Source organism: Crinia signifera, chromosome 2, assembly GCF_055691185.1.
Source record: "Crinia signifera chromosome 2, ASM5569118v1, whole genome shotgun sequence".
Classification (NCBI taxonomy): Eukaryota; Metazoa; Chordata; class Amphibia; order Anura; family Myobatrachidae; genus Crinia; species Crinia signifera.
In genome coordinates, this window is record NC_139218.1 from 53,315,567 (window position 1) to 53,387,655 (window position 72,089).

At 46.1% G+C, this 72,089-nt stretch overlaps 2 protein-coding genes and 1 pseudogene across 6 annotated transcripts in view; 1 reads left to right on the forward strand and 2 right to left on the reverse strand.

The window, feature by feature from the left end:
- Nucleotides 1-5,104: 5,104 nt before the first annotated feature.
- On the reverse strand, nt 5,105-5,548 carry LOC146058734 (small ribosomal subunit protein uS8 pseudogene; annotated as a pseudogene).
- Nucleotides 5,549-22,641: 17,093 nt separating this feature from the next.
- On the forward strand, nt 22,642-53,783 carry NCBP3 (nuclear cap binding subunit 3). Of its 3 annotated transcripts, none has more exons than XM_083172112.1 (14): nt 22,642-22,977; nt 30,358-30,411; nt 35,932-35,997; nt 37,719-37,824; nt 39,403-39,528; nt 42,486-42,605; nt 43,123-43,226; nt 44,467-44,575; nt 45,766-45,865; nt 46,131-46,228; nt 46,547-46,799; nt 48,423-48,571; nt 50,895-51,068; nt 52,315-53,783. In XM_083172112.1, the coding sequence occupies exons 1-14, from the start codon at nt 22,828-22,830 to the stop codon at nt 52,548-52,550; spliced, it is 1,845 nt and encodes a 614-aa protein (XP_083028238.1). In that variant the 5' UTR covers nt 22,642-22,827; the 3' UTR covers nt 52,551-53,783. The 3 variants fall into 3 exon arrangements, with proteins under 3 accessions (XP_083028238.1, XP_083028239.1, XP_083028237.1); XM_083172111.1 differs by having other exon boundaries at nt 22,644-22,977; nt 46,529-46,799; XM_083172113.1 differs by lacking the exon at nt 35,932-35,997 and having other exon boundaries at nt 22,643-22,977; nt 46,529-46,799.
- Nucleotides 53,784-66,451: 12,668 nt separating this feature from the next.
- SARM1 (sterile alpha and TIR motif containing 1) overlaps nt 66,452-72,089 on the reverse strand; it is a 39,908-nt gene continuing 34,270 nt past the window's right edge. For all 3 annotated transcript variants that reach the window (XM_083172114.1, XM_083172115.1, XM_083172116.1), the window contains exons 9-10: nt 70,518-70,639; nt 66,452-69,302 (exon numbers count right to left, since the gene is read on the reverse strand). In XM_083172114.1, the coding sequence (XP_083028240.1) occupies nt 69,173-69,302; nt 70,518-70,639 (252 nt within the window). In that variant the 3' untranslated portion in view covers nt 66,452-69,172. The remainder of the gene's footprint in view (nt 69,303-70,517; nt 70,640-72,089) is intronic.

The following is a 72,089-nucleotide window of genomic DNA, read 5'->3' on the forward strand; positions in this document are numbered from 1 at the left end:
AAGATAAGAGGGGATAATGGGCAGCCCTGTCTGGTCCCGTTTGAAATGCTAAATGAGTCAGAGGTTATGCCTCCTGCAGAAACTGATGTGGAGGGGTTGTAGTATAGGGCTTGAATAGCCTGTAGGAATTGTCCCTGAAAGCCAAACCTACGAAGGGTGTGAGTGAGAAAGGACCAGGAGACCCGGTCGAAGGCCTTTTCTGCGTCCAGGGCTAGTAATAGGGAAGGAAGTTTTAGAGAGTTTGCATGGTGGATCAGGTTTATGGTTCTTCTGGTGTTGTCAAGGGCTTGCCTCGTTGGGACAAAGCCTACTTGATCGGGATGGATGAGAGAGGGGAGGATGGGGTTGAGCCTGTTTGCGAGTATTTTTGCAAAAAGTTTTAGATCTGTATTTAGGAGAGAAATTGGCCGATAGTTGGAAACTATCTGAGGATCTTTGCCGGGTTTTGGTATGACCGTTATCACAGCTCTAGTGGTGTCTGGATGGAAGTATTCCCCGTTAAGGATACGGTTAAAGGTAGATGAGAGGTGAGGGATGAGGGTTTGTTGGAAAGTTTTGTAGTATGAAAATGTAAATCCGTCGGGGCCTGGAGCTTTGGAGGGGTTTTGGGATTTGAGAGCAATCGAGATCTCGTCTGAGGATATAGGGCGACATAGTACTGCGGAGGCGTTAGGGTCGATCTCGGGGAGAGAACATGAGGATAGGTAGTCGGATGGGGAGGACGATGTGTGGGAGGAGGAAGCGGGAGTGGGGGAGTTGTATAATTGTTTGTAGAATTCCTTGAATATGTTATTGATGTCGGTGGGGTGGTAGCATGTATTGTTTGATTGGTTTTTAAGGGACGGAATGGCTGATCGAGCTTTACGGGTTTTTAGTTGATTGGCTAGTAGGGCGTCTGCTTTGTTACTTTTTTCGTAGAAGCGCTGATTCGTCCAGCGGAGAGATTTGTCGATTTTTTCAGCGAGGATTGCGTTAAGGAAGGATTTTGCTTCAGTGAGTTGCCTGTAATTGTCATCGGTCGGGGATCACTTATGACGGGCGTCCAGTTGGGAGACTTGATCTAGAAGGGATTGAAATTTTTGTTTCTGTTCTTTATTTCTGTGAGAGGCGTAACTAATAATATGGCCTCGGATTACCGATTTGTGTGCTTCCCAGACTAGTGGAGTGCAGCCCTGATCGTTAACGTTAAGAGTGAAATAATCAAGTAAGGCTTCCTTCATTTTGTTTTGAAAGTTTGGGATTTTCAGGAGGGTCTCATTAAGGCGCCAGGAAGGTTTGGATGCCGGTGTGTCCAGCAGGTTAAAGGAAGAGGCGAGGAAGGAATGGTCTGACCAGGAGTTGGGGATAATGGAGGAGTCGGTCAAATGGGTTGAGGTCATGGGACAACAAAAGATAAAATCTATTCGTGAGTGCGAGTGGTGGGGTGGGGAAAAAAAAGTGTAGTCCCTAGCGGAGGGGTTTACAGCGCGCCAGGTGTCAATGAGACTTGTCTCCTTAACATGGTTTGCAAATGCGCGGGTTAGGGGATCCGGACGAGTGTAGGGTGGAGGGGAGGATTTGTCTTCCTTATGCCATTTTAAGATCGTTTTTACTAAGTAATGGTGACAAAATGTGTTCTGCATAAGACAAACAATCGTGAATTGGGGCAAAGGGTTGGCCTTACGTACCCTTAGCGAGGGGCCTGTACATGGCCACCAATACAGCTGTCCCGGGCCCCAGTCTCTGGAAGGGCCCAGGCAGCTGATTTATCCCCCCCCCCCCCCCGACTGCCTCCGCTGTGCTGATCAAAGCAATGGCTTCTGCAGTATTAGGACATTAAGAAAACAAATGTAATATAAACATAGATTTATTGATGAGTTGCTGGATAAATATGTATGTCGACATATTTCGGCGACCCCCGTGACTCATAACATGCCACAGTGAGATGTGACCATGCTCCCTGGTTATGTGAATGTGACTGGAATGCCAGGGCAGTTCTAGAGCTCCAGTCTGTTCCTGGCACAGGGCAAGTGTGTGCGTCCTGGGCCTCTACCCCCAATAGGAGGCATTTCATCTTTGAGAATGAGGTGCAGGCTTGTGAAATCAAAGCCTAGCACCAAACTCCATGCCTATTAGCAACATGGATGAGCAGAAGCATTTCCCCAGCAAAGGAGCCAACACATCAGCAGTCAGATAGTGTGTGTTTGCCTATGTCGCATTTCAGCAAATTTTATCGAGAGGACCCTTTTCTACATTATTTTAGTGACCGAGTTTGGCCTCACATACAGTATATGGGCAATGGATCTAAAAAAGGCACAGGATGAAGAAAAGAGGGACAGGAATTTGGATTAAAACTATGAATTGTCACCACAATATAAGAGGAAAAGCAGAATATTGGGATTCCCATGGTTATGCTGTATGGTTAAGAAAACACAAACACTCCCCCACCCTACTGGCTGCTCCCACCTCGCTCACCTCTGTAACCTATCCTTTGTACTGGCATCTTTCCCTCACGCTTCAAACATGCTATGGTCTCACCAATTATTAAAAACCCAACCTGGACCCTTTATCACCCATGATCGCCCTATATCTCTTCTCCCATTCACATCTGAACTACTTAAACAGCTGGTTTAAAGACATCTCACCAGCTACCTCTCTGACCACTCCATCCTGGATCCCCTTCAATCTGGCTTTCACCCACTCCACTCCACTCCACTGAAACTGCCCAGGTGAACGTCACCAATGACCTGCTGTCAGCCAAATCCAGGCACCACTTCACTCTGCTTATCCTTCTGGACCTCTCTGCTGCCTTTGACATTGTGGATAACCCTCTCCTTCTCCATCCAGAACATTGGCCACTCTGGCACTGTCCTTGACTCGTTTACCTTTTACCTTACCAACCGTTCCTTCTCTGCCTCTGGTACCACCTGACCACCTTCCATCCTTCCTGGCGAGGTCCCTCAGTGTTCCATCCTTGGCCCCCATCTGTTCTCCCTGTACACCTCTTCCCTGGATGCACTCATTAACTCCTCTGGCCTCCAGTACCACCTCTATGCTGATGACACACAAATCCACCTCTCCTCTCCTGATCTGTCCCCCACTGCTCTCTCTCTCAGGTTTCCAAATGCCTCTCCGCCATCTCCTCCTGGATGTCTGAGCGCGCTCTGAAGCTCAATATGTACAAAACTGAACTCATTATGTTCCCCCCACCTAGAGTTACACCCCATACTAATATCTCTATCACTGTTTACAACAACGTCATCTCCCCCGTCTCCAACTCCGCCCATTCTTGTCAGTTCCAATTATGTAACAGTGCTCACATCAGGCCTTCTCTCTCCCAGAGTGCAACTAAACTTATCAACCACTCACTGGTCATCTCACAGCTCAACTACTGCAATGTTCTTATTGGCCTCGCTTGGTCCCAACTGGCTCCTCTCCAATCTGTCCTTAACTCTGCAGCCAGGCTTATCTTCCTCGGAACACCCACGGAAATTCATGAGCACCCACGGGCCGCCCGAGCCCTGTAGGCCGCTGCTGGGCCGCCCTATTCAGTGGCGGGCTGGGCCGGGGGGCAGGGTGCTGCAGCGCAAGCTTCCCCAAGCCTAGCGGCTAATTGAAATGTGGCTCCGGCCGCCAGCCAATCAGAACTTGTGTTCCTGCAGCCGCTGTGATTGGCTGCAGGAACGTGTGCTCCGATTGGCTCACGAACTGGAGCCATATTTCAAACGGCCGTGGAGGGGCTAGCAGCGGCGGCGGAAGATACGTAAGTCAGGCTGGACAAGAGTGCTGAGCGGTGGCCACATCTATGACAGCCACCCCAGCCCCCACTACAAGGCATCCTGCAGCCTGCATCCTCGCTGCTATGTGCACCCTGCCTGGGGCCCTAGCGATCATCCCTGCACCTGCAGCCCCCTCTCTGCAGGGAGCCCTTGCCCAAAGACCCAGCACCCTGAACGGGGAGACGATGCCGCGCGGCAGCCGAGCAACTTCTTCTATCTCACATTGCATTTTCACTATCTGTATATCTCTATCTATCTATCTATCTATCTATCTATCTATCTATCAGTAATTCACGTTAGTAAAGGTCTAAATATTTGAGCAGAGCCAACTGTGCTGCGTAATATAAATTGGTATTATTTTGTGGCCACGCCCCTTCCCCATGAAGCCACTCCCCCATATTTTTGGCTTGAGCACCCACCAGCAAAAACATAAATTGGCACCAACGTCTCCAACCTCCTCTCCATTCACACCCTTCCGCCCTCTATGGTCAGCCGATGACTGTCGTCTCTCTTCAACCCTGATCACTGCTTCCCACGCTAGAGTTCAGGACTTTGCCCATGCTGCACCCCTTCAGTGGAACACATTCCCTCGCTCTATTAGACCCTCCCCAACCTTGCAGAGCTTCAAACTGGCACTGAAAACTCACCTATTTATCAAAGCGTACCATTCCGCTGCATAACCTAGTCCCTAGGCTGGTCCTCTGACCCCCTGCCTCATGCCTTGACCATCTCCAGTGCTTACATCCTGCTATCAAGCCACCTTCCACTTGTTTGCACCTCATGTGCTCTTCCTGTAATGTTCCTTTGTACGGTGCTGTAAAACACATTTTTGGGCCCTTATAAATAAAATTATAACAATAATAATAATCATAAAACAAAAAACTATGGTAATAAATGTTATTTCAAATACAGCTAATATACTCAAACATGTATTGCCATCTAGTGGTAACATTTAACATATGCAACTGTTCAAAAATAAACACTGAGGAAGCATTCAACATCCCAGCAGTGGAAATACTGGCATTCACAATACCAACATCAATGAGAATGCCGGAGCCAGGAATCTGACTGCGGGTAATCCTATCCGGAGTGTGTTAGAATTAGGCCGGAGAAGGGGGTTTAGGTTAAGGCAGGGGGCTAAAGGCACCTACACACGGGGAGATGAGCATTCTGAGCAATCCTAGATTTCTCAGCACACAGCGCTGCACAGCGATGTGCCGCTGAGCGATCTGTCAGTGTTCTGACACCGGCAATTATAGATTTATACCATACCTACCTACTTTTTTTCACTCTCCAGGAGAAGCCTGGAGAGGAGTGAAAGGGGGGCGGGACAAGGCTTCTTTTTTTTTTTGTTTCTGATAAATTTATTGTCCTGCCTATTTTACACATTAGAAAAAGAGTCCCAGCATTTTGCCTCCTGTGTGTTTTCACCATGCTTCCTCGTGGTCCATGATGCCAGCTGAAGTTGTGAGCACAATATACCCAAAGTGACGTGAAGGCAGGAGGTTGTTTTGCGACTTCTCCAAATCCTTCAGCTGTACATGAAATCTGGGACTAATGACGCCACACTCGTTAAGTCTGCCTGTAAGATTGACAACTATTTTTCTGGCCCTGTGATCATCAATTATTTCAAATTCTCCAATGTAACCATGCTTCATCATCACTGTAAAGAATCGCACAATCACTTTGGAGCATGGCCTGATGGGAATCTGGCGCTTACCGTGTTTCTCTGCATTATGGATGCTTTTAAGAGCATCTGCAAGAACATTCATGCGCACCATGGTGCCGGCTCTGCAGTATGGCGGAAAGAGGGTGTAGGGACATTTTCCAAGTGATCTAGTGAGATGGATCACTTAGAAAATGCCCCGTGATTGCTATTTGTGTAGGCCCCCATTAAGCCGTGTACGCACAGGATTTCAGCTGAGCTCCGTGCACTGCCAGCTAGGTAGTGTAGTCAGCACTAACCACGCATTCGCAGACCCAATGCACCCGGCTGTGTGCATCACAGTGTCCTGTCCCTTTGTGGGCAGGGAGATACATCCCAGTGATAGGATCGCATATTACAATGCTGGGTGGTAATAATCTGCATAGATCGTATTGTATATGCTATCCTTCTTAAATGGGCCCTTTTAAGTGGTGTAGCTAGAGGTTCCACGGTGCCCGGAGCAAGGGCATGTTTCGCGCCCCCTCCCCGATTTGTAGTAGGTGGGACCCTTGCACGGAAAAAAGGGGGCGCGGCCTAACATTATACCACACACCATAATGCCTGTTGCACATTTGTCACATAAGTGCCACTTACTTACATGCTCATTGATAGGAACTTCATGCTCTATGCCAGGGGCTTCATGCTCGTTGCCAAGGATAACTGTCCTTGCTCGTTGCCAAGGGGGACTGTCCTTGCTCGTTGCTAAAAGGACTGACCTTGCTCGTTGCCAAGCCTGCTCATCCGCCCCGCTGTGCCCGCCTGAGCCAGAGCTCAAGTCTCCCGCTGGACCGCTAACCAATAGGCGCTCGCAATCCAGCAGCCAATGCTGCTTCTGATTGGCTGCTGGACCGCAAGCGCCTATTGGCAAGCGGTCCAGCGAGTAACTTTAATTACAGAAGTTACAAGTAGGGGTGTAAAAATATCCAAGTGATAACAGTAGAAGAACTTAAAATAAAATTAAAAGCTGAAAAAACACTGATTTCTTTTGCAGACCATGTATTGTCACAGATAGCGGTGCACACATTACAAAAATGGCAGAAATAACTTTACCTCAGAAGCCCGATAATTGACTGGGTACTTGTGTATTTTGGCGGCGCCCATCGCATCGCATACCATAACGCATACTATGGTATGCGATGCGACGCGATATCGTACGATAGTGCACGATGGCATACAATTTTGAAATTGTATGCCATTGTACATGGCATACAATGCCATACGATGCGATGCGATTAAACATTGTATAAGCACCCTAATGGGTGCTTATACAATGTTAAGCACCCAAATGGGTGCTCACAATGTTAAATGCACCCCCACGCCACCCCCCCACTATAAACGTGAACCCGAAGCGTGGCGAGCGCAGCGAGCCTGCGAGGGGCGGCGGTACGCGTCCTACGACCTTTTCATACCCCCACTATCCACGTCGGCGTGGAGTTGAGAATAGAATAGTGTGGCGAGCGCAGCGAGGCACCGAGCCCGAAGCGTGGCGAGCGCAGCGCGCCCCGCGAGGGGACGCGGATACCTGTGAAGCCCGCGTAGGGACATGTTTACCTGTGAAGGTATCCGCGTGCGCTCGCCACGCTTCGGGCTCGGTGGCTCGCCACACTATTCTATTCTCAACTCCACGTCGACGTGGATAGTGGGGGTATGAAAAGGTCGTAGGACGCGTACCGCCGCCGCTCGCCACGCTTCGGGTTCACGTTTATAGTGGGGGGGTGGCGTGGGGGTGCATTTAACATTGTAAGCACCCATTTGGGTGCTCAAAAGCACCCTTTAGGGTGCTTATACGATTTTTGGTCGTATAGGGGGTCAAAATCGCGTCGCATCGCATCGTATGCCATCGGGTGCATGGCATGCGATGCGATCTGTTCGTTGTACGACGGACATCGGGGGGGCCGCCAAAATAAGGAATTTGGTACTTACCGGTAATTCCCTTTCTCCGAGGCAGCAGGGGACACTGCAGTCTACACGTGTGGGATAGTGTGGGTGCATTGGAGGAGTCGGCACTTTAAGAAATTTGAATACAGCTGGCTCCTCCCCCCGCTATCCCCCAGCAGACTCCAGTCTTAGAAAAACTGTGACCGAGAGAGGATAGGGGCCAGGGCTCGATCCCTGGAACAGAGGAGACACTTTGCAGAAGAGAAAAGATTAGCAAGAATAACTCATAACAAGAAACCACAACTTGCAATCGGCAAACATTCAATGTTAAAGCAAAACAACCTGTAAGATGGCAGGAATAAAGCGCTGGGAGGGCGTGCAGTGTCCCCTGCTGCCTCGGAGAAAGGGAATTACCGGTAAGTACCAAATTCCTTATTTCTCCTCCCAGCAGCAGGGGACACTGCAGTCTACACGTGTGGGATAGTACCAAAGCACTAAACCCGGGAGGGAGAGCGCTGAGAATCCTGCAAAACAGCTCTGCCGAATGATGCCTCCTCACTGGCAAAGCTGTCAAACTTATAGAACTTGGCGAAGGTGCTAGCACCCACCCAAGTGGCCGCCCTACAAACCTGTGTGAGCGAAACACCTCTGGCCGCAGCCCACGATGTGCTTACGGCCCTTGTTGAATGGGCGGAAATCCCTAAAGGGAGGACTTGGTTAGCCCTAGCGTAGGCCTCCTTGATTGTGAGGCACAACCACCTAGCCAGCGTCTGCTTGGACGCCGGCCAACCCTTCTTTCCTGCTCCATACAACACGAAAAGACTATCCGTCTTTCTCCACGATGCTGTTCTGGAAACGTAGATACGCAGAGCGCGCACCACGTCCAAGGACTTCATATCTCGTGAAAGGGCTGGAACCACAATAGGCTGGTTCACGTGGAACGACGAAACCACCTTCGGAAGGAAACCCTGGCGAGTTCTGAGTTCCGCCCTGTCCTTGTGGAAAACCAGAAACGGGGAACGACAGGAAAGAGCCCCAAGCTCCGACACCCTGCGGGCCGAAGCCAGCGCCATCAACATGACCGTCTTCCACGTCAAGAACCTTAGATCCACCGAATCTAAGGGCTCAAAAGTATCAGATCTTAGGAATTTCAGAACCAACTCCAAATCCCATGGCTCTGAAGGCGGAACGAAGGGAGACTGTATACGAACAACCCCTTTTAAGAAGGTCTGTACCTCCGGAATTAGAGCCAGCCTTCTGTGAAAAAACACCGATAGGGCAGACACCTGGACCTTCAAAGACGCCAGTCTAAGACCCTTCTCTAAACCCGATTGTAAGAACTCCAACAAACGGGAAAGATGAAACACTGCCCTTGGTACTGATCTAGCTTCGCACCAGGCTATGTAGGATTTCCAAATCCTGTGATAATGAGAAGCGGTCACCTCCTTCCTAGCCTTCAGCATAGTTGGAACTACAGACTGCGGTATTCCACGTCTCCTTAACAAGTCGGCTTCAATAGCCACGCCGTTAAACGTAGAGACTCTAAGCCGGGGTAGATGAATGGTCCTTGTTGTAGAAGATCCTGTCTGAGTGGGAGACGCCACTGCACATCCGCTTGAAGAAGCTTGAGGTCCGAATACCAGGCCCGTCTCGGCCAGTCCGGGGCAATCAGAATTACTGAAGCGGACCCTCTTTTTATGCGCTTGAGCACTCTTGCTATGAGTGGAAACGGCGGAAACGCATATATCAGCTGGAAATCCCATGGGATGGAGAATGCATCCCCCGCCAGAGCTTCCGGATCCCGAGACCTGGCACAATACCGAGGTACCTTCCGATTCAACCTGGAGGCCATCAAATCCATCTGAGGCATGCCCCACCGGACCGTCAACTGATGAAAAACCTCCGGATGAAGGGCCCACTCTCCCGGGTGGAAGTCCTGTCTGCTCAGATAATCCGCCTGCCAATTCTCCACGCCCGGCAGAAACACCGCAGAGAATCAGGGGACAAACGCCTCGGCCCATTCCAAGATAGGACGCACCTCGCGCATGGCCGCACGACTTTTGGTTCCTCCCTGTCGATTTATGTATGCGACCGCAGTCGCATTGTCCGACTGGACTCTTACCGGACGTCCCCTGAGCAAGTTGTGTGCCTGACCCAAAGCCAACCTGATTGCTCTTAATTCCAGGACATTTATCGGAAGACTTGCCTCCTGGGCCGACCACCGCCCCTGAAAAGTCTGGTTGAGAACAAAAGCTCCCCAGCCCCTGAGGCTGGTGTCGGTGGTCAGTATCGTCCAACTGCATGGACTGAAACTCCGGCCCTGGAGTAAATTGGGAGTGTGAAGCCACCATTGAAGTGACTGACGAGCTGCTCTTGACAGGGTAATCTTCCCGTGTATCTGTAGATGTGACCCCGACCACTGTGACAGTAGGTTCCATTGGAACGTTCTGGTATGAAATCTGCCGTACGAGATGGCCTCGAAAGAGGCTACCATCATCCCCAGCATCTTGGTGCACAACAGGATCGAAACTTTGCCGGGAGCTAGGACCTGTCGTACCTTTGACTGCAGCGCCGCGATCTTGTCCATTGGAAGAAATACCGCCTCCTGCTCCGTATCCAGAATAAGGCCCAGAAATTGAAGCCTCTGTGTTGGATTGAGCTGAGATTTGCCGAAGTTCAAGATCCAACCATTTTGGACCAGAAAAGAACATGTGGCCAGAGCGTCTGCTATCAACTTGTCCTGAGAAGAAGCCTTTATCAAGAGATCGTCCAGGTACGGGATGATCGTTATCCCCTGTAACCTGAGTACCGCCACCATGCAGGCCATGATCTTGGTAAAGACCCTGGGAGCGGACGACAGGCCGAAGGGCAGAGCCCTGAACTGGAAATGAGAAGCCTGCATTGCGAACCTTAGAAACCTCTGGTGAGGTTCCCAAATAGGGACGTGCAAATAGGCGTCCTTTATGTCTAGCGACATAAGAAATTCTCCCGGTTCCAGTGATGCAATCACGGACCGTATGGACTCCATCTTGAACCTGTTGTAACAGATGTATTGATTTAAATCCTTGAGGTTTAGGATAGGCCTTACGGAGCCGTCCGGTTTGGGGACTACGAACACATTGGAGTAAAACCCCTGTCCCCTCTGATGTTCTAGCACCGGTATTATTATTATTTTTTTAAATTAAGTTTTATTGAATTTTTCAAATAGAAGACAGGGGTTATTCATAGGCAAAACTACATAAAATACAATTTACATTTTTTTAAGGGTGGAGGGGGGGGGGAAGAGGGGGAGGGGGGAAAGGGGAAGCATATTTAGGGGAGGTACAAGTACATAGTAGACTGTTCCATTCGCATATTTCATAAACAAATACAGGGTTGCTTATGTCTTATTCTGGAGCAGCATTATGGAAGTGATGGTGTAGAGGTGTTTGACGAGAACAGGAAGGACATCCCAGGGAAAGCCCATCTAAAAGGGGAAACTGTTAGTCAGCCGGGGCTGGGGAGCGGAGAACTGAGATGTCGACTGTTGGGCTATGGCCCATCGGGAGGCCCATGTTCTCTCTGTACTCCGCCCATCTGCGCCACCTGAGATGTGTAGGGGTCGCTCTGGGGGGGTTCAGTGCTCCCGCTGTTTCGAAAAGGAAATGTCTATGGATCTTATTAATGATCATTTGAAGGGATGGTGACTCCGTCGACTTCCAAAGTTGGGCAATTGCGGCTTTGGTTGCTATCATTATGTGGCCCAATAGGTATGAGTCTCCCGGTTGAAACGTCTCCGGGGGGATGTGGAACAGAGCTGTCAGTGGGTTCCTAGGGATGTCCTGCCCGAGCACACTGGTGGTAAGCAGGAATACATCTCTCCAAAGTGACTTCAGGGCTGGGCATTCCCAGAATATGTGTAGGATATTCCCTCTCCCACCACAATTCCTCCAGCATGACAGGGACACGGAGGGCCAGAATTTATGTAGACGGGCCGGTGTGAGGTATGCCCTGTGCATTAGTTTATAATACATTTCTGCGTGGTTGACACATTTGGATATTTTAAAGCATAACTGGAATATCCGTCTCCAGACCTCCTCCGTAAATGTGTCTGGGAGGTCTCTCTCCCACTGGATTTGAGAGGGGAACCTCCTATTTGTGCTTGGGACTGACATATAATTATACCATTTTGAGATACCTCCTCTTGGACTGGTAGATTCAAAAAATGACTTCAGACAGCTCGGGATGCCCATCCTATAGGGAGGTTTAGGTAGGTTAGCGTTAAGCCAGTGTCTGATCTGTAGAAACTTGTAAAATTCCTGCCTGGAGACAAGATAAGTCTGCTGTAGTTGAGAGAACGACCTTATATTTCCCTCCTCTATGAAGTCTTGGACTGTTTTTAATCCTAGCCCGTCCCAAGCTTGAATTGAGAGGTCAGGGATTAGGGCAGCAATAGATTTCAGTGTGAGTTGGGTGGAGGGGAGTCTAACAGTTCCTTCCTGAGCGACTAGTTTATGCCAGGCTGACATGGTCGTCTGTGCTGCTTTTGGTTGTATCATAGGAGGGAGGGGGGATATGGCTGGGAGTCTTAGTAGATCCGGGAGGAGGAGGGGGTGCACCAGAGCCTGTTCTATCACCACCCAGGGTTTAGTTGGGGTCTCAATGAACCAATCACTAGCCTGGCTCAGGAGACATGCAGTGTGGTATCTGGCGAGGTCTGGGCATCCAACTCCTCCCGCATCCCTGGGAAGGGCCAGAGTGGTTTTTGCTATTTTTGGTTTGGCCCCTTTCCAGATATAGGTGGATAGGGCTTTGCTGTACTTATTAGCTATAGATGTAGGGAAGGGGCGAGGAATGGTACGGAAAATATAAAGCAGTTTGGGAAGTAGTACCATCTTTACTGCCGCTATGCGGCCTACCCAGGAGGTTTCTTGCATCATCCACTCTTTGGTAAGAGCTTCAAAGGCTTGTAGGAGGGGGAGATAGTTAATCTCCAAGATGTCGCATTCTCTAGCTAAATTAACGCCTAAATACTTGATGGACTTAGTTTTCCACGCATATCTATAGTCATTCTTTAATCGTGTGAGCACTTCCTCCGATATATCTATTGGGAAGGCCTCTGTTTTTGTGGTATTTAGCTTATAGTAAAATACCTTAGAATAGGCCTCTAGTGTTTTGTGCAAGTGAAGTAAAGAAGAGGTTGGCTCCTCCAGACAGAGTAAGACGTCGTCTGCGAACAGACTAATCTTGTGGGATATATCCCCTATATCTGGTCCCTGTATAAGTACTTGGGTGCGGATAGCCTCTGCCAGGGGTTCAATCGCCAAGGCAAATATTAGCGGGGAGAGTGGGCATCCATGGCGTGTGCCGTTAGTTATATCAAAGGATGAAGAGGAACTGCCGTTTGCCAGTACTCTTGCTGATGGGAGGGAGTATAGGGCTAGAATGAAGTGAAACATTCTCCCCCCTATTCCGAACTTCCGAAGGGTGGCTCGCAGATAATCCCAGTTTAGTCTATCAAAAGCCTTTTCGGCATCGAGCGATAGAACTAGGAGGGGGCGTTTCTGTCTCTGGCAGTACTCCATGACATTAATAATTCTGCGCGTATTATCCGGGGCCTGCCTGCCAACTATAAATCCAACTTGATCTGGGTTGATCAGTTTGGGTAGCAGGGGGGCTATTCTATTAGAGATTAGTTTTGCGTAGATTTTGACGTCTACATTGAGAAGTGCTATCGGGCGATAGTTCTGTACGTTAGTTGGTGTTTTACCTGGTTTGGGAATTGTCACGATGCGAGCCTCTAGCATCTCTTTAGGGAAGGCGGTAGTAGAGGAGGCCTCGTTAAACACTGGGACCAGGGTAGGGGCTAGTTTAGTTTTAAAAGTTTTGTAAAAGTTGGTGGGAAAGCCATCCGGCCCTGGGGCCTTGTCCGAGGGCAACGTGTCTATGGCAAGTTCAACCTCCCCAACACTCCAAGGCGCATCCAGACGGGTACACTCATCGGAGTCTAGGGAGGGTAGGGATTGGGCCTGAAGGAACCTGTTAATTTCCGATAGGGAGGGCTGGTGTGTGCCTGGGTCATGTTTTAGGTTATACAGGTTAGCATAGTAATTGGCAAAGGTCTCTGCTATGTCAGATGGGTCTGATACCTTGGTCCCACTAGAGGTGTATATGGCTTGAATGCGGGTAGAGGCCCTGCGTCCCCTTAGTTTATGCGCTAAGAGTTTGTTTGCCCTGTTGCCTAATGTATAGAACCTCTGATTCAGTTTATTAATATTACGCTGGACCTCCGCTAAGGTGTGTAGGTTGACCCTGTCCCTGGCAGCTAGTAATTGATTATACTTATCTCTATTGGACGGGTCCGCTTTGTGTGCACTCTCTAAACCTACCAATTCTAGCTCCGCTTCTAGGAGATCTTTTTTATATTGTTTCTTAAGTCTAGAGGCCATCTGAATCGAGGTGCCTCTCATAACCGCCTTTAGGGCACACCAGTGAACAAAGGTCGATGTGTCATCAGCGCTATTTGTGTCTAGATATGTGTCGAGTGAAGACTGCAGGGCCTGGAGGGCTTCCTGCTGGTTTAGCATGGAGGGTCTCAGCCTCCAGGGGCCCGGGGGGATTCTATGGTTAGATACCTCCCAACTGAGTAACATAGGGGAGTGGTCCGACCAGGTGCTCGGCAGGATGTCTATCTTGGACACCGAGGGGATGGTCCATCTGTTCACTAAGGCCAAATCTATCCGCGAGTAGTTCTGATGTATGTGTGAGAAGAAGGTGTAATCCCTCATTGAGGGGTGTTTAACCCTCCATAGATCATAAAGCTCGTATTCTGCTAGGATTTTACTAAGGTTCGGTAAGTTGTCTCTACTCCTATTGGGTCTGAATGTGCGTGGGAGTTTTGATTTATCTAAGTAGGGGTCCGGGACCATATTAAAGTCGCCTAAGATCATTAAGGCCCCTTTAACCTGGGACTGCAGTGCATTCAGGAATTTCCTGAGGAATTTCAGCTGTTTAGTGTTTGGGGCATAGCAGGATGCAATAGTCACCTCTACTCCGTCTAGGTGACCGGTAAGGATCAGGTATCTCCCCTCAGGGTCAGCACATTGGGAGAGTAAAGCAAACGGACAATCTCTAGATATCAGGATAGCCACACCTGCTTTTTTGTTAGGGCCGTTGGCTCTATAGCAAACTGGGTATCTGTGATCAGTGAATTGGGGAGGATTTTGCGCTTGGAAGTGGGTCTCCTGAAGGGCTACCACCTGCGCTCCTTTTTTGTGGAAGTAATTTAATGCCAATTTACGCTTCTGGGGGGAGTTTAGGCCTTTCACATTTAATGATAATAGTTTAACCATAGTCCTGAGGGGGGGGATGCTGAATATGTTCTGTGGAACTGCCTATCTCCAGGAGGTCCCAGGGTAGCTTAGACAGTAGCTTATTTCTGAGTAGATTGTCATTGTACCTGAGTTGGGGGTGAGGATAATGGGAAGGGAAAGGGGGGGGGAAGGGGTTGAGGTGATCCCCTCTGGGATCAATACCAGCCAACAGTCGACCTTGGCTGGGTACCATCTCGGTTGGGGGGTAGCAGCCTGCTTCCCACCTCCCGGGCGGCAACATTTAACATCTAGTAAAAAAAAATTAAGATAAAACGTTAAGGGCCAATCTCCCCCAAAGGGTTGTATTTAGGTTATTCCTAGCGGCCACAAGATGTGTGGTGGAAACAAAGAACCGTATAACTGTATATTCAACATCTAAGCTAACCATCTATACATTAACATCAATACCAGTGGGAAGCATAGATGCAGACTAGGGTGTACAGCTATGCTCGAGCTTCACTCAAGGCATCCCAACAGAAATGTTTAGATATAATGCAGTGTATTAAACAAAAGGTCCCAACATCAACCTAGATAACTATGAATAGAAAAAGTGCAAGAAAGAACAATGGTGAGTACCGAGTCTCTCCCGTGTAGCCCAGTTTACCTCACCCCACCGTAGACCAGTCCTGCTGGAGTCGACGTGGGGATGAAGGGCCAGGTCCGGTGTCAGGAATGTTCCACGAGGACAAAAGCTTCTTTCCATCCTCTGGATCTAGGACAACAATCGTGGTGCCTTCCCTGGAGACCAGTAGCTTCGTTGGGAAACCCCATCTGTAGGGGACGTTCGCCTTTCTCAGGGCCGATGTAATGGACTGGAACGAACGTCTCTTGAGGATGGTAGCTGTAGACAGATCCCCAAATATTTGGAGCTCTCCAAGGGACTGTGCCGTTTCTGATGAAGGTCTGGCCGCTTTCATTAATGCTTCTTTAATATGGAAGTAATGCATTTTCATAAGCACGTCTCTGGGAGCAGAAGTAGGAGCCGCTCTGGCTTTAGGGAGTCTGTGTATCCTATCTATAAGTAGGTCCGCTGTCGAGGCTTGCGGTAGGAGTTTCTTAAACACTGCCATGGTGTAGTCGTGTAAACTACTGTTTGAGATGTTTTCCGGAATGCCTCGAATTTTTAGGTTGGATCTTCGTGACCTGTCCTCAAGGTCTGCCACTTTCTCCCGCAGTGCCTTGACCTCCGCTTCGAGAGTGTCATGTGAGTCAATTAGCCCGTTATGAGAGCCGACCACTTCCTCCATTTTTGTCTCGAGGTGGTCTGTACGAGCTCCAAGCTCGTCCACGGATTGTTGACAATTCTGTATTGCGGCACGTATTTCCGCCGTGACCTCGCTTTTGAATTCCGAGAAAAGTTGCTTCAGGGTGCCAACTGTGAGGGCATCCGAGTCTTTTACCGAGGTCGGGGGCATATCCGTGGAATTGTCAGCCTGTGATTTCGGCGGCGTCGGGAGGGCCAAGGTGGGTGATACATCAGAAGGCCTGTCCATATCTTTTTTGTTGGATGGGTGTGGAGAAACCTTGAAAAAGGGAATCTGTGACACCGATTGGGGCGTTTTGCCTTTCTTAGGTGGCATAGTAGCTTGAAAGAGGAGACAAGTAAGGTTGTTCGTTAAAGTGGTCGCCAATACAATTTAATAGTGCATTTCGGGGAGTCAGCCCTTGGTCAACTTCTTTACATAGCCGCGGGAGGTGGGTGGAGCCTCTGAAGGTTACTCATCCATCCCCGGTCTTACCAACCGGCGCTGGCAGATTAGCGCAAGGCTTTGTGTAAGTCGCTCCCAGCTAGTGCTCTGTTGTCTAGAGGGCCCGCACAGTTTTCTTATACAGGGTGGAGTGTGACAGAGGTGGCAGGGGATGGCAACTCCTTGTATTGTACAGTTATATAGCAAATAGCAGTGGTACATAGGCTGCATTAGAAGATGCCAGGAGATGTATATTCTGGCCACTAGATGGAGCTCCTGCACAGGTCACCTCAGTATATTACAGCTTGGGGATGCTGAGCCTAGGGTCTGTGATTGTAATGGAAGTTTGTTCAGAGCCTAGTTGTTCTAGGCTGATCCACAGTGGGGTGGTCAGCTAGGTGCAGTCAGGGGGTCTCCACACACTTTCCAGTGACCTCTCCCTCTTCCAGCCCCAGGGCCAGTATAGGTACTGTACTTTTTGATACGTTTTATATTGGTACCCGCATAGGAAGGGGGGAGCAGGGGGGTGCACTAGGTTATATCGTCGGGAGGGATTTAGACTTATCTGTGGCTCTCCGTCAGTCCTCCGTTCAGGGCAGGTGCTTCCAGGCCTGGCCGTGTTTGTGAGCAGTCTCCGTCACCCAAGATGGCCGCCGCCCCCGGAGCTCCCCTCTAATCACGCGGCGCCTCCGTTCTCAGCTACCAGCGCTCAGCGTGAGTCCTCAGCCTTCTCCCCTCTCGCTCCACTTCTCCTGGTAGGTGGAGGGGCAGGGGGTACCTCGACTCCGGTGTCCTCCTCTGGTCTTCCGGGCACCTCCGTCTCCGCGTCGCGGCTGGTCCCTCTACTCCAGTCCCCGGCTCCGTTCTCTGGAGTAGGCCGCAACCCGCAGGGACTCACCGTAGGTCCCCCGGCTCCGCGAACCCACTCCTTACTTCTCCCGCTGCTCTCCACCGGTAAGCACAGTTAGTATTCTGGGTTTGAGGTGGGAAAGGACCCCAAAAAGCGCAAATATATAGCTTATGCTGAGGAGCTCTGCTTGTCTGCGTCCTCTCAGCTCAGCTCCCAGGCCACGCCCCTCTAGCACCGGTATTATTACAGAAGCGTCCAAAAGCTTTTGAACTGAATCCTGTAAGGCCCTTCTTGTCTGATCCAGCTTTGGAAGGCCCATTGGAAAGACTCTTACTGGAGGTGGCGCTGAAAATTGAAGTCTGTATCCCTGTGTAATAATTTGCAAGACCCACTCGTCCCTGCAGTGAGTCTTCCAAACCTGAGGGAACAACAACAGACGAGCGCCCACCCTGGATTCTCCCACTAGAGCCGGAAGACCGTCATGCCACGGTCTTGTCGGAAGCCTTGGGCTCCTGGCGACGTGCTGGGGCAGCAGCGGCCGCTGCTGTTCCCGCCCCTCTACCTCTGCGACCTCTAAAGGCCGTAAAACCTCCTCTGGGCCTGCCTCTAAAGGCAGAGGAGCCTCGAAAGGACCGAAAGGACTGAGTGAGGGACCGCCTCTTAGGTGGAGGAGCGGCTGTAGGTAAGAATGTAGACTTACCCCCCGTGGCCTGGGAGATAAGTTTATTGAGCTCTGGCCCGAAAAGCATATCCCCTGTGAACGGCAAGGCTTCAACGGCTTTTTTAATTTCAGCCTCAGCCTGCCATGACCTCAACCAGACCGACCGTCTGGCCACCACAGCTGACGCAGAAATTCTGGCTCCTAGAGTCGAAATGTCTGCCGCTGCCTCACCTATGTAAGTTGAAGCATCCCTGATGCCTTCCGCCATAGGCAACAAATCTGCCACAGGCATATTTTGCTCCAGACCAGCCACAAGCTCAGCAGCCCATTGCTCCATAGCCCTTGCCACCCAAGCAGAGGCCAAAGCAGGACGCAAAAGGACCCCTGCCGTGGAATAAATGGTCTTTAGTGAGCAATCTAAGCGCCTATCCTGCGCCTCTTTCAAAGAGGCCACCCCGGGGACAGGCAGAGTGGCTCGCTTAGATAGCCTGGATAGCGAGATATCCGGAGTAGGAGGAGTCTCCCACTTGGCCCTGGATTCAGGAGAGAAAGGATATAGTGTCCTTAGGTGAGCTGACACCTGGAATTTCCTATCCGGACACTTCCATATAGAGAGGAGAGGAGAGTCTAATTCCTCCGAATCCGGAAAACACAACTCCTGTCTTTGAGAGCGTCCAAAAATGGACACCTGGGGAGTAACCTCAGGCTGCTCTAATTTCAGAGAGGACCTAACAGCTCTAATAAGCCCCTCCACACCCTGTGATTCATCCTCCCCTACATCCAAGGGTTGGATATCCTCCACAGGGGGAAGAACCTCTCCTTCCTCTATAATATAATCCTCATGGTCTGAATCATCAGCCAAAAACAGAGAGGGCATAGCCTTTCTTTTAATTACAGCAGCAGCCGAAGGTCTCTTAGCAGGACCTGCCATAGACTGAGTTAAAGAGTCCACTGACTGAATTAAGGATTGAGCCCAAGCAGGCTCTGCAGAGGTCAATCTAGAAAGCTGAGTCTGAAACACCACTCTATCCTTCCTAGAGGCAGCCATTTCAGCATTCAGATTAGACAGCAATGATTGCAGCACCTCTGAGGAAACAGCAGCTGCCTGCACAGGTGCTGCAGGAGCAGCAGTAATTTGAGAAGCCTTATAGCAAATCTCACAGAGGGAGCACCCTCTAACATGTTGTGTGTATTGCTGCTTACAGCTCTTGCAGGAATAAACCTTCAAAGCAGCCTTAGATGAAGTTGCTTTTCCTGCCATCCTGCCCAGTAAATGTAACAATATTGACAGACACACAACACCAGTCACACAAGAAACACCCCAAAATACAGCCCAACAGCAGGGAAATACCCAGTAAAGTAGCCCTGAAGTCTGGCAAGTTACAGGGGAAGAGGAGCCAATTAATAACCCCCGATTCTTGTGTGTGTAATGTACCCCTTAAGACTTACAGTGTCCCTGTAGTCCGCTGGGGAGCGCTGAGCTGCACAGGTAACAGAGGTCCCGTTTTGTACAGCAAACTGCAGAGAGAGAGAGCACCGCAAAAGCCACCTCACAGCTCAAAAGCTCAGAGAGAAGAGAGAGAAGCAAGCTCCGCCCTCCTCTCTTACGCTGAGGCGCGAAATCCAAGCCCGCCCCAAACAGCCGGCATACTGGAGGGTGCGCTGACGTCACCACCGCGAGTCAGCTCTCTCTCTGCCACCGACCATCGCGCTTAATGGCCGCCCCCTGTCTGGCGCACAGCGCCCTTACTTGTCACCGGCGTCCCTGGAGTTCGGGGGAGATAGCCCAGGACCCGCGACGCACACCGCATGCAGCTGCGGGCGGGTCCCCGGAACGGAGGCTCCGGTGGCTGGACAGTGGAGGGAGGCTGCATGCAGGCCCGACCATGTCCCTCCAGGGTCCCACGTCGCAGACAGGCATTCCCAGCCTGTCTGTGTCCAAGTATAAATAAAAAATAAATAAAAAGGAAACAAAAAGCCTAGTCTCCTTAGGAGACACAGCCCGGGAGTCCGACTCCTCCGGGCACTTTTTCTAAGACTGGAGTCTGCTGGGGGATAGCGGGGGGAGGAGCCAGCTGTATTCAAATTTCTTAAAGTGCCGACTCCTCCAATGCACCCACACTATCCCACACGTGTAGACTGCAGTGTCCCCTGCTGCTGGGAGGAGAAATACACAAGTACCATTGACTGCTCTATGAACACTGCTGCATCTTTGTACGCAGCAGCTAGCCTAGAACACACAAAGCCGCCGGCTCCCCCGCTCCCCGCTGTGCCCGGCATCAGTCTTAATGGGAAAAGTAAAAATCCAGTGAGCGCTCTCAATGCGCATGCGCCGTTTGGGACACCGGAGGCAGCGATGCAGTGCCATGACGTCATGGCGCTGCATCCCTGTTCTGGCGTCCCAAACCGGCGCATGCGCAGTGAGAGCGCTTGCCGTATTTTTACTTACCTTACCCCACTGAGACTGATGCCGGGCACAGCGGGCGAGCAGGACGGGGGAGCCGGCGGCAGAGCTCCGGCGCCAGGTGACATGTCGCCGCCCGGAGCTTGTGCTCTGCCAGCTCCACCGTAGCTACGCCTCTGGCCCCTTTAACTTAAAGCAAAACATGCTTGGCAGTATTCAGATGCTCTTTGGTCTTGTGCACAAACTATTAGCGCCACAATGGAAGAAGTCCATTTAGAGGGGATTATTCAAACCTGACTGCTGTAGTGGGAATTCGCAATCCTATCGATTATAGGGATGGCCATCGACCATTGATGATTAGAAATCATTGATGGTTTATGGCCTATGTCGAATAGTTTTGCCATCAATGGGGGAGAACCAGATGGTTTCCCACCATCGATGTAAAGCTTAAACAAATAGTTTCGTTTTTGCTTTTTACCTACAGTGCCGGGACATGGAGCATAGCTCCACCCCCGACACCCCGCCCCCGCATTTTGATTGGTCCACAGGCCACTCAATCAGAGAAAATGGATGACCATCGATATGCAAAAATATCGATGGTCATCCATAGAATGGTTATACACTATCAATGGGCAGTTGCACTTTTGTCATCGATGGCAACCATCGATGGCAAAGGCACCGATGGCCATCCCTAATCGATTATGAAATGACTGTGCATGCATATGGATCATCATAAAATATGTGGACAAACAGAAGCAAATGTTAAAGATTTAACATTGCATCCTATAGTGAGAACTGCCCATAGACACTTATGTTAAAAATTCATAACATCTATGGATCTGCGTAGCCGCCAATCAGGTGAGGAGGAGTTCCCTAGGAGCCCGCTCCTGATTGGCTGAAGGAATTCCCTATGAGTGACGTCACAGGGAATTCCCTCATCTCAGAGAGGGGTTGCTTGTGTAAACCATGCAGCTACTCAGTGTCTGCTTGGATTCGGGTGATGTTTTTTTTTTTTTTTACCTATGGATTGCCTACATGGACCAGAGAGGACGAGGTCTACTCCGGATGGGATGGTGAGTATGATTTCTTTTCACAGGTACCCCATGGATTCTACTGGAGGACAGGCCTACGGTGGACCCTATAGGTCTGTATGTAGGTGTGTGGTATGTATGTAGGTGTGTGTTTTATTTAAGTATTGGTTCTGGTTGTAGAACTACAAGAACCAGCAGGCCCATTAATACCCTGTATCCTGGGACTTGTTGTTCTCTAAGTCCCTGCCTGCAGGGAGGCTTGCTGGTTTTTGTTATTCCACAACAGAACCCAATACTTTATTCTATTTTTTTACACTTTTCACTCCATCGGCTTACCACCCACAGCCCAGGGGTGGCAGGGACAGCTTTGGGATTCAGCCCTGTCCTGGGTTCCCCAGGAGGAGTGGTCCCTACTCCCCCAGGGACCCATCCCAGGCTGACCAGCCAAGGTGCTCATGCTTTGCACTGTAAAAAGTGTCCCCTAGCTGTGTCATGACACCGCTGGCTAAGGGAAAAATAACCAGCAGGGGCTGTATACTCTGCCATGACACCGCTGCCTGTTTGAGCCCGGTGCTGGTTTCCAAAATACGGGGGACCCCTACTTATTCGGGCATTAGCAGTGAGAATGGGGTCCGGTGCTGCAGTCCCCGGCATTAAAATGCTGAGTAAAAGCCATGTTGTTCACACTTGCAGTGTGAACACGGCCTAATGAGTATTTTCCAGTTCTATTTTCTGCTGAATTACCAGCCAAATTCAGCAGTACAAATGATAGTAAATTTGCCCATCAGATAGAACTCTATGGCCATATACAGCCGAGTTCTATCAATAGTGTATTTATTCACCAGAATTCAGCTGAGCTTGGCATATATAAATATGGCAAATCAGCCAAATGCAGCTGGTAGTAAATTAGCTGATGGTAATTTACCAGCCGGATTTTACATTGCGTGGGTATGAACACGTGCAATCGTACCCATTTGATTTTAGTAAATTTCCCCCTTAAACTTTTCAATCCATACCAGCAAACAATGCTGATGTTCTAAGCTTGGCCAACCTGTGGATCTCCATCTCCAATTGTCCTGTGGATCTCCATCTCCAATTGTTGTAAAACTACAATTTCCAGCGTTCCCTGGTACAGTAACAGTTATCCCTAACTAGACAGGCATGCTGTGATGTATAGTTTTACAATAGCTTCGGAGCTACAAGTTGGCCAACTTGTTCTACATTGTCGCGCTTCAATAAAGTTTTGGAACCACAGAGTTAGGTCGCTCATGCTCAATCAGCGCCGCAGAGACAGGACACCACGTGACACACAATACGCAGGAGGGACGTTCTACTAGCTGCACACACGCCACAACCAACATGGCCGCCGCCCCTTCACCTGTGGGTCATGTGCAGCGTCTCGTCTAGCCAGGGCGCCCTGACGCTCTATGACCGCCGGGCGGAGGACCTAGCAGCTCAGCCTGTGTGCGCAAAACTCGCCCGCAGCGTCTGACTGATGCGATGGCGGCGGTGCCGGAGCTGCGGGTGTCGGTGAAATCGGGACCTGCTGGAGGTGGCAACGAGCCGGAGCCTATGGAAGTGGAACTGGTAGTAGAGGAGGGGGAAGTAGAGGCCGCGGCCGGCAAGAAGTCTCCCCGTGAGGTTCTCTCGGTAAGTGTGGCTGCTGTTAACATTTTGACACCCTCCCCGGGTTCCTGGTGTCTTGCTAGACTCCCCAATACATGTCCATCGCCTGGCTCCTCCTTGTTCCTCCTTGTTTCAGCAGCTGCTCATTCATTGCCGTGTGTGTGTGTGTGTGTGTGTGTGTGTGTGTGTGTGTGTGAGACTTGGATGCATATAGCATACAGTGGGTACACACTATACGATTTTTGATAACCATATCATTAAATATCTAATCGAGTTCACTGTACCTACTATATTGTTAATGCTAAACCCTCTCATGCTGTCAGATCTGATGATATTGTCAGTGACTGTATGTTTGGTGGGGCTCTGGTGATGTCACTGAACAATATACGGTAGTTAATTATATGGTTCAGTGTCTAACCTGCAGATCGTTCGTTTTGCAACACTGCTGCAGATCATACAGTGTGTACGAGGCAGAAGTGTAATCTGTTAGTTGGGCTAATCATACAATTCCCTTAAACTGGTTGTATGGTTGATTACAACCAGGTTAAATACAGGCTTAAAGTCAGCCAACCACAGAACCTGTGTTATACATTGTCTCTATTTTGGTGCCCATTTTCCATTTATCACTATATATGTGGCTTAATTCCCCAAAACACCAGTGTTAACTGCAAATTGTTGAAAAGAAACGGGATGGGGGAGTTGGGAATACTGCACTAGTTTAAATAGTTTTGCTATTTTTAATGAGTCCCCAGTTTATAATTGCTGTGTTAGAGTACAGTTATAGCAGGGTGGGGATGCTGCCAAAAAACAATAGGTTTGTACATGCAAAACAAGAAGAGAAAAAGGATTGTCTCTTTTGTTAGCGCACTAAAGATAGAAGAATATTTAAAAAAATAAAATATTCCTTTTAATTGTATTACGAATAAAACCGTTTAAGTGAAATATATGCCACATAAACTATTAACAAACATTGATTAATGAAGTTTCATTTCATTCGTTAATGTTTGTTAATACATACATACATACTGTACCTGCATTTGCCCACTCCCGTAACCATAGGAGTCATCCCAACTAATGTACTGCACGTCAGATGTGCCGACAACGTGGACAATAACGTTAAGTTAAAAGCGGGATTAAGATATATCATGCAATGTGTACGGGAGTGTTATATTACAGTTCATTATGTCAGTACATTGCTGGGTCACACCGTATTTTAACCCTTTCAAGTCCAACGTCTAGTCAGGCTCCACAGCCCTGGCGCTAGTAGCAAATCCAATGATGAGCCACTTTAAAATAAGAACATTAACCTCGTTCAACATTCAATGTGGACCATTTTTGAATAATAAATAAAAAAATAATAATTTAAACATTAAAGTGTTAAGCATAAGGAATGGAAGTGATCTCCACTTATACCATGAAGTTGGCTGAATGGCTGTTCTGTTGTCTGATTGACCAAACAATCCAGTCTGGTTGTTTTCTTCATACCCGAGATACCTACTGCAACTTGTATATAAAAGAAGAGAATACATACTAAAGTATATGTGTATATGTGCATTTAATCAATGCAGACTTTAATCAGCAGCTGAGATGTGGGGCTCTCTTGAGGCTGCCTTTTTTCATAGAGCAGTCACTGGGAAGAAATTGACTTGGTTTCCGGCCATGAGATCACTGTGGCAACAAATAGCAGTGATTGCTGTGTTTATCTACATGACAACCATTCTCTGTTCTCACAGCAATTGTAGTATTTGGAGAGAGCAAGAAGTCGTTTTTCTAGGATGTTACAAAACAATAGGTTTTGTTTTTTATTGTTTATGTAGATCACAATATTATGCAGCACTATTCACATCAGTCCCAGCCCCATTGGAGATTAGTCTGGACACCTACTAATGATTACTTTTTAGTCTGCAGCCACAAAAAGGTGTATTCAATGTGGCTGGCAATGGGGTTAAACGGCGGGGATCACCGAAAACAAGCGATACTCGCCGTTTCATCCCCACGCCGGCCGCTCACCCCATTCAACATCCCGGGGGAATCCTTTCTGTAACAGGATGGCGAAGATTCCACCGAACAGCGAGGCTCGTGGCTTAAAACCGAGCGAGGGGGGGGAGACAGCGTGTGCAGGGGTCAGGTGAATACTGACCCTGCGAGCTGTGACAGCGAGCAGGCAGCACTGCTTGCTGTCACAGCTCGCAGAAAGCATTGAATACACCCAAAAGTGTGTTCTTGGAGAGTGTGTAGAATCAAAGCACTCAAAGAAAACGCACGCATTAAGAACATGTAAACTAAACACACATGTACTTGGAAATCGAACTCCTGATCCCAGCGCAGAGAGAAATTATAGCTATTGTGTTTATATAAAATTACATTGGTACTTCTTTCCTAGCACGGCGCCCCCGATGTCCATCTTAAGGCATCTGATCGCATGCCATTTAGCCGCATGCTATGCGTTTTTTAATTGTACAAGCACCCTGATGGGTGCTTACAATGTTAAATGCACCCCCACTATCAACGCAAAGGCGAAGCGCTAACCCGAAGCATGGCGAGCGCAGCGGTACTCGTCCTCCGACCTTTTCATACCCCCACTTTCCACGTCGGCGTGGAGTTGATTTTAGATAGTGTGGCGAGCGCACCGAGCCCGAAGCGTGGCGAGCGCACACGTATTACTTTACATGTATTCTGCGTCCCCTCGCAGGGCTCGCCACACTATCTAAAATCAACTCCATGCCGACGTGGATAGTGGGGGTATGATAAGGTCGGAGGACGCGTACCGCCGGCGATCGCCACGCTTCGGGTTGGCGTTGATCCTGGGAGTGGCGTTGACTATGTGGGGCCATTTAACATTGTAAGGACCCATCAGGGTGCTTGTACAATGAAAAATCGTATACGATTGCATCGTATGCCATTGTATGGCATACAATGCAATATTTTATTGTACAATATCGCGTCACATCGCATACCATTGTATACCTTATTTAGCACAATGGTATATGATGTGATGGGCGCCGTGCTAGGAAACAAGTACCATTACATTGTTCCAAAATTGATCCCTGTATAACCATTAGTAAATATTTAGGTTCAGTAGAAAAATAAACGCCTATACCATTTTTCCTGGTTCCTGTAGGGGTTTGAATCATGGGATCGACAGTGTCTAGCTCAGGCGTAGGAAACCTGTGGTTCTCCGAACAACAAGTCACAGCATGCCATGCCATAGTTTAAGCACTCTCCTAATAGCAAAACTGTGGCAAGGCATGCTGGGACTTGAAGTTTCAGAACAGCTGGGGAGATACAGGTTGTCTAGGTCAACACATGCAAGAGATGGACACGGAAAATGTTGTTCTACTACTCCTGCACTCGGCACACTTTACCGTTCCCAATCGGACTCCAAATGGATGGTAAGGTATGAGAGTCCTAAAAAAAAAAAAATATCATGAAAAACTTAGTCAACCATAGCCATGTCATTCTTTTGTTTTGTCAACTCCGTGTGTGTCGATATCACATGATGTCAACATACTGACTGTTGAACTAGACTTCTCATCCGCATTCCATTATTGTATCCAAATTGCGCAAAGTTAATGCTGCCTATGAAAGAAAGGTGTCGGAACACACAATGTAACCACAGACCGGTCAGTGCCAATGCTGACCCCTGTCCTCCACTGAAAGCACGTATAATGTCAGCAGTTCAGCAAGGTGGACTGGTCTGATGGACAACTGGTGCATATGCAAAGTTTAGCTGGGGGAAGAGATGGCCCCCTGATGCACTATGGGTAGAAGGCAAGCCGGGAAACCTTTGGGTCTTGACATTCATGAAGATGTTATTATGACAGATACCACCCACCTAAATAATGGGTCCGGCCACCCTGCAGAAATGGTTAGAGTAACATGAGTAAAGCTACATCTACAGATGACAATCGATCTGTAGATGTATGGCCAGCTGTAGGGTTCAAGGGGAGGGATGGAAATTTGTATATCATGGCTATTAGTTTTGTGTGCACGATGGAACAATTCAATCATTGCTCCATTTGGGCGTGAGTAGTCGCGGCTGTACACATTTTCCGCTCGCACGCACCAAAGGTGGCAAACTGAAATGTTTGTAAAGCTTCCTTCTGTCATGCCCAATAGTTTAGTCTGGGTTTTGCCTCTTTAAGCGGCTGAACCCTGTCTAATTTGTGCAATAATTAAAGGATACCCAACATTGAATTGAAACAATGGGCGCCTATTATTGCTGCTTAAAAAAATTTAAAATTGTATTCCCCCGATATGTTGAATAGGCCTCCAAAATTCCTCAGTATTCAATCCAGTATAAAATCTCCAGCATGGGGAGTCATGGAGCTCCCACGTATCAAGTTACAGGACTGATGATCCTGCTGTTTAATGTCTTATGGAGGCCATGTCTCAAAGGGTCAGAATTGTTTTGGCAGGACGAGGTGACGTTCGCTGTAAGGGGGCATACACATAAGGTGATTTCAGCCCCTTTTCTAAGCGATCTGACTAGATCACTTAGGAATGGAGCACTGATCGCTCCGTGTGTATCGCCCCGAGTGATTGCGATTCACAGTCCCATGCGGGAAAGCCAGGGCTTTGCCTATTAAGGAAAAGGGGGCATGCTGCGCTTGCTGTTTAAATGGTAATAATAAATGAATGATGCAGTAGGTAATGCTGCTTTCCCACTGCAGACCCGTTTTAAGTACTGGTATTTTTAAACGGTATTTAAAACAGTATTAGCATTCCCACTGCAGCAGATTACCGTTTTAAATACCGTTTTAATCCCCTTGTGTCCCCTTGTACCTGTCCTGCCCCCCCCCCCATACCTGCCAGCTGGTACCCTCGCTCCCCCCCTCCCTGGTACCCCCCTGCCCTGGTACCTTGCTTCCCCTCCCCCACCTGCCCTGGTACCTTGCTCCCCCCCGTACCCCCCTCCCCCCCTGCCCTGGTACCTTGCTCCGGGGCAGTGCAGTAGGCAGCGAGTCGGCAGGTCCCCCACTGATGCAGACAGCAGGGGCACTGGGGACCCAGGCAGGTCCATGCTCAGGAGGAGGAAGGTCCCTTCCATGAATGGGAAATAGCGGAGCCGCTCATTTAATGCGCGCATATGTAATTAGCGGCTCATTAGATATGCACATATTTAATGAGCGGCTCCGCTATTTCCCATTTGCGGCAGGGACCCCCGCCGATGAAATGACAATCTCCTAATGGACCTTCCTCTGCTTCCTCCTCCCACACTACTTCCCCCTCCTCCAGGACAGGTATCAGGGGAGGGATAAGTAGTGTGGGATGTTAAATACCGTTTAAGAGGCATTCCCACTGCCTCAAAAACTGTATTTTACCGTGTAGGACTCTGCTTTTGAAACGGGTTGAAATACCGGTTAACTTTAACCGGTATTTCAACTCTGGCGCTTTCCCACTGCAGCCTTAAAACGGTAAATTGCGGTGAAAAATCGGCAATTTACCGTTTTAGACCTGCAGTGGGAAAGGAGCATTATACATTTAAAACAAATGACATTTAATAAACATATTAATACAATGAAGAAATTACATATAAATAACGAACTATAAAATAGCATGCTTAGTCAATAGGTTTTATGGTGCCTTTTGTGAGTAAAATAGTCACTCATGTCCTCTGATTCTGAGGTGGTCCAATGTAGCAATGAGTATTTTGGAAACAGCTGGATCCAAGTCCCTCTGAGTGGCAAGGTGGCGTTCCTTTGGAGAGATGGCAGATGGCTGTGTGGAGGCAGCAAGCTGGATATGCAGTTCTCCCTTTTGGGTGCCGAATGATGCTCCAACAGTGGGGATCCCGACTCACAGGGGCTTTTCTCCTCCCTTTTTGGGGGTCCACGACCCCCATAGAGGGAGAATAGAACCTGTGGTGAGCGCAGCAAGCCCGCAATGGGTTTCTTTGCGCTCACCCCCATGTCGGAGCACCAGCAGTCGGGATACTGACTGTCGGGATCCCCCCCTGTCGGAGCCCCATACCACACCCCTCCCTTTTGGCCAATTACAGAGGGTGGTTTCCTTGCAGGTAAGTCCCAATGATGATGTGGGATAAGGTGTGCTCAAAGAAACTTGGTGATGGAGTCAGGGTGCCTGTGACTACAGTGACTGTATATTGTTGAAAAACACCTATCCACCGACCGGTTTCGCTGTGTAGCATACAGCTTTTATAAAAATAGGGAAAGCCAAGCTCAGCACACAGCATCGCAGGAACACCGTGATGTGTGCTGAAGCACGTCGATCAGCAAAAATAGCCGGTTCGCCCCATTTATACTGGGTTTTAGGCAGTTGGTTGTAGCCGATCGCTATATTTTCTGTGGTGACTGGAATGTGATTTGGGGTAAATATAGTTTAGAACAGAGGGGCCGGTACTTGTTTCCTAGCACGGCGCCCATGATATTACGTTGTATGCCATCTCATCGAATCGCATGCGGGTATATGGCATGGGATGCGATTAACAATTGTATAAGCCCCTATACGATTTTAAACTGTATAAGCACCCTAATGGGTGATTATAATGTGAAATACACCCCCACGCCACCCCCAATATCAACGCCAACCCGAAGAGTGGCGAGCGAGCCCGCGAGGGGCGGCGGTACGCGTCCTCCGACCTTTTCATACCCCCACTATCCACATCGGCGTGGAGTTGATTTTATATAGTGTGGCGAGCCCCCGAGCCTGAAGAGTGGCGATCGGACGCTTATTACTTCACATGTATTCCGCGTCCCCTTGTGGGGCTCGCTGCGCTCGCCACACTTCGGGCTATATAAAACTCCACGCCGACGTGGATAATGGGGGTATGAAAAGGTCGGAGGACGTGTACCACCGCCCCTCGCGGGCTCGCTGCCCACGCCATGCTGCGGGTTGGCGTTGATAGTGGGGGTGCTTTTAACATTGTAAGCAACCATTACGGTGCTTATACAATTATTAATCTTATAGTGGGGCCATTTAACGTTGAAAGCACCCATAAGGGTGCTTATACAATTTAAAATCGTATACCATCGCATTGTATGCCATATACAATGGTATACAATTTAAACATTGTATGACATCGGGGGCCGTCGCATCGCATACGAATGTATGCCTTATGGTATGCGATGCGATGGGCGCCGTGCTAGGAAACAAGTACCGAGGGGCCTTTGTCATACTTGGATTTGTGTGTACTCAAGGTTTTTTACTCATGATAAAACAAATTAAAAAATTATTTATTAAAATATGATGTCATAATGTTTTTAATATAAAAATTGTCAGGGTGATTTTACCTTTACATTCTCACAGTAATGTTTTGCTTCTTGTTATATTATGTTTATTTTTGCATGCACTGTTGATATTGTTCTGTCTATGTATTGTATACCCTAAGGCAAATAACTTGTCAGCTGATGAATTTTAACATGATGTTCTGTGTTAATAAAGGAAGAGCATGTGGATCTGTATTCTGGACCTGAACACCGAGCTATTGGACTAGAGGTACAAATGGTTCTGTTAGTGCGCCTCTTGCACATCTGTTGTCTCATTGTCACAGTACAAATGATTATATTGAGTGGGATTTAAAGGCTCAGCATGGGTTTTTCAGTTTTTGGTGTCAATGTCGACATAGGCCCCCAAGTAGTATAGCGCATACCCTTATATGGCTCTCTTCATTCACCATGCTGCGGGCGCGTTACTGTTCCCAAACATATTGGGTTATTCTGGTTCACTCCTGGCAAATTCCTTCTCAAATGGACAAAACCATGTGCTCTGCAGGTGGTGCAGAGAGAGTTAGTTTTGGGTGAGAATAAAGCAGTCAGTATTTACTCTGCACAGAAACAAAATAAGTAAGGCACTCGCCTTTGCCGTCGGGGTTTGCACATGCGAAATCGGACCATCAGCACAGGGGACAAATTTGGGTCATTATGATACCCCTTTCACACCAGCCTAAATTCCCGGGTTGAGTCCGGGAACAACACGGTACTACCTCTGGTGTGAAAGGTACCCGGGACAAATTACCGGGCTAATTTGCCGACAATCCAACCCTGCTAGGTAGCAGGGTTGTTCCCGGGGACCTGGCTGGTGTGAAAGGTGTAGGGTATACTTACCCGGGTTGCCGTGTCCTCCGTGTCCTATCCGACGGGAATTTAATGAAGGCGGCGGGCGCAAATGACGGGACAGCCGGTGGATGATGACGACGCAGCTCTCCGGCGGCAGTGAGGGCGCCGGAGAGCTGCATCATCTTCATCCGCCGCCTGTCCCGTCATTTGCGCCGCCGCCTGTGTGGATACCTGCCCTGTGCGGAGGACCAGCAACCGGGGTGAGGATTCTCACCATTCCGCCGACTGCCTGACGTCATCCCGCCGACTGCCCACCTCCTGCAGGCCTCCTTCCCACCCCCTTCACACACCAGAAAATGCAGGGACATTTCTGGTGTGAATGGGTCCAAACCCGGGAATGTCCCTGCTTGTCCCGGGAACTGAATTCCCGGGTTTGTCCCTGCATTTCTGGTGTGAAAGGGGTATGAGTGACTCAGAAATGACCCCTAATACCCCATTCACACCAGAAATGCAGGGACAAACCCGGGAATTCAGTTCCCGGGACAATTCATACCAGAAATGTCCCTGCATTTTCTGGTGTGAGAAGGGGGCGGAAAGGAGGCCGGCAGGAGGTGGGATGGCGGCAGGATGGCGGCTGAGGTGGGGAGAATACTCAACCCGGTTGCTGGTCCTCCGTGCAGGCCAGGGATCCACACAGGCGGCGGCGCAAATGACGGGACAGGCTGCGGATGAAGATGACGCAGCTCTCCTGCGTCCTCACTGCCGCCGGAGAGCTGCGTCATCATCATCCACCGGCTGTCCCGTCATTTGCGCCCGCCGCCTGCATTAATTCCAGTCGGACAGGACACGGCAACCCGGGTAAGTATACCCTGTACCTTTCACACCAGCCAGGTCCACGGGTTGAACCCGGGAACAACCCTGGTACCTAGCCAGGTTGAAATTTGCCCGGGATTTTGTCCCGGAAACCTTTCACACCAGTGCTAGTACCGGGTTGTTCCCGGACTCAACCCAGGAATTTAGGCTGGTGTGAATGGGGTATAAGTCAGAATCCGGCCCATAGTGCCTACATGGTTATGTTACTTTGCATCTTACACATTACGTCACCTGACATAGTGCAAATTATAAAGCACTTTAAGCATTAGCCACCTGCTACACAGTGCACAACTCTGCAATATAGATATAAAGCGTTGCGCTGATACTATTTGTGCATTCTTTCTATGGCTTCTAATACAGCATAAAAAAAGCCAGAATATAATAAAGAGGGTAATTGGAGAATTATACATAGGTCTGGGGAAGCCCCGCTGGATACATTTGGGAAATTACCTTGGAACATAAACAGCGTTTGCTGCAGGCCCTTATATTAGACAAACATATTATTGTCCCACTGACTTATTCAGTCTCTTGCCATTGAAGCAGTAGGATATCGCCATATACAGGCCCTCTACAATCTCTTTAAATCCGTTTGTGTTCTAGAACTTTAGAACATTGTTGGAAAAATTTAACTTTTTTTGGGGATTATTACTCATAAAGTAAGAACATTAATTCATTAGGTTTCAAAAATATTTTTTTGTATTGTTTTGCAAACCTTCTGTCATGAGGGAGTTAATCTTATGGCCTCTTTATCCTTTTTTAAATATCTACTAGGAAAAAAGCACCTGCAGTTTCTAAGATAGCTGGCTGTTTATATAATGCCTTATGGTAGTACAATGAGCACAAAACAGGTTTCTCTGTGCTCCTGCTGCTCAGGGGGGATCATACAGAACCATTGTATGCTCTGCTAATGTTTCACTCTACTCTGTAATCGCTTTGGGACTTCGTTCAGCTGCCTTCCACGGGGAGTACATGGCAGCAGAGGGTATATGTGGGGTAACTTCTCATTCTTCTTACTGCCCATGTGACATGCTGCATGCACCTGTTTCAGCATGTGTTTTATGTAGGTTGGCAAGTATAAAGATATCGCTTTTTGCAACTTTGTTTCTGCATATTGCAACATAATTAGGCTTCTTCTTTAACAAGTGTTTTAGACACTGCTCCGCATCGCATCACCAGTTGCGATTTTTGCAGCAGTAAGCCTAATGCTGGGCATGCACTTATACAATTGTTGGGGCGATCACCCAATAACGAATGATTTGGTGTGTATGCAGGAGCGATAGCCGATAAATGGCATTAACACTCATGCAACTATCAGATTAGTAGGTCGCATCTTGTGCTGATCTCTGGATTCCATAGCACTGTATAGGGTCAAGCTGGGAACATACTACTGTTCCGATCGGGAGCATTTAGCTCTGTCAGCCAGGTGTGTGTCTCATCTGCTGTGCAGTGGCGAGTAAATTTGCTTCAAAGGCACAAACATTGGCCTCGGCACTTACAGAAAACATGGCCGACGCTTGTCTGATGTTGTTCCTCTTCTCATTCTCCTTTTCATTTGGCGAAGAGGGGGGTCAGCCATTTAGTTGTAGGTTTGCTGGTGTGCTTTAGACAATACTTTCCTGCTATATGGTCCAATTTCTGGCAAGATTCTTCAGTTCTCCACATATGGCCTCACATTTTTCTTCACAATATTCTGCGATAAACTGGAGATTATATAGTGTTCATTGTCTCCTGTTGTGTCTTTATCCCACTGTGGCTGTATCTCAATACAGACCAGACTGTACTAGGAGCACCGAACAGACAGCGACACCTCAGGCAGGAAAGAGGAACTGCATGTGTTTTGAAAGAAGCAGGGTGCTAGAATGAAGACTTATCATTGTTGGCAAACATTACGTTACATGCTGGTTATATACTGAGCATGACATTGTCCCTTAAAAACCATACATTTTCACTATAATATAGATGATATTGCTCCAGAAGTCTTGTGTTTCAGTCTTGACAAGCCTTGTAAAGCAATTGTACAATCGTATTGTGTTTTTTTTTTTCTTTGCTTAATTGTAGAGAAGGATCTTGTTCTGTTTACCATTCAAAGGCAACTTGTTAGTGCTTCCTGATGATCAAATAATGAGTCTTGCTCGGCAGCACCCGGCTCATATGACCTTTATTGGTATGGAAGCAGGAAGGTGTACTTGCTATTTCACGGATGGATTATGCGTATTATGACAAAGAAAAATGTGATGTGTTTTGTGATGCTGGAGACTGAATTGATTACATTTCATGACCGAATGTTACTACTTGATATGTGAAGAGGAAGGTTTAAAAGAGGCGGTGCTTTCTTTTTATCCTGACTGCACTGATTGCCTACAACAGTGGTTCCCAAATTGTGTGCTGTGGCTCCCTGGGGTGCCTCGGGACACTTGCAGGGGTGCCCTGGGTTGGTGATTCAGGACCAAATCTAATTATTTATGGTTAATTGTTTATGGGCAAAACCAGTGCTGGTGGCTGCCAATCAGAACCAAATCCTGCCCTTTACCACATAACTGACCTTCTTGCCCTTTACCACGTAACTGACCTTAAGAACTGCATATAAACCCAATCTACTTAATGTTATATTAATTATGCTTTTTTTTTTGGCCTGGGGTGCTGTGAAATAATTTTGATACTCTAGGGCAGGCATGTCCAACGTTGGCCCTCCAGATGTTGTGAAACTACACATCCCAGCATGCTTTGCAATAGTTTTAGCATTCTCTAATAGCAAAACTGTGGCAATGCATGCTGGGATGTGTAGTTTCACAACATCTGGAGGGCCAACGTTGGACATGCCTGCTCTAGGGTGCCGTGATTCCAAAAAGATTGGGAACCCCTGGCCTACACTGTACAGGTCTGTATTTCCTGTGCAGTAGTAGTACAGGCATTCCGGGCACCTAGAATTAGGGCATCTCTGCTTCTCGAACACTAATCTTAGTGCTTGACTTTTCATTCCATATGTGAGAGCATAGAAACAAGACTTTATCCTTCATTCAGCGAATCCCCTCCCCCTCTTCTCTTGCATATGAGTGGTCTGACTCTACCCACTGTGTGATTTGGTAGTCACCACTGGTCTGCGTAGAACTTGCCAATACGCCATATATCTTCCTAACTTACTTACTGTGGTAGCAGTAGAGGCCACCATTGGTCAACACATGAAAAAAAATGTTAAAAGATAGATACAAGTTTTTCATGTTTTTTTTTGTGGGGGGGGGGGGTGTCTGTCAACATGGATACCGTATAAGTGTGTCATGGTCCCTCGAAAGGCCCCCTGCAGTCGCCATGCTCTGGGCACTGCGCCGAGTGCAGCGAGGAACACGGTCCTATTCTCCCTCTATGCCCATTGGGATGGTGAAGTATGAACAATGCGGTTAAAAATAATAATAATAATGAAAAAACGTCTACCTTTCTCCATGTCGACCTTTTATCAATGTTGACCTCAAGCATGTCAACCTTTTTCATGTGTTGACCTGTTGTGTGTCACCCAATAGTAGTCGACCTAGACTAGATTAAAGGAATCCTCTTCATGAGAGATTACATTTGGGGTGATACTGATCTGTTTGCCAACACTGGCACTATTTAATAATTCTGTTCTCTTTCTGGGGTCAATTCAAGTAGTAGCAATGCCACATCTCATTGTCCTGGCATGATGTGCATGCATAGGGCATAGCCTCAGTTCTCACACTTGAGTACACATTGCTATGGGACTACATGATAAAAGCAAAATTGGGTCGAAACCGGTGAGAGTGTCACAGCAGTACATTTCCAGCATTGCCCCTAATTGAATTAACCCCCATCTGATAATTACAGCATATCGGGTATATTCCACCACCGCTTCTCTTAAACTTCAAAGATGTTCAGTATTTCTAACTTGCTCTCACGGTTTACAGACCTTGTACCGTGTGGCCTGTGTTTCTGTGCACGTAGCTGTAGTGATAGACCTTCTAGCAGGATGTGCTTTACTGTTCTGTCATGTGATCTTAATGCTCATGACTATGTTTGGTATTATATTTAATTTGACACTATAAAAAAAAAATATATTTATATATTTTTTTGTTTGTAGGGCAGCGCCAGGCGATACGAAAATAAAGCTGGGTCTTTTATCACTGGAATCGATGTCAATTCCAAGGTAAATTATTCAGAATCTGCTTGTGAGAGATTATTTCATGTTGCATAGGACTCGTTAAGTATGAGAAGGGTATTTTCAGAATCGATTGAATACAGCATTAACGCCAGAGTCATCTGTAAAAACCTGGAAAGTAATTTAATGTGTGTGCTATATTGCCTTCAAATATTTTCAACCTCACCGTTTGATATGCAAGGATCACAGCCTGGAACTTTAACATCTACCTTTTGTAAAAATTAATTTATATTTTTTAAAGCACACTTAGCCCTTTTTTTTTTATTTTATTTTTTTTAAACACTGAGGGGTAGATTTATTAAACTTCGATCAGGGGAATATGCGCTATCCCCTTGCGTTATGGCAGGGGATATCGCTTCCCCTGATCTATCACACCCGCGATGTGGGTGTTAAACAGGCGGCGATGCGGGGCAGGGGGGATAGCGCAGCGACGTTATTTTAAAAAGAGCGCCTGCGCCTTACCTGATGTATGATCCGGCGATGTTGGGTTTTTTTTCTTTATGGAGCCCCGTCCTGGATCATCTTCTTCTGGCGATGTGGGTCTCCTGCTTCATAGTCAGCGCCGCTTGCTGGTCTCCGGCGTCTTCAAATTCAAACTGCGCATGCGCCGGGATACACAACATCCCCGGCGAACATTACCCGGCGCATGCGCAGTTTGAATTTGAAGACGCCGGAGACCAGCCAGCGGAAAACTGTGCATGCGCCGGGTACACATCGCGAGACAAAGGTATCCGACGCGTGTGCAGAAGATGCCACCGGACAGCACCACACCATTCGTTATGGGAGGAAGCGTGTCCCCGGCAGGAGGGGATAACGCACTCCCATAACGTGCAGGCAAGTGATAATACATTCGGGCGCAAATCAGGTTCACTTCACCACCAATGGGCTTTGTTGCGCTCGCCATGCTGTCTGGGTCTGACCAGTCGGGATCCCGGCGTCGGGATACCGACTGTCGGACACCTGTACCACACCCGTTTTGAGGATAGCTCATAGCAACATTAACACTCAGAGAGTTAGTCACAAATCCACCCCACCCCATTCTCTTGCTTTGTACTTGGCTGAACAGCCTCTGGCAGGTACTGCAGTTATCCTTGAATATTGGACACAATATTTGCCCATTCCTGTGGTCTGTATGGCTGAAGCGGTCAGGTCAGTTAGGGATTGTTGATGCATGTAAGACCTTTTGGATTCATTCAGACTGTTCTAGATCAGCTAAAAGAGAGCCACACATATTGGCCAAGCGGACCCTGTTCAGCGGGACCCGCTTGAATGCAGGGGGGGGGGGGGGTCACACACAGCAGTGTGGCCAGATCCTGCAGAACAGGATCTGGCAAAGCCACACTGTGTGAACACATGCATTGCATGCTGCGGTAGGACCCAGGAGCAGCGGCCCTGCTGCTAATGTGGGTCCCGCTGAGCCGCCATGTGTGGCCCAAGCTTTATATAAGATAAGAGTTCAAATGTCTTGCCATGTGTTCCACCAGGCACAGTGAATTCTGGTTTAATGAATCACCGTTCAGATTAATATGGTAGCGATAATACAGAATTTACTTTTTTACGTTTTACAGTATTAATTTTTTGGACATTGCATTGATGGTCATTGAATGTTTTTACTTGGATTGTAAAACTGGAACAGATGTTAATATGCACAAGGAGGGTTCTGTGTAGCACCATGACGCTGAATAAGTGTATGGTTTATTTGTTGCCAGGAAGCTATTGAGAAAAAGGAGCAGAGGGCAAAGCGTTTCCATTTCCGCGCAGAAGTCGGCGAAGACCGAAGAAATGTTGTACTGGACTTAGAGATGATGAGGAAAGGTAAATATTGTCCTCCCTAGTGCATCTATAATATGGTGTTGCTTGGCAACCACTGTACATAGAATATATAAATATGGGGGTAAAGCTGTGTAGACAACTTGGTGATTAAATGTCGTTCATACTCGCCTGTCTATTAAGGCCCATAGACACTGGGCGACTTTGAGCTGAAAGTCGCTCAAAACACCCAGTTTGAGCGGCTTTCAGCTCAAAGCCGCCCAGTGTGTATGGCCCGGCGATGAGTGCTGCTGCGCACTCCCGCAACATTGCCGGGAAAGCCGCTCATCTGCTGGTATTAACAGGAGATGAGCGGCTTTCAGGACGGCTTTGCATAGCGCTGCGCTATGCAAAGCCGTCCTCCCCCCCTTAGTCGGCGCCGGGCAGGGGGAAAGCCGCTCAGTGTGTATGCACTGAGCGGCTTTCCCCGCAGCGATGGTTGGCATCATCGCTGTCCATACACGCTGGGCATAGTTGCCCAGTGTGTATGGACCTTTAGACACATGCTATAGTGTGGCCAGCCTACAATAATCCTTTCAGAATAACATTACTAAGTAAGTGGTGTTTTCCGGTGCAATTTCTCACTGATACGTTGGGAGAGCTATTAATGAATAATCATGGAAACACTATACTTATCGGTGTGAATGACGTATTGTGATACAGGTTGAGTATCCCTTATCCGAAATGCTCGGGACCACGAGCATTCCGAATAAGGGAATATTCCGGTTTTTGGAATATTTTTTTTTTTAGCCATACTTACCTGCCCCTGGTGGGTCCCCGATGGTCCCTCGGCGTCCATGGAGTCCTCCGGCATCCACGGCAGGCCACCAGCATCGTCTCCAGCGGTCCCAGGAGTGCTTTGCGCAAGTTCCCAGGCGCGCCGGTGACGTCACCGGCGCGCGCAGCACTCCTGGGACCGCTGGAGACGCCGGAGAGGATGCTGAAGGCCTGCCGTGGACGCCGGAGGACTTGGTAAGTATTAAAAGAGGGTTAGGGGGGAAAACAAAAAACAAAAAAAAAAATTTGAATTATTCCAAAAAACCACGGTTTTTGGAATAATTCGGATACGGGATGCCCGGATACGGGATACCCGATTAATCAAAGCTTTATGGATGACATCTATATAGCGAAACAGACAACCAATTGTGAAATCTGGTGCAGTGCTGGTAAGTACATGACCGTGGATTACCTACTTCATTGTGTGATAATTGCTCCCTTGGTTATAGTAAGCTCCCTGGATATAGTTGGTGTGCCACATTTAACCCTATATAGCTACCTGTTATAATATCAAGCAGTAATTATCACCGAGAGATTGTTTTAGTTGGTGCATTAACATTCGAGTAATGTGTAAGTGACATCTCTACACCTGCATCTATTCCTATCGAAGTGATCCCAACGGAAATCTGATTTGTGTGTGTACCATTGGTAAGTATATAGTGTGCAGCACAATGGACTGCATATTCCCTATGGTGTCTCGCTGTACAAATGCCTTCTGCTAGAAATGACCTCATTGTCTCAGTGGTATAATTAGTCATTACAAATGCCGTAGAATCTGATTACAGAGAAATGGCTGATGTTTTGCAGTAACCCCCAAACTCCGTCTGGAGACTATTCATGTTATCGGTGTGGACGACATGAGCACAGAGGATATATTTGGCTTCTTCAAACCCTACCCTCCTGGCTTCATTGAATGGCTGGACGATAGTTCTTGTAAGTTAAATGTCCGGTAGGAATGTTTTTATTTCAATGGAAATTATTTGCATGTCTGCAGCGGTGATTAGTATAACGCGTGTGCGCTGCTCTTGTGGGGCTACCACAATACTGGTACATGTGCCTATGCCAGACTCCCCACCCTTACCTGGGATCTAGAATAATATTATTATTATTAATTATATTTTTATTTATAAGGCACCACAAGTGGTACGTAGCGCCGTACATATAGAACACATTAGAACAGTACAGGGTACACAGAACTAGGCCTAACACAATTAAAGCACAATTCTTAGTACACCATACAGCTGAGATATAGGGAAGGAAGAAGACCCGCTCTAAGGAGCTTACAATCTAGAAGGAGGGGGAGACAGACAGGTGACAGGAGGTGCAGGTAAGGAGACCTGAGGCAAGAAGTGAGGATGGCAGGGAGGGTCAGGACATGAGGCAGCAGGTAAAGAGAATGGACAAAGTAGTCATCTCCCTCCTATCCTCCTCTCCCCCCTCCACCTGCATCCTTGACCCCTAACAGCCCTGCACCGTGGCCCATGCCACAACACACCCTGCTAGGGGGCAGAGAGCATGCAGAGTGAATAGGTATAGCACAGGCTTGAGGAACCATAGCTGTGGTACCACAGTGTAGTTCTGAAAGATAGTGTCAAAATAGAGGAAATAAATGCAGAGTTAGGGTAGGTAGTGAGAGAAGCCGGTGTAGAGGGACATACGTAGTGCACAGAGAACTGATGTGGAATCGGGCACACTGAAATGGTTACAGAGAAAATGTAAGTAGTGATATTAGGGTGTGCAGACTATTGGTGTTGCTGGATCAGGTGACTCACTGAAGAATGGTCTGTTCTCCTGTTCCCCTCCTGTTTATCTCCGGTGTATCTCCAAGGTTATATTCATATGAAATACTTAACACTAAGAATGCTTTACAGCTACGAATGCTATACAGCCAGAAGGCTATACAGCCTAAAATACACTGATTAAACCGCAATCCACATGCTTGTAATCCACCCTCAAATTTCACCCACAACAAATGGTTGATCAAAGGTGTGATCAGTATCAGACCACTGCCCCCTCTACTACAAAGAGATGTCCTGCTTGGGTACAGACTGCAGCAGAAATTGCTAAACAAAAATTTTTTTTTTTATACTATTATAGTTCTTTATTGAAGGTTTAAATGTGTGTGTGTGTGTGTGTGTGTGTGTGTGTATATATATATATATATATATATATATATATAACAATACAGACACTACAAGACAAATACACATAAGACATACAGTTGTGCATATTTAAAACATTTCAACTATTACAGTTCACATTGAGGTTTCCTTCTAATATTCATATTATCCTGCTACCTCATTTTTATTAAGTCCTATTCCAATCGCATCTATCATACCAGTTCAACTATTGGAGTATAGTCTAGGCAACCAACAAAAATAGGAGAGAATCCAATAACAAAAAGAGTAAATAAGATACGAATATAGATGGAATAATAATAGATCTCATCGGTGGATGGCTAGACAGAGAACAACGGTTCCTGTACTATTGAGAGAATGTTATTTTTAGAGATTATCTCTCCTCCCATATATCCAAAAATTTCTAATTTAACGTTCTAGGAAACATACATATATTACTCATAGGAGTACATACCAAACAAAAACATTATACAAATAACATACAGTTGCGCATATATTAGACCTTACTCCTGATTTGATTCATGCTAAAATTCCCTTCTAAGAAAACAATTATCTAGCAGCCTAATGTGCCATGGGGAAGTTATTTTAGTAGAGTCATCGTGGCCTGGTCCTGAGTGTCTCAGCACACGATCCCAAGAACATGTCAAGTGTTAACAAGTGCCCATCTTCAATTGTGGTTGGTGTGTCTGATACAAACATATTTAGTGGATATATTGATACTAACCAGTCGCTATTGATCGGTATCGTGCCAACTCGCTATTCTATACATGATTGTTGTAGCGTTTCAATTAGTAAAGTGCAGCTTGTGCAAAAGTAGAATATTAATAAATCACAGCTGTGAGTGATGAAAAAGGAGAAGAAAAAAAAAAGAGAGAAAAAAAACTTCTTATACTTTTATTAATTATGGTACTAGGAATAGTACCACTTCCCCCAAATACCAAAGAATTTATCTATTGACTTTCTAGAAAGATATATATATATATTTCTCGTTATCCATAGTACAATTAACCAAGCTAGTCCATTCATGAATCCTTGGGCCACTTTTTGCCATCCAGGACCGGGCAATAACAACTTTAGCTATGGCACATAGGTTAATCAAAAGCTGTCTAACTTCTGGAGACATACTACCGATAGGCCAGACCCCAAGGATAAGCTCCAAGGGTAAGAGATTTTGACATGGAAGCCCTAGTTCCACCAATATTCTCCCAATCCCTTTCCAAAACGTCTGCAAGCTTCTGCACTCCCATAGGAGATGCCAGAAGCTGCAGTCCACTTCATTACATTTTGGGCAGCGATTACAGCTCTTTTGAGAAAATGTACTGATCCTTTGCGGCGTTAAGTATGTTCTGTATAGGATATTTATTTTTATCTGCTGTGTTCTTAAAGAGTAAGTGGCCAGACTAGGAGCCTCCAAAGCAGATCTCCAATTCTCGGCATTCACTTCAGGGATATTACTAGCCCATTTTTGAATCAAACCCCTCGTTTCCTCACTCTGGGTATTTGCCAATAAGTATTTATAGCATTTGGATAGATGTTTATTATTACCCAGGGTTTTAATAAATTTTTGAAAAAACAAAAAATATTTTAAGTTCCTTTACCCAATAAAGTTCAATAAGTGTGTGGAAGATACAGCACAGTAAGGTGCAGTTTGCAGGTGACAATGTTGGTGACTTCCTTTTTACTGTGCAGAACCGTATGTGATTGTTATTGGAGTCCTCTCATGCCAACAAGTGTGATCTCTCTTCCTACCAGGCAACGTAGTGTGGCTTGATGAAGTAACCGCGGCTCGGGCCTTGATAAATATGAGCTGTATGCCATCCGAAGCGAAGGAGAAAGCAGGCGGAGAAAGCAATTCTACAAAGTCCAAAACGGGTAATGATATCCAGTTCTATCGGCAGTATTCAATGATTTGTGCGAGCTGTGACAGCGAGCAGTGCTGCCTGCGAGCTGTGATCAGTATTCAACTGACCACCTGCACGCGGCGTTTCCCCTTCGCTAGGTTTGTGGAGCGAGGGGGAAACGGCGTATGTGGCCGCTGAAACTGCGAGACACTGCAATATACGGGCGATTTGTCATTCAGATTAGTCCGTATCATATCCGCATGATATTGTGCAACTGCGTACCCAGCTAAACAGTCCAGGTTTTATTAGTATTCATGCTCGAGTACAGATGGTAAAATCAAAATAAGAGCTACTAATGCAGTACCCTGTTTTCAAGTATGGCTATACTTAACAGACAACTATGATGCAATTTGTCAGTAACTAAGCATTAGGTGGTTCTTCTGCTCTGGCAGAGGTCATGTGTAATTATTTGTATGTTGTGGACCATTTGTCGCCATGCACCGCAGACCACATATCTATTCAAATGCTTTTGCTTCATCTCCCTCTAGACAGATACAATGACAGCTCTGGGGAGGAGACAGAAGAAGGAGAAGTGGATGAAGAGAATCCTAGTGATGCAGAAAAAGAGCCTGTGAAGAAGGCCTCAACCACGGTATGACTTCCCGGGCTACTCTTATGCATCATGATGAGATTTCTCTGCTCTTTGCATGCCTCAGTTTCCTTCATTGCAAGCTAGTATAATGTCCGACACCTAGGTCTGTGGAGGTGCTGTTCTCTGTGCCACCTCCAGTTGCCTCAGACTCCTTCCATATGGCGAGTCCAGCAGCACCAGGCCATACTACCCCCCCCCACCCCCCATTTTCCTTTTGCTAAGTAGAAGCCTAGAGCATATTGTAGAGGTAGTGTAAGTTAGTAGCAACCAAACCTTTGACCTAGACGACCGCTTTGGTTGGGAAAATGCTGCGCACAGATGCTCTATTTGAGGGCCCACCTGAAGGTGCAGATGTGACTTTCTGATGTCCCATTGTTGGATAAATGGGATATTAGGAATTGTATACTCGTTAAATCCTATTTTCTGTATACATTGTGAATCATTAACGGCCTCCCTGATTATTCTTTTGGTACTTGTTTCCTAAAACAGCGCCCACTAAGCAATTTGCTTAGTGGGCTATTCCGCGTAGGGGCATCGCATGGGCCATTTTAGAGCCATGGGATGTGCGATGCGATTTTCCTATGTAATTTATTCACTGCCATTGCATCTGCCGCAAAATCGCATGCGATCGCAGCGAGCCCCGCGGAATACATGTAAAGTAATCCGCGGGGCTCGCCACGCTTCGGGCTCGGTGGCTCGCTGCACTCACCACACTATATAAAATCAGCTCCAAGCCGACGTGGATAGTGGGGTAATGAAAAAGTCGGAGGACGCTTTCCGCCGCCCCTCGCAGCGCTCGCCATGCTTCGGGTGTGGCGTGGATAGTGGGGGGGGGGGGGGGGCGTTAAATCTATTTTTGGGACATACAATCATATTATTGTATACCTAATGTCATGGCATTGCACACCCTATATAATTGAATGCGATTTTGCAGGACATGCGATGCGATATAGTGGGGTACAATGAGGAAAAAAAAATTTACATGAAAAAATCGCATCGCATGCCGCTATAATGGCCCATGTGATGCGATTACCCTACGGTGCCGTACGTAGGAAATCTGGGCGCCGTGATAGGAAACAAGTACCATTCTTTTATTTTCTTCTATTAACAAGAGTTTAGTAAGTAAATCACACACATCGATATGATATTTTTGGGACTTTGTAATCCAATTACCAACAATTCCACTTTCCCTATGTTTTGCACCAATTGGCCTTTTTCATTCTCCTTTCTTTTCATGCAGACTGACACTCTCTCTCAGGCAGAGCAAGACTCACTAATGCAGAATGATCTTCGATCCTCCGTGAAACTGGTCAAGGGAAACAAGCTGTACATGAGGTTTGCCACTGAAGGTATGCAGGAGAGCAGTCTAAAACTCCCCAGGCCATGGAGAGTGACGATGCTTTCCGTGGCTTGTTAGATTCCCACAGATGCAAGTGATGTGTCTCTGTATGAAGAAGGGAAATGATCTTTGTAACTGCCAATCACCATAGTATCAAACTATTTCATGCAGATCATCTCGAGATAAAGGCTGGGTACACAAAAACCGATATATATCGATCTGATCAGGACAATATATTGGCCATATCAAGTTTTTTTTTTTTTTTTTACCTGTGATCACGTGCTCACATGGGTCATTCGCTGGGTCCTCCCATTGGGCGTTCTGCGTAGCTATAGCTAATGTGACGATCTATGCAAAGACGCCATGAATTCCAATAGTGGCTGCGAGCGATATATCATTCAGTGTGCACAACTGAACATTCTCTTGTTTCATTGGTGAGAGTAAACCTCTAATGTACCCAGCCTTATACCCCTTTCACACCAGAAAACGCAGGGACTTGCCCAGGAATACAATCCAGGGATCAAGCAGGGACGTTCCTGGGTTGGAACCTTTTACACCAGCCTAGTCCCTGCATTTTCTAGTGTGAGGGGGGGGGAGAGACAGCGCTGGGAGGGTGCCTATTAGCGGCAGCGGGGGTTCAGTCTGTGGTGATCCGGGCAGCGACAACTGGGGGCTTGTAGAGCTTTTTGGCGGGCAGCGGTGCAGGAAGTGTTGCTGAATTTGAAAATATTTTGAAAAGACTGACCGGATGCTGATTGGCTGAGAGAGTCTGGACAGTCTTTTCAATATTTCAAATTCATTAGTGCTTCCTGCCCCGCTGCCTGGCAAATAGCGCTACAAGCTTCCAGACACCGCTGCCCAGATCCCTGCAGTCTGGACCCCACTGCCCGGGTCAGTAGCTTTCACACCAGCTAGTAACCCGGGCCGGTTGCGGGAGCAACCCTGCTACCTAGCAGGGTTGAAATACCGGGGAATTTGGCCCGGGAACCTTTTGCACCAGCGCTAGTCGTTATTCCTGGGGCTAACCTGGGAATTTTGACTGGTGTGAAAGGAGCCTGGGCAGCAGAATAAACTTTTTTTATTTATTTTTGCCTATCTGACTATTAATGGTTCTAGATCTGCCTGTCTCTTTCAACTTTTAGTTTTATACATCAAAATGTTGCCATATATATTAAACCTTTTTAACTCGCTGTTTCCTAGAGGACAAGAAAGAGATGGGAGCCTCACGAAGAAGCCAATATTACATGAAGTATGGAAACCCCAACTATGGAGGCATGAAAGGAATACTCAGCAACTCTTGGTACATACGGAAACGTTCTAGACTCTGCTACCAGTAGACATTATTTCCATGTATAATATTGACCAGCATTATAAAATAACCTCTAACTGTTGTGGGCATCCTGAGATTTGTAGTGCCACAAGTTTTTTTGAATTTAAGGATAATAAAAAAATGTGTTGTGGGTTTTGATCATTAATTATAAACCTGAATCACATTTTGTGAAAGATGACGTCCGAAGCCCCCTGGAAGTAGTCTGATGTTAGAGCGTTATTGTGTTTGCCTGCAGGAAGAGGCGCTACCATTCTCGCCGTGTACAGAGGGATGTGACCAAGAAGAGGACGTTCATTGGAGATGATGCTCCTGCATACCAACACCTTCATTCAGGTAATGGAGAAAATAAGAACGGATGTACCCTGCAAATAAACTAACCCTAAACAATTGCAGATTTGGTCATTTTTTAGCAGTTTCCATATATCCACAATTTTTACATAATGTTTTCTTTATTTCGCTGTAACTAGCTTCATATGAAGCATTGCTAGTAGTCTGACAACCTGGCTGTAATTCTCTGTATTGTATACGGTGTATTTACAGTAGAGGTCTATGAAGATTGGTGGTGGTTAGTAGTGTGATGGCCTTTGGCCTCTATAGTTTGGCTGATGAGCTGAATATTTGCCTGATATGTAGGCCTGGTGAATGTTCCAGAGGAGCCCATAGAAGAGGAAGAGGAGGAAGAAGACATGGATGAGGATGATCGCGTTGTGGTGGAGTACAGAGATGAGCTGCAGGCTTATAAACGAGAGCGGGAGGGTGCACGGCAGTACGCAGACAGCACGTCGGACTCTGATGAGATGGATTACGACTTGGAGCTAAAGATGATCTCCACTCCCTCCCCAAAAAAGAGTATGAAGATGACCATGTACGCCGATGAAGTGGAGTCACAGCTGAAGACCATCAGGTAGAGTCCGACCTTCCAAATGTTTTTCTGGGCTTTCAAGTAGAAGGGGAGGTTGTGGCGGGATGCAGGTGTTATGGTGCAGCTAAGATATTTGATTGGGAACCAAGAACAGCACGGTAATGAATCGGTATGTTTCTATAAAATGAGATAAAAAATCTCCAAAATAGAACAAAACCAACTTTCCCGAATTTCTTTTTATATTAAAATGTATTAACAGTTGTTTCTAAACTTGATAAAGGCACCCTAGAAGTCCATGTTTTAATGATATCCATGTTTGACCACAGATGGTTAAATCTAAAATGACTGGGTTAATAAACTGAGCTCAAGCATGGCTATACGTTTAACCTGGATTCTTAGGTTACCGTGAGAACCACATTCATAAACCTCAGGAACATTACTCCATAACAAGAACACTCCTACACATCCCACCATATAAAATAATTGTATGTTTTAATAAATGTTGGTAATCTTGTTCTGTCCTGGTAGCCCAAGATATATTTTACTTAAGAAAAATCTGTAAATCAAGTAAGTTCCTCTGTGCACTAAATAACATCCTTTCCCCCCTCCCTTTGTATACTAGTTTAGATCTGTATATGACATGCCTTAACACATTTAATGTCATTTTCCTTGTTTATTAGGATAAGGATCTGTTTACATCGCCCACTAAAACGTTAGCAAATTAAGAGACAACATTTAAAATGAGTAAGTTAGTATCCTCGCTGAGCAGCTGAACCAAAGTACAAGTCCCTACTGATAAGTTGAGGTCAACCAGAGAAAGTCTTCTCCACTTCCTACCAGGAAACCTATTCTGCGAGTCCCCGTAATGCTGGAAAGATGCAGAGGCTGCAAACGTGTTTAGTTTCCATAAATACCCAGGGAAATCTGGAAGAGAGTAACGAGTTGTAAAACTGACTCCCTTTATCTTATGGCAGCCAGACACATTCCTAACCACCCAGGATTTAGCTGTATGGCCAGGAAACTGTTCATATTGTCACTGGTTGTCACGTGATCTAGCAATGACAATAAATGTCATTGTGGAAAAGTGCTACTAGAAGTATACTTTGCAAATGTAAACGGAGGTCAGTAGAGAAAAAGCTTCCAAACCAATATTTACTGAGGAATATGTTTGAGCAAAATCTGATTTAAAAAAAAAAAAAAAGACGCACAAAATAAATATCTTAAATTTCCATATAAGCTACCAAAGTAAAAGTGTATCTGCCCAACCAACTATTACTTGCTATTCATTGGAATGAAGAACACATTAGGAGATTTTACAAAACCATATGCATGATAGTATCAGTAATGACATTTTTCTGTGTACCCAGTAAATAGTTAACATTGTGCGCTCCCGCGGGTTATTGTCTGCTGCCCCCCCTGTCCTTTGTTACAGGCAGTCAAATCCTGACCGCATGGTCCTGGATGCAGCTGCTGAATGAAATCGTTCAGTGTGTGTGTGTGCACAATATCTTTTGCTCAGGAGTTCCAGGCAGTTCAAAGACAATCGTCTTAATGTTTACCCAGCTTTACTTCAAGCAAAATGTTGAAATCTAAGCTGGTTGCTGAGATGAAGAATATCCTTGGTTATTACATTGTCTTCTCTTTCTTTTTTTTTTTTCCGTACAGGAACTCCATGAGGTCAGACTCTACAAGTAGTGTGAAAAATCGTATTGGGAGTAAATCCCATTCTGAGAAACCAGCTGATGTGCGACTTTTGCTGGAGGAGAAGAGGCAGAGCACTGTGAGCAGACCTCCAGTGACTGCCGTGAAGTCAGGTGAGACCCATAGTATTATCGTGGTACCGTGAATGCACCATATGGGTTTTACCAATTCCCAAGCATTGCTCATATGTATGTGTTAACGGCATTCATGCTTTGCATTACTGTAAGGCAGCGATAATTAAGGTTGGATTTTTATGCTTAAACTGGGAAAATCATTCGGTGGGAGTGAATTGCACATGGATGTCACAGGATCGGGAATTGCTACAGTTTCGCAATTCACCTGCATAGTTACACTGTGTGTTTTTACGCTTTCTGGACGGCGCTAATTGCTCGCAGTTCTCTGCAACTTTGCAGATGAGCAATCAGGTCATAGTGCACTGAATGCTGGGGATGGGAATGGGGAGAGTGTTTAGAAAAATAGCTTCAATTAAATGGAAAATGACATGTAAAATCTTTGTTTCTGGGCCGTACAGTACCTTTATTTGTTCTTTCTATGCTCAGAAGGGCTACTTCAGTCATGTTTCTGTTTTGTTTGTATGAGGTTGCAGTAACTGGAATGACTCCTTTTTTTGCCTGTATATAATGTTATAAAATACAGGTTGAGTATCCGGGACCACAAGCATTTCGGAGAAGTGATTTTTTTTTTCCTGGTTTTTTTTTTTTTTTTTAAACCCTTCCCTTGTCCCCTGGTGGTGCCCCAATGGTCTCCCGACGTACACAGTGGCGGCCTTCACAGAAGCGTCTTCAGCAGTCTCAGGGGTGCATTGTGCGAGAGCACCGTTGACGTCACCGGCACAATGCACCCCTGGGAGACCGCTGAAGAGGATACCGAAGCCTGCCGTGGACACCGGGGGAGACCCGACCTGTAACAATAAACCTTTTGAATCTTTCTGGGGTGCATATTCGCTCCTACTTTGCATTACAAGCTGGATATATGAAGACAATGTAGTTTCTTTCTGTGCATATAACACCATAGCTTTCTGCAGGAGCCTCACTGCTCTGCTGTCGCGGGAGACCTGTCGCTTTCACTTAAAGCCTGTAGTTTCTGCTTTTCCATAGTATTATACATGCCGTCCTGTCCTTGCTGGCACATAATTACATGAGTGCAGTGGATCGGATTCTGCTTCCCAAAAGATTAATACACTTGTCTCCTGAAACACGCTGTTGCTTTGAACATAACTTGGCACCGATCACCTTATAAAACAGATCTTACTGAGTGAACAGAGATTGACTTTTAAGGTGCATACACACTGAACAATTTTTTTGACCAACTTTTATTACCAATTTCGGCCATTCTGAATGAAATTGGTTAAAATATCTTTCAGAGCGTTGAAATATTCTTTCGTCCAGAACACTGGGTTCAAGGGAAATGTTTTTTTTTTTTATTTGTTTATTGGTGGATAAAAATGCACTTAACAATGGAAAAAAAAAAACATCATGACAGTGAAACCGTAAAGTACATATATAATTGAAAAAAAGACAACATTGGAGAATAGGATGATGTGTGACCCTTTTTAACAGTTTTGTGAAGGGGAGCGAAGAGTTGAGAGGAAAAATTGAAAAAGAATCGACAGGGGAGGATAGAGGGGTGGAGGAGGAGGAGGAGGGGGGTAGAAATGAAGGTCAGGGAGTGGAGTAGAAGATACAGAAAAGTTGGAGGGAAGATTGGGGGGGGAGTGGAGGTCGTGGGTCCTCGGTAGGGAGTAAGATATCGAGTGAAGTATTAGAGGTCAGTCCAACTAGGCTCAGAATCATATGGCGACGGGTGGGGTGAATTGTTGGGTGGAGACCCAAGGGGACCAAGTAGTTTTGAATTTTTTGAAGGAGTGTTTAAGAATACTGGTCATGTACTCCATACGGTACACATGCCAGAGGCGGGTAATTAAGGAGTGCCTGGAGGGAGCCGCTGTTTTTTTCCACTCTATTGCAATCTGGCAGCTGGTTGCAGAGATCACATGACGCATTAGTCTGTTTTGTGGCTTGGACAGGGTTGGAACATCCAGAGGTAGGAAAAAGTATTTGGGGTAGTTTGGAATGGGGTCTAATGAAATTAGTCAAAAAAATTGTACAGTGCGTATGCACCTATAGCGCTATAACCCAATTCAAGAACTCCTTTACAGTATCCGATATATATATGAGCTGTAGGGCAGACATTTCTGTAGCCAGGCAACATGTGTAGATGGTAACACTAATCGTGCTTCTCAACCTTGGTTCCTGACACACTGACCACCTCACTGACCATTACCGCTGTATGCTCAGACAAGAGTCACGCCAAGAAGGAATTATTCAGAAACCTGCAATTGAAAGTTCTTATGTGGGACTTGTATGTCTCTTTAATGGCATGTACTACTTCTTTGTCATTTTGTTCTGGATGCAGATGTGCGGCAGAGGCTGGGAAAGCGGCAACATTCGCCTGAGCCAAGGAAGATCATAAGCAATATCTCCGTACCTCGCAGAGAACCAGTTTCTGACGTGCACAGCCGACTTGGTCTGCCGAAACAACAAATGGATGGAAAAAGACTTTACTCGGATAGCAAGGAGAAGAAAACAGGTCAGCAATCCACTGCATGTGTAGAAAGTATCACACTTGTACTATGATACGATTCCTCTGTATGGTACATCTATTGTTCTGCATGTTCCCTGTAGGTCTGAATCTTGTTTCCTATAGAGTACATTTGTAGTTTTACTAAAACAAAGGTTCCCATTTTTACATCCAGCTCATTGTAAATGTGAGTTTCCTAGCGATCCTGCAGTGATTTCACATCACTATACCAGGTCGGACCCAGCTGCGAACGGAGTTTGGTGCATTCACATTAAACCCGGGTCACCCATTATACAGATGGCGATTCGGGTTTAACACTTTTTAGAACCTGGGTCCCATTTCCTGGTTTGTCGACCTGGGTTATAAGCTTTGGTGCTTTCACACTGCATCATGACCTGGGTCGACACGTCCGCAACCTGGAAATTACCCGGGTCCAAGGTGCGGTGTGAAAACACCATTTTTTAATTTTCAAATAATATACATTGCCTGTGGATCTCCCATCCCACAGCAGGGGGAGTAGGGTGGAAAATAAATCCCTGATAACTCCTGCATTCATTGCATACTTTCCCTGGATCTTTGCAATGGCCATGTTTCTCCTTAGTCTCATTTACCAAAATCTGGGACATCTGCTATGGAATTTAGTTTACTATGCCTAAAGGTGGCCATACACACGCAGATTTATCTGCAGATCTGTCTGGTTGGAACAAAAACCTGGTTATGGATGTGAGCAAATGACAGTTGACCATTTGCTTGGAAATGCTGGAAAACTGACAAACTGTCAGTCATCCATAACCATGTTTTTGTTCCAACCAGCTAGATCTGAAGATAAATCTTACTAGTGTATGGGCACCTTAACCCTCCATTCTCGTAGTCTAGCCCCCAACCTCCCCTCCCGTAACCTAACCCTCCGTCGCCAGTAAGTCTACATTTCATGTGTTGACATTTTGACTACATCCCCAATTTGCTACTGGTTTGTACTGCAGAGCACTAGATGATATTCTAGTGCTGGAGTTGTGCCATAAGTAGCACCGTTCACTGTGTCAAGAACTACACTTAAAAATAAAATCGTTTTGCTGGGTCTGCAAATAAATGATTGTGCATTTTAATGGATCAATGCATTACCCCTTATTTCTATATATGACTAAATCTAAAAGAATGAGAAATTGCAAAGCATTTTTTATATAATTTGATTCTTAACCTTAATGTGAAAAAAAACATGGCCGCACTATGACCCCGCTGTGTCTTCCACTTTTAGGAAGCTTATGGAACCGTTTGGGAACTGCACCGAAAGACAAAGACAAAACTGTGGAGAAGAGAGAGAAGGCCGCTGTGACCGCAGAAGACGAGGACTCTGTGCTGCAGAAAGCCTGGGGAGCCATAATCAAAGAGAAAGAACAGATCCGGCAAAAGAAAAGCCGTCTGGACAACCTACCTTCCTTACAGATTGAAATTAGTCGGGAGAGCAGTTCTGGCTCAGACACGGACTCCTGATGGGTGATCACAATGGACTTGCACATGTTGGGACAATGGCTTTCAGCAACTTAAAAATGTGCCACCCCTGCCTTTCAGACAGCAACTGTTTTATTCAGACGTCGAGACACTAATAGTGTTGCAGCAATGTTCTCGACTAGCCTCTACAGAATCCGTGTGTCAACTTACTGGTGGATTAAACAAAGCGTATTGGGTAACATAGTGTTTTTCTTTGCTTATTATGTAACTTCTGTAAGGTTACTGTGAATAAGGATAAACACAGGTTTGTTTTTAACTTTTTTTTTTTTTATAAAGCTTTTCTTTTTTTAACCGCATGGTCAAATATGAAGTACGCAATGCCTATATCTGATAGAAGTCCTCACCACCTTTAGAGGGACTTTGTCCTTCAGGTTAATGGCAATATTTTGCGTTCCAGCTTGCTGTGTAGTATGCGTAACATAGACACGGGGCGGTGGAGAATATACATACACCTAGATATGTATAGTCAAAGATCGATACCTGGATTGTTGGGGTAGTGCATTTCTTTATTGCATTGTGCGCTATTTTGGACATAGTCCTTTTATCATTTTACTATCCATTTTTTACTCAAAATGTTTAACAAGTTTGTGAGATATGTCTGGGTGCATCTTGTACCTGGAGAAGGCTGCTGCTGTGTACACACAGTGAGATTTGACATTAGATTTTGACTATATAGTCAAAATCGCATGCAGATCGCACAGGATTTTTACCTATCGATCCCGATGCGCGCTCCCGTGACAGCACAAATCGAAACCCAGATAGACAGGGCAGCAATGACCATATAGTGCAAATCGAATGCAGATAGCATGAATTGTATGTAAATAGATTGCATAGCACTCGAATCTTAAGTCGAATAGCAAGGGAATCTCACCGTGTGTACACAGCATTCGATCTGTGATATGAGTCCTTGTAGTAAGGGTGTGATTTCTCCCCATGGCGAACGTGCTGGATTTGTAGAAGCTACGTTGTGTTGGCCATTGACCCGGCCTTCCTCTGTGTCTGGTTCTGCTCCCCCAGTATATTTATGGCATTTAGAACTGTCTGGGTGAATGTCTGTGCTCAGCAGCTGCTAGTTGCCATTTGTTTAACTGTATATTTGACTCCTTTTGCAGACCACCTTGTCCCAGGTTCTACTTTCAATGTACAGAACTGACCAGAAAACCTTTGTTTGTTCTTTATAATGTCAGTGTCTCATAAAGATCACACACAAATCAATGCTGTTTATATTTTTATTACTTTTTCCTTTAATTCCAGGTAGCTGTTTCAAATGACAAGACTGCACAATAATACAAATTCAAAACAAAACCCGTATCACTGTATTTAAATGCAAGTTTAACTGTTTTACAATATAGAAAACAAGTTTAGTAATAAGAAAAAAACAATCCTAAAAAAGGCCACAAAAATGTAGTTTCTATTCTACCTGATAACACGTTTGACAGCTTGGTGTAGAAGGCAGAGTCTGGTTACCTGAAGGCGTTGATCAGCCAGGAACGCACATTGAAAGTTAGCAGAGTCACTTAATCAAGGGAACACATGCAGGGTCACATGAGATAAATGCAGCTTTATTTACATATCTAAGTAGTTATATTCTGCATATTACATTGGACTATTTCCTTATTGGTATGCGCCATGGAGCTAGCCACAAAAAAGCAGCTAGCCACCACATCGGGGCTCGTCCCAGAGGCAGCTAGCCAGCACATCGGGGCTCGTCCCAGAGGCAGCTAGCCAGCACATTGGGGCTCGTCCCAGAGGCAGCTAGCCACCACATTGGGGCTCGTCCCAGAGGCAGCTAGCCACCACATTGGGGCTCGTCCCAGAGGCAGCTAGCCACCACACCGGGGCTCGTCCCAGAGGCAGCTAGCCACCACACCGGGGCTCGTCCCAGAGGCAGCTAGCCACCACACCGGGGCTCGTCCCAGAGGCAGCTAGCCACCACACCGGGGCTCGTCCCAGAGGCAGCTAGCCACCACACCGGGGCTCGTCCCAGAGGCAGCTAGCCACCACACCGGGGCTCGTCCCAGAGGCAGCTAGCCACCACACCGGGGCTCGTCCCAGAGGCAGCTAGCCACCACACCGGGGCTCGTCCCAGAGGCAGCTAGCCACCACACCGGGGCTCGTCCCAGAGGCAGCTAGCCACCACACCGGGGCTCGTCCCAGAGGCAGCTAGCCACCACACCGGGGCTCGTCCCAGAGGCAGCTAGCCACCACACCGGGGCTCGTCCCAGAGGCAGCTAGCCACCACACCGGGGCTAGTCCCAGAGGCAGCTAGCCACCACACCGGGGCTCGTCCCAGAGGCAGCTAGCCACCACACCGGGGCTGTCCCTCAAAGCCATTGAAAACTTGGGTGAATGGTTAAAATTCGTTTTAGCAGCAGCACAAATCTCTGCTGCTGTATAACTAACATGCAGAGTACATGACTCCAAATCTGAAACGGCTGCACTTAACCGCTGGACATGTGCATCAGCAGCAGTAGTTCTAGTAGGTACAGCATGCGGTCATTAGTGTTATTCCAAGCCACAACAGCATGACTACTTTCACTAGTCAAGTCAGAGTATATAGTTGATTAGTAAATGATTTAGTTTACAATTAAACTACATTGGGTGTATTCTGTTTCATTTGCTATTAATAAGTGGACAATTGTCAGCCAGTACAAGTTGCAGGTAATATGGGCAGCCAGTGATCTGGGTAGTGATATGCTTGCACTTTAGCGGTGTGCCCACAAATTTTGCACATCGCAGGGCTTCCCTGTCCTCTGCCCCCCCCCCCTTCCTGCAGCCTAGCGCTGCCAGTTGTAGTTTAGCAAATCCTCACTAAACTACAACTGGGTTATTTAGGCCCTAATGCTGGCCACACATCAGACCAACTTTCCTCCAACCATCCAACTAGTTGCTTGGATGGAATACAAATATGGTACTGGATTGGAGCAAAGGACAATCAGAAATGTGCTCACAACCCCAGGAAAATAGACAAAAACATTCAGTAAAATTGTTTAAATCAAACAGGTTCAACTACAGTACCGTGTCCGAGCGACAGTTTTTGTCCTTTTCCAGATTTTGGAAGCAAATTTCTGAAGTAAATATTACATTTGCTCCCATCCAGTACCATATTTTTATTCCTTCCAAGCAACTAGTTGGATGGTTGGAGGAAAGTTGGTCTAATGTGTGGCCAGCATTAGATTGCTGTTGGGCAGGTGAACATTTACAGAACACTCTAGTTCTCCCTGGCATGTTCATACTGATGGATACCTACTGTTAACCCATTTTTGTCATATAAAAGACACAACTGGACAGGTAAAATAACAGGAAGCACTGACCATATAATAGAGTAGGACATGTGCTATTATAAATGCAGAAGCCACGCGGTCACTTGTGAGCCAATGCAGGACAGACACTCAAACATAATAGACTGGAGCTTCGTACTGTAATTGGACGTGCTGATAAAATATTATTTTATGTAAAATACTCACTTTCCCCCAGAATTGTACCGAGGGAGATACATTTGGTAACAAGTCGTGCATTCAGTGGTAGATCTATAAAATCCAGGCTACATGGGCTGAGCTTTCAGATCACCATAAAGGAGCCATATAGATTGCACTCTTTATTATTCAAAGCTCTATATTTGCCCAATAGCTTCGCCAATCCCTACAATGGCTCCCTCTGACCTCCCAGAATTCAAATCCTGTTACCCACAGAGTCTTCAACCATCCCTTCATACATCTCCTATCAAAGTACTCCCTCCTTATCTACTTCTGAATTCACCTTTGTGGCATCTCCTGTACATCCAGCCCCTTATTTATTTCTCCACCCTGCCCAATCGGGCTCTCCCACAGCCTTTATGTCTTTCCACACTCTCCATAAACCCATCCCTTGATTAGAGCTTACACTCAGGTCCTATCCATGTTCCCCACACTAATGCAACCTCATAACTTACAATCTCCACTTTAAAGGTGCCCATACACTGAGCCCATTTGGGCAGATTCTGACAAATCGGGCTGTGGAATCTGCTCAGTTTAATGTCCCCTCAGGTCCGATGCGCATTCCCTGTGCTCATCGGACCTGAGCCGGTGGTCGGACTGGCTGGCCGTCCCACCACCCGACCTGGGACCCCCTTCCTCGTGCGGTGGGGTGGGCAACCGGGTCCAGCCAGCTCGTAGTGGCGGGCAGCTGGGACCGTCCATGTGGCGGTGGCTGGGAGCTTGTAGCGCCATTTTTCTAGGTGGCAGGATGTGGGTGCTGAGTATTTTGAAATAACTGGCATGATGTTGATTGGCTCAGAGAATTCTCTCAGCCAATCAACCAAGCAAAATGCTGCTACAAGCTCCCAGCGGCCACTTTAGACCATCCAAGTGGACATAGAGTAAGAATAGAATAGTGTGCCTGAAACATGGCGAGGGGACGTGGTATACTTTTATGGTGTCTGTCGACATACACACCAAAAAAACATGAAAACCGCGTGTTGACATTTTTATTGACGACCTTGAGTATGTCGACCATTTAAAGGTGTCAATCTATCATTTATTCCATAACCATCCGTAACAATATTGACAATATTATAAACAATAAACGGGCCAAAATGAGCGATATTGATTTATTATATTGCTTAACTGTGTATGGTGCTTAACTGCAGGTATGTTTGGAAGACAATTAATGTCTTCCAAAAATGAGTAGACTAGACCGCGAAAAAAGAGAAATATGACAAAAGTATAAATACAATGCCAAATACATAGAGCAAAACCAAAAATATGTATTCCATGTTCAACGAATAGATGAAACGTATCTACTCTACATATGGATGATGTCATAAACCAGTTTTATTATGGTCATTCCTTTATTTTCTGAGTACTGTGTGCATGTTTTTTTTTTTTTTTTGCCTTAGGCCAGGGTGTGTGGCCACATCATGATGGATGCTTGACCACATTCTAGCACGCAAGGTCCGTACACACGGGGACACACAAGGCAAAGAGAGATTTTGAGTCTGCACTCTAATAATTTCTGACCTGTCAGTGTAGGTCTCGATCACCAATCTGTTTTTAGGTTTGGTGCGGGTGCTGTCCTCACAACTATTGAACTTGTATAGACAAAAGGAAGGAAAAGGGGTTGTGTATTAGGACGCACACCTTTTTATAGAAGAGTTTTTTTATATTTTGGAAGTATCTTTTATTAAACATGTCCTAGTTTTTCTTTTATTGTGTGAAACTGGAGGACATATGGACTCTTAGACAATGTGAAAGTAAAGAGGTTAAAAATTGACATACAATTAACAACATGAATGATCATATAGTGAGACAAAGAAACTGGGTAGTGAAAGAAAAATAGGATTTAAAAGTAGGTGCCGAGCTGGGGCTGTTTGTGTAGTCTTAGTAGATTTAACCGTATGGGATAATTGCTGGTATATTTATTCTTTATTTGCGGCTATATTGCCTTTGTTGAATATCACCGCTCTGTTATTAGCACAGAGCCCAGCTTTTTATCTCCTCTCGGATGGCTTATAGGTGTTTACAATAATATTAGCACATTTAAAGAAAAGAGAAAGGACTGTTGTTCAGGGACCGCACTTTAATCAATACACATAAAATTTAACTTTTAATTATTATTTTCTAAAAAATCCCTTTATAGAATATGATGAGAGGCCGCAGTGAATTTATAGGGGTTAAAATCATGCATACAAACACATACACATATACACACAGAAGGTGTTTTAAGTGAACAAAATAGTAGGAAAAGTGATCCTTAAAAATAACCTTTGTAATTAAAAATGTCAATATTTAATCAAGCACTGTCTCAATGTAAATGAGAAAAAATTCCAGAAAGGTGTCAATGACTACTATCGGTCATTGAAATATACCCTTAGCTCCTTTTTCACATAAATGTTTTTCAGAAAAATCACTTTATGATGTATACTAGGTTATGGGGTGTTTGGTGTAACTTTACTGCCCTCTACTGACCAAAGTGAGATTTCTTAGGCACTTTTATTTTTATAAAATTTTAATATCATGTGACAACAAACGAAACTGCTGCTGATTGGCAGGCAGATATCAATAAATATCCTCTAGATTGGGCACCCTGGTTGGCCTTGAAAAAGCTGCTTTTGGTGCAGTGAAACATGTGTTGGTCGATACCTTAAATTGAATGTCTATTAGCACAATAGAAATGTTATCTCAATGTATTTAGATTGTTAAGGCCCATACACACTTAACGATTTTCAGCTGAAAATCGCTCATTTTGGCCGTTTTGAGCGATTTTCAACTGAAAATCGCCCAGTGTGTATGAGCCACAGATGGTAGACTAGCGATGATGCGCGCTCCCGCATCATCGCTAGCAAAATCTCTAGTCTGCTGGTTTTACCAGCATGCCAGCGATGATGGCTGATTTTATCAGCCATCATCGCTGTGTGTGTACGCCCCTCACGGCCGCCGGGCTGAAAGACTAGCCACTTTGATCCTGGCGGACCGCCCGCTGCGTCCCCTTCTCCCTCCCCCTGAAGTGCTACTCACTCCCCCTGCTCCGTATAGCGCCGCAGGGAGGTAAAAGCCGCCGCTGTCACCCCGCTCCCATCCGCAGAGGCGCCAGCACCTCTAGTCCCCTTCTCCCTCCCCGGCTCCCTCTGCTCGGTATATACTCGAGCATCGAGCTGTGTGCTGCAGCTCCCTGCCGGCTGAGCAGGGAGAAAAAGCCGCCCGAATGCCTGGTCTCAGACTCCTTCCCGCAGCAGCGCTATTGATCAGCCAGTAATATATACATTGCTGGCACATGCCAGCAATGTATATATTTCTGGCAGCCCTGCCCACCAATGAATATTTATTAGCTGGTAATATATACATTGCTGGCACATGCCAGCAATGTATATATTTCTGGCAGCCCTGCCCACTAATGAATATTTATTAGCTGGTAATATATACATTGCTGGCACATGCCAGCAATGTATATGTTACTGGTCGACCCCTGCCCACCAATGTACAGTACATTGATTAGCTGGTAATATATACATTGCTGGCACATGCCAGCCATGTATATATATTGCTGGTACCCCTGCCCACCAATGTATTTTGATTAGCCAGTAATATATATTGCTGGCACGGACCACTGCCCACCAATATTTATAAATAAAATATGAGGCGGTAACGTATGGCCCGCACTGTCTACGTTACCGCCACCATTGCCCACCAACGTACATTGGGGTGTATTCAATGCCGTGGGCGAGCGGTGACAGCGAGCAGGGCTTCCTGCTCGCTATCACTGCTCGCCCTGTCAATATTCAACTCACCCCCCTCATACTCCAATTCCCCCTTGCTCCGTTTTTTGAGCGAGGGGGAATTGGCGTATGCGGCTGCAGAAGCAGCAAGACTCACGGCTAAATACAGCGGGTTCACTCCATTAGCCGCGGGTATCGCTGTTTGGGGGAATCCTCGCAGTCCTGTGATGGCAAGGATTCCCCCAGAACATTGAATAAGGCGAGCAGCCGGCGAGGGGGTTAAACAGCGAGGATCGTTGTTTTTTTGCGATCCTCGCTGTTTAACCCCCTTTGCCGGCCGCGGCAAGTGGCATTGAATACTACCCATTATGTTATGGGGTTAACACATGCATTGCTGGTCTGTGTCAGCAATATATGCGTTACCGCCGCCACTGTCAAACGCCTGTGATCCCTGGTCATTTGCGGTCTTATTGACAGCAGACAGACATTTTGGAGCATGCCATTACCATTTTCTGGGAGTTCACCAGAAAATGCAGGTGTTCCCCAGCCATTCAGCCATCAGTGCCCACCTCCCCCCTCCACGGCCATCAAAGTGCTGAGTAGTCCTGGCTTACTTGTTGCAGGGGGAAAGTCATTTGATGGTGAATGGTTTCTCCCTACATGCACGGCTGCAAATGAAGTTGTGCACATGAGAAGGATTTCACCCTGGGTGGGGTGGCATGATTTCTGGGCTCCGAATATATGCAGCCCAGTGATCAGTTCTGAATCAGTACAGAAATGCACTGAAGAAAAGGGCCACTGCTCCCACCCTTGGAATTCAAACCCCGCCCATTATGTAAATCACCTTTTATATGAAAGATTTTCAGCAAAGTCTTTCACCTCCTGAAAATCTCTTGCTCTTTGGGAAAATAGCTCAGTGTGTATGCACTACTTTGGTGACAGATATATCTTTCAAAGATTTTGGCAAAGTCTTTTGAAATGAAAATCTTCTAGTGTGTATGGGCCTTTAGCTCCTTATTTATACTGTATTGAATAGGAAAGTTGTGAGTGAAGTTCTGCTTTCCAGACAGCAGAGGGCAATAAATATCTGCCTAAACTGATTCCCATGTGGAACAAATAGATAGTACCTATCTGAAGTAAGGCAACATCTATACTGCTGTTTTCCCCTAAATTCACTGTCAAACACAGCTGTGAGGTGGCAACATTAGAGGCAATAAAGCCAGAAACGTGAGGACCACCCTATCTAGGACAGATAGAACACAGCTGTGTGGAAGGAATATTTAAAAGGGATATTCATATACCAATTTTTGGGCTCTTAAAAATAAAAGTGCCTAAGAAATCTCACTTTGGTCAGTAGAGGGCAGTAAAGTTACACCAAACACCCCATAACCTAGTATACATCATAGGCATGTATTCAATGCCGCAGCGAGCGGCCGGCGAGGGGGTTAAACAGCTAGGATTGCTGAAAACCAGCGATCCTCGCTGTTTAACCCCCGCGCCGGCCGCTCGCTCTATTCAACGTTGTGGGGAAATCCTCGCCGTCACAGGACGGCGAGAATTCCCCAAATCAGCGAGACCCGCGGCTGCTGCAGAAAACTCGCAGTTTTTAGCCGCGGGTCTCGCTGCTTCTGGAGCCGCATCCGCCAATTCCACCTCGCTCAAAAAACGGAGCGAGGGGGAATTGGCGGATGCGGAGGGTGTGTTGAATACTGTCAGGGTGAGTGGTGACAGCGAGCAGGAAGCCCTGCTCGCTGTCACCACTCGCAAACAGCATTGAATACATACCATAAAGTGATTTTTCTGAAAAACATTTATGTGAAAAAGGAGCTAAGGGTATATTACAATGACCGATAGTAGTCATTGACACCTTTCTGGAATTTTTTCTCATTTACATTGAGACAGTGCTTGATTAAATATTGACATTTTCAATTACAAAGGTTATTTTTAAGGATCACTTTTCCTACTATTTTGTTCACTTAAAACACCATCTGTGTGTATATGTGTATGTGTTTGTATGTATGATTTTAACCCCTATAAATTCACTGCGGCCTCTCATCATATCCTATAAAGGGATTTTTTAGAAAATAATAATTAAAAGTTAAATTTTATGTGTATTGATTAAAGTGCGGTCCCTGAACAACAGTCCTTTCTCTTTTCTTTAAACACGTTAACTTTGTTTTGTTTTCTTTAAATACGTTAACTGTTTGGGATCTGCACCCCCACTAACCGATTTAATAAATGTGGGGAATGGATCTTCAGATCATATAAACAAGATTTTTTTCAGTGTGCAGGCATGCCCCCAGCTCCGACAAGGAGCAACCCAATAATATTAGCACAGTAAGATTTTACTTTATATCCGCTTAAATAGACTCACAGTGGTCCTGAAGATATATTTCAGATGATCACTGGAAGTTATATATATCTTGTGTGGAGTCTCTGTCTGATCGACAGTAGACTGCACTATATGTGAAGGATGGATGCCGGTGTATTTTTATTTGTAGCTATATTTCTTTTATTACATATTACTGCTCTGTTTTTGGCACAGAGCCTGGCTTTTCATCTCTTCTCAGAAAGTTTATACAATGTTGCAACAGTGTTTAATATGACATTGTTTCACTTTCTTTCTCTGCTTGGTTTAAATTGGCAGTGGATTTGTGCATATACGTTTGCAAATATTTTTTCTTTCTATGATCACTGTATTAGTGTAATCCCTGTGTGTAGTCTCTGCCTGGACCGGCAGTAAACTATACAACATTTAGTTATTTATATGGGATATACGATTATTCATCTAAGAAAGAAAAAGAAAAAAGTTTGTTGTATATATGGAAGCGGTTTCTGCCTAACCTGGCAGTGTTATCTCCTTTAGTTTTTATAATGCTAAAATCAGCAATAGGAGTTAATTAACTAGTGCTATATTCCTATTAAGGTGCGTACACACGGGTGCAATTATGTATGAAATCGCTGGCAAAATGGTCGCTCAGCGACCATATTGCCAGTGATTTCATGTGCAGCCGGCGATAGATGGCTGGGAGCGCGCTCCCGCGGCCAGCCCTTCATGGTCGCTGGTCACAGGAGCATGCTCCTGCGACCAGCGGCTTCCCCCAGCGATCGCCGGGCTGGAGGTCAGCGCCAGAGAAATCAGCGCTGTTCTCCCATGCCCTGCGACGCTGCTCCCTCCCTCCTCCCGTCACCTGCTGCTGCGCTCCGCCTCCGCCCCGTAGCAGTGTCTCCTTTTCATCGCTGATGAAAAGGAGACACTAGCAATATGATTGCTGGGGATATATTGCTAGCAATATATCCCCAGCAATCATATAGACCCGTGTGTACACAGCATTAGCCTTTAGTAGAGATCTGTTTGGCTTCTAGCGCCAGAACTCTTCTCTCTATTGTTCTACAATGACTGTATATTTATAACATGATTCAATTCATTTCTGGTCAAACTTAATCCCCAGCTCTGCCCGTTCTCTTTACTTTCACATTGTCTAAGAGTCCATATGTCCTCCAGTTTCACACAGTAAAAGAAAAACTAGAAGGACATTTTTAATAAAAGATACTTCCAAAATATAAAAAAACTTCTATAAAAAGGTGTGCGTCCTAATACACAACCCCTTTTCCTTCCTTTTGTCTGTACGCGTACACGCAGGGCAATTTTGTACAATATCGTGGCCAATATGGTCGCTAAGCGACCATATTGCCCACGATGGGAGTGTGCACCGGCGATATATCGCCGGGTGCGCGCTCCCGTTTGTACCCCTGTAGTGATCGCTGGTCGCAGGAACATGCTCCTGCGACCAGCTGATTACCACTGCCGGGCTCCCCCGGCAGTTACTTTTTCATCAGCGACCATCTCTGGTCGCAGATGAAAAGGAGAAACTGAGCAATATATTGCTCAGCCATATATTGCTCAGCAATATATGGCTGAGCAATATATGTCCCCCGTGTGTACGGGGCTTAACTGCTTCATACATCTTTCCCCACCAAACCCCCATTCATTGCTGCACCCATATAACACATGCAGTCTTTTCATGAAATGACAAGTTTACAAGGACAGCATTATAATAATTTCCAGCAGATGGCAGCACTATCAAAACAATTGCAGGAAGATCACAGTATTTTATACTGAACATGACCGGCATGGTATCTGGTTGACATACAATGTATCTAGGGTGACCATCAATAGTTCAAACCCATATTGCCGACCTATAGTCATCATGGTGACTTAATAGAAAAATTATGTCAGGGCATGCTGGCAATGCCCTGCCCAGACAATGGGCATTTTGATAAATACATCTGAATTTAAAAAAAAAAAAAAAATGTACCCAAACAATTGTTTTTGTCCATTGTCTAGTGTTTGGGAGAGTATGGTTGATTGTCACATGCTCCTATCCATTCCCACAGTGGTTCCCAATCCTGGTCCTCAAGTACCCCCAACAGTGCACGTTTTACAGGTCTCCACACAGAATCACAGGTGAGATAATTAGCTCTGTGTCTGAATAATGAGTGCACCTGCTGGGTGACCTGCAAAACGTGCACTGTTGGGGGTACTTGAGATCCAGGGTTGGGAACCACTGTATTACCAGGTTTCCACCAGACAGCTAAATCTTTAGGTATGTACCCAGCCTTACAGTCCAAGCCTTAAGGTGCCCACAGATGCATCAATTATCGAATGCGTTTTGTACTTTTTAAGCACAAATTGCATCTTATGTACAATTATTGGATGGTGTTTATGTTCCCTGGAGCCCGATATTGTATGTCTAAAAAAGTACATGCTGCACGTACTTTTTAGACTACATCTGAAATTTAACATTACAAACATGGATTTATCACATCACATCGCATGCATCCAAGTGCACATTGCATCGCAAGCTGGAAGAAAAATTGTATAGAACCATTGTACAGACAAAAACGCATAGCACAGTACAATTGTAGCGTCTGTGGGCACCTTTAGCGATATACATGCTTCAGGACAGCTGACTTAATAGTACATAAGCTATTATAATTTAGGCTGGGTCTACACATTGCATTTTGACAGGTCCCTTTTAAAGGGATCTGTTTGGCAGGAAGGAGCCTGAACATTTAAATCTATGGCTGCGTCTACACATTGCATTTTAGCAGGATGCAGTCACACAGGAGCTGTTTAACAGGATGATTACTCAAGAGCATATATACACAAGCCTGCTAAAATGCAATGTATAGACACAAGAAGCTGCATCCTGCTAAACAGGATCCTGTTTAACTGCATCCTGCTAAAACCCAATGTGTAGACACAGACTGAATATCACTAAAACCTGCAATGTTAGGGGCCTTGAGGACTGTGGTTGGAAATGTCTGTTCTAGAATCTGATCTCTACTTCTAAAAAAAAACCTGCACCTTAGTAAATATACTCCAATGTGGCTTCAATGCTCATCACATGTAACAATGATATCAACCATGAGCAGGGCCTAAAGTGGTCATGCAGAGGTGGGGGAACTCATTTCTCTATGCCACCTATTTACCCCCCACCCCCCTTCCCTCCCCCCATGAGACAGGGCCAGTGGTAGGGTTTTTGGCATCCTTCTGCAAACTAGAATGCTTTTCTGTGAAAATTACTGTGCAAGACCAATGTGGAGGTAAAAATGTTCCACCTTATCATTAGAGGTGGTGGAACTCAGTTCCACCCTGTTCCCCCTCACTTTAACCCCTGACCATGAGAAACGACATATGACCGAAAAGGCAACTGATTTAAATTGTTATAAGAACACCAAAAGTAGAATTAGCACTGATGATATGTCCTAAGGAGAAAGCACTGCCTTATCTTGTACGTAATACATAGGCATCCTCACTACATTTTGAGACCAATAAGGGCTTAAGAAACCTGCCATGTTCTGCAATGCGCCAGCCAACTGCAGGATAGTTAGCTACATGTGTACTGTCCCCAGGGTCTAGACCAGTGGTAGCCAACTATGGTCCTCGAGAGCTACCAACAGTTCACATTTTCCGGTACTTGTGACTTATCTGGGCGCCCGATGTTGAAATTGTATGCCAGTACCCTAAGCATGCGATTTGACGCGATTTCCCTTGAAGAGAAAATCGCGTTGCATTGTATGCTATTGTATTGCATGCGATGCGATTTGATGCGATTTTAATATGTACAGGCACCCAGATGCCTGTTTCATATGTGAAATGGCCCCCCAGACCCCATTTTTAATTGTACACCCACTCTGATGGCTAAATGACCCCCATTGTTAAAGCCACCCCACTATCAACGCCAACCCGAAGCGTGGCGAGCGGCGGCGGTGGTACGTGTCCTCCGACCTTTTCATACCCCCACTATCCACGTCAGCGTGGAGTTGATTTTATATAGTGTGGCGAGCGCAGCGAGCCACCGAAGCGTGCGGAGCGCAGCGGATACCTTCACAGCTATACGCGTCCCCTCGCGGGCTTCACAGGTATCCGCGTCCCCTCGCGGGGCTCGAAAATCAACTCCACGCCAACGTGGATAGTGGGGGTATGAAAAGGTCGGAGGACGCATACCACCGCCGCCCCTCGTGGGCTCGCTGCGCTCGCCACGCTTTGGGTTGGCGTTGATAGTGGGGTGGCTTTAACAATGGGGGTCATTTAGCCATCAGGGTGGGTATACAATTAAAAATGGGGTCTGGGGGGCCATTTCACATATGAAACAGGCATCTGGGTGCCTTCACATATTAAAATCGCGGCAAATCGCATCGCATGCAATCTGATTGTATGCGATACAATTTGACGCGATTTTTAGGTGCGATGAAGAAAATCGGGCGCCCAGATAAGTCACAAGTACCCATTTTCCAGACAACCTAGCTGCTGCACAGGTGCACTCATTGCTAGCTGAAACATTTTCAAAGATCCACAGGTGGAGCTAATTACTTCACTTGTGATTCTTTGAGGAGATCTGGAAAACATTAAAGGTGCGTACACACGGGGGGAGATATATTGCTAGCAATATATTGCTTGCAATATATTGCTCAGTGTCTCCTTTTCATCAGCGACCAGAGATGGTCGCTGATGAAAAGGAACCTCTGCTGGGGGAGCCGCAGAGGTAATTAGCTGGTCGCAGGAGCAAGCGATTACAATGGGGCAGAAAATGGGAGCGCGCACCCGGCGATTTATAGTCCCATATTAACGGCGACCATATTCCCAGCGATTATAGCCCCTATTGCCCCCGTGTGTACACAGCATAACTGTTGGTAGCTCTCGAAGACTGGAGTTGGTTACCCCAGGTCTAGACTAATTCGCATTAAGCACTAATAGACTGATATAATTAGGTAGAATGTGCTCACTGTGTTCGGCTGTGCACATATTTACATTAGGTTTCATGTTCCTGGCTGGCTGTCCACAATGTGCCACCTTGGAACTGCACATCACAGCCAAGCCGCTAACTGAATTGCCCCCTATTCTTGTGTACTGTTAGAGAGTGTAATCACTGCCCACTCCTGATTTACCTCACACATTTACAACCGCAATAGACTCAGTTAAAGATTTGATGTTAATGTGAATGATAAGGCAAGAGCGTATTCTTATCACACTGTATAGACTAATGCAGCAATAACTCCATCTGTATCAAGCTAGCACAAGTACAGTATATGCAAGTCGCATTCAGACATCAGTAGTTAATAAAATATAGAATCTCCTCATTCCAATGTCTGGCTGCATCGCAGATATATGTGTAACTATCATATTGCAGATTTCACTGATTCTCTAGAAGATATTGCAATATGTGCGGGGTACAAAGAAATCGCCTATAGCTAATACGGCCTCATTATCGCAGGGTAGGCCCAAAATTTGCATGTTTATTGCGACTCACTGGATGCAGAGAAGCATGTTCTTAATGATATGTGGTTTTGTTCAAATCAGTGGTGTTTAGTGGCAGAGTCTGTATAAAATTTGTGTATTCAAAAGAAAATAAACATATACGTGTCTCTAAAGTCAGACAAGGGGTGTGTCTGTTTGGGAGAAAGCAGTAATAACCCTGAATATTGGTACAGGGTATCACATAAATTCTGTGAAATTGTTTTATTTTTCTGTGATTGAATGAAAACTTCAATTTCGCCAGATTGGTAACCACTTAAGGATTAAGTATTCATTACAGATCTGTGTTTTGTATGTTTGATTAAAACCGAATTCGCCAATTAGGCAATATTTAAATGAAGCAAGAATTCGATACAGATCTAAATACAAAAATCCAGTAATGAACTGGGTAAACGTGTACCCTTCTTGTCAACAAGACCAACATCGGTCTTAGCTGACAGGGCACATTGGATTTTAAGGCATACCGAAATAAGTTAAATCTTAAATTTCAACACATTTACATTATTCAACAATAAGAAGAGTGCCCCAAAAAGACTTAATCAGCCTTTTTTTCTTGCATGTCTTTTTTGCAAGGACCCCAAATCCCCCATAATAGAGTTCTCCTGGACGTCTGAGAGTAAACTAGCCTCCCAGAGAATGTGATTTGTGGCCCGGATCCTCACTGCTCAATGGCACAACTGCGATGTTGACCAGCAACAGAAACTCTTTTATGAACAGCAAGGAGCATGGTCACAAGAGGCAAAGGGGGCCACACCTTCTACATCTGGAATGGTAAGTGATTTCTGCCACAAAAAGCAATACTAAGTACTGACTGACCGAGATCCCATTCACTGGTTAATGTTTATTAATTCAATTAAGTGATAAACAGTAACTGTGTCAAATGTGCAGAAATATGTCATGTTTGAATCAGAAACTCAAGAGGTTTTTTTGACTTAAAGACTCCGTGAAACATGCAATTTACCCGAATAAGTCAAGGGAGCAACTTGCTGGAAGGACAAGAAGATGCTGCCAAGTCACAATGACTCATCGAGAAGCCAGAGCGCATCAAGAGCTGGAGATCTTATTGTCTGCAGTGCTGTATCTAATCCTCACACATCCCCAATGACATCTCCTTATTACACCAATGACAGGAGTACAGTACCTGAGATGATGTTCGCTTGATCTGATTTGATAGATGCTCATCAGTTGTATATAAATACTATGGTGGGTGCAAGATAGAAACTGGGAGCAACCACTACTGGTGAGCAGATGCCATTCTTCCCAAGATATACCCTGTTTTCCTACTTGCAATGTCTTTTTGTAAAGTAACAGACGACTAAATATGTGTTCCAAGATAAGTTCTTATTGCATTGAGGTCATGAATGGATCACATCCCTCGGCAACAGCTCCTCTGTTCTCCTGAGAAAGTCCAAGATGGTAGAAGGAAAATACCAAGCAGGCGGAAATGTTACATGGTTGAGTCCCTTAGGGCGCAGAAAAGTTAAGGTTAGGGTCCAACAAGCCAAAGAATAGAAGGATCTGCAGGAACATCTTACAGGTATTACTCTCATTGAGTCATTCCTAAATCTTTAACTGCATGTGTTGACCTTCCTATTTTTCCCCGAGAGGAGGAGTGCCATCAAGACTGTTCTCGGAGCCAACTGAAGAGTCCCGAGAGGAGCGGCCTTGCAAGAAGCGGATAATCTTCTCCACCGTCGCATCCTGGTACTCATGGGACCACCTGGGAATACAAATGTGCATATTTTGACCTATTGGAAAGATCATTATCTCTAATTAACATTTAGTTACACTGATACATTTGTGACTGTGCCATTTGTAATCACAGAGGAGACATTAGGTCTTCTTACCATAACCAACTATTTTCATTCAGGTTTGATTTTGTCTGTGGAATATTTTTAGTGTTATTCTAATTCCTACTTGTATGACCCAATGTAGTGTTCATATCAATTTCCTGTGCTGAACTTGTTTCTACATGAAGAAGGACACCTTTAAATGGATCAATAGGACCTAAGTACCATGTTACCAGCACTGGGTACCAATTTTAAATGTATCATAGGTGCTAGGCGCCATATTTAAATATGTTACCAGTGCCAAAATGTAAATCATCAAGAATAGATAGTACTGCTGTGATCATCTGCCCAGTGTCGCCAAGCTCCACCCTCTGTCAGCTACCATGGTCTGGTCACGATGAGTTACCAGTGGTGACCAGCCAACACAAATCAGGATCTGTGGCCACAGTTTGTCTCTGCATAAAAGCATCAGAAGCAGCTTCAGGGGTTGCTTGAAGGAGGCTGGCAGTAGCAACAGTTACCTGCCCACTGCCCAGTGGGTGGGTCAGTAGGAGGCCTTTAATGATGGTAACAGAATTCCCTATTGGTCCAGTGAAATCAAACAAGTCTGTGATCACCCGGTCACTCAACTGATGGCTCTATCTGTTTTCTTTCCTCTATGCCCAGTTCAAAGTTGAGAACAGAGCACTTGTCAGTAAAATCTGTGTATTGCTGTAAGAATAAACTTATAATATGTATCCCGGGGATAGAGATCCGATATGCCCATCATTGGGTACAGTAGAAGTATCGGAAGGATAGGTTTCAGTCTGTATGCCAACATAATTTGTTATTGGACCACTAAGTTGAAGTTCTCTGTACTGTACTGGTCAGTTATCAACTAGAAAGAAAGAGACAGGTTTATCCAGTGGGGTCCAATGTGAGTAATTGTCCTTTCTGCCAAGTCTAATAATAATCCTAATATAATATCTGTGTCTTGCTTTTGGGGATAATGTATTCCACAAGGTGTGATCTGGGCTAACTGGCTGGATTGGAGATACGGCAGGGCATGTGGACTCTCCCCAGATACTAAACCATGATGCTTGCAATCTACTGATGACAGAGGTTATCCAAGACAACCATATGCTAAGATTAAAAGTGACACTTACTTGATGCCATTGAACTTTAACACTGCTCTCATGTCTTCAGGGAGTGTCAATGGATCTGGCCATTCAAACTTATCTGTGACCGGCACAATGTTCTTACCACAATTTAATGCGGTGGCAATTTCCTATAAAGGACAGAAAACAGGAAGAGGTGACAAGACATATTCCCCCAGGGTAACAAGGAACCGTACCAAGGGCAGTATTCATTATTGCTTTAGAACTAAACTGTTTATTTTATTCTTGTGTTACAGACTGCAGCGCAGACCATATAGTGCAGGAGGGGACCATTTAGCACATATATATATATATATATATATATATATATATATATATATATATATATGCTCTGATGTACTTAATATATGTGCTGGGCGGTTGCCCCGGGGATCTGCAACGCAGTCTGTATCAGGTGCCTTGCTGCACCGGGGATTCAGCATAATGTATACACGTTCTGATGTATGTAATGTATGTGATCTCAAGGAGATCAACAGCATAAGGCATCACTCTGCTAAATCCACCCCAGACTCCCATTGGCTAGTTTCACAGGAGTCTGGGGACGTACTTAGAATTAGTGTGATGCCAAGTGGTACCGACCTCCTGGGGAACCAGCCAGCATATACATTACATACATCAGAACATATGCAGTATGCTTATATGTGCTAACAGTTCCTCCCTGCATGATATGGTTGGCGCTACAGCTGTCGCCTGAACTGACTACACTAATTGCTACCAGGTGGCAGAGTGTACAAGTCCCATAGGTGTATGTATTTGCATAGGTGCACACCATGAAGAAATGGAGAGAATATGGCATATTAATGTATAGAACAGACCTCTCTAGCTGAGTATTTATGTGAGAATAGCACTTGTTAGAGGTGGCCATTAGATCAATGGCAATTCTCACACTGAGCCCCATTTATCAAGAACTATTTGTGGCAATTTCCCCCAAAATGCTTATTTTATTTAGTATCATCTGAATGTATTACTGAGGGTCTTACACTGATAACTCCGGCTGCAAACCCTCCAATCCCATCGGCAGCCCATTCCCCCATAGATTTGTATATGGCAGGGGTAGCCAATTCCAGTCCTCGAGAGCGGCCAACAGTGCGTGTTTTCCAGGTTTCCTCATAGAATCACAAATGAAGTAATTAGCTCCACCTGTAGATCTTTTATAATGTGTCATTGAGTAACGAGTGCACCTGTGCACAAGCTAGGTGCTCTGGAAAATGTGAACTGATGGTAGCTCTCGAGGACTGCAGTTGGCTACACCTGCGATATGGGGTAAGATATATCAATTTCCGGAATGCGAGCCCTCTGTAGCCTATGGATACACACTGCATATGCAGGTGGTAGAGGGTTCACCCAGAAATGTCCCTGTAGCTGGACGTTGTTATTTGTGGTCCACAGGACCACCCATGTGCAGTAGTACTGCTGAAACACCGGGCACATCAATACAATGGCCTGGGGCATTTGTCTATATTGCAATGTGATCCTAGATGCTAATATCGCCATTGCTAATAAATGGGACCCACAGTCTTCTCTCGCAAAGATAAGACAAACAGTTCGTGGAACTTTATC

Bases quoted from the DNA above. Each gene is read 5' to 3' on its own strand.
- NCBP3 (XM_083172111.1), top strand. From the start codon at position 22,828: ATGGCGGCGGTGCCGGAGCTGCGGGTGTCGGTGAAATCGGGACCTGCT. The intron at 44,576-45,765 runs GTATGCAGGAGA...GCTGTTTCCTAG, and splicing joins CATGAGGTTTGCCACTGAAG to AGGACAAGAAAGAGATGGGA. The intron at 46,229-46,528 runs GTAATGGAGAAA...CCTGATATGTAG, and splicing joins ATACCAACACCTTCATTCAG to GCCTGGTGAATGTTCCAGAG.